Below are 72,089 nucleotides of genomic sequence, written 5' to 3' on the forward strand. Positions count from 1 at the left end.
TGCACAGTGAGCCTCATCTCCTACCCTGTTCTTGCCTTATGTTTGCCAATTTTTCTAACTATGCAGTGTCCATCAGGGGCATTTTCTTTGTCGACGCATTTGTTTATTAACTCCTACAAGTCTTTCACAGCTTTTCTATCACACAACAGTTTCATGTAGGTATCCAAGAATGTGGTAAGAACAGAGGGATCAATCTCTGTAGGCACACTAGTTTCTTTAACTTTGTTCTAGCTTCCTGAGATGGAGGCCTCAGTAAATCTTTTCTTGGCTTCCATAAAATTTTTCTTAGCACACACCAAATCAAAACCAGTTTCTTTTTTTGGGGCCTTGCGAACCCATCCGTCCTCTTCAGGTTGTTTTCCTTTATCATCACCAGTTGTTATTATGCTTGTCAACACTATATTCACACTTTGGTCCTCCTCGTGAGGCTCAACTCTCATCATCTGTAAGTTTGCATAGGTTGTTGAGGTTGTGCCTTTTTCTCCTGCATATTAGCTATCAGCACCAAGCATTCTTCTATAGTGTGATCAAACTGGCTGTAGCATTGACATGAAGGGAATGTCTAATTTTGACACTCCCGTGTGTAGTGCCATGGTGTTCCACAGTTGTAACAAATCACCTAACCTCGACCTCTACTAGGACCTCTTCCTCCTTGGCCTCGTCCTCGTCCCTGATATCCTCCATGCACTCCTCCAGCGCCCTACTTTGGAGGATGAGTTTCTTCTTGCATTCGTTATGTAGGTGTTCTTTCCATCATCAACTCATAGTTGTGATAGTGGCGCTCATCGTGGCCCACTGATTTGGAGAGGTTACAAAACAATTGCTAACATGTCTCGATGAAATTTTGAAGCAAATGGAAATTATCCATAGCATGTTGTCCAGAAATATGACAAATAATGCACTATGGCATGACCCCCATGCTTGGTCCTGTTGGAGTCTCTGGCCTCAGGGGAATTGGTCTGCCTCCTGTGATATAGTTTGCAAATATAGGACAGTGATCCTTATTATGCCCCAAGATCTTACACTTCGGACACTGGACTTCCGCGCATGCCTATGGTTTAGTCTCCTTATCTTTCTTCAAGCTCTGCAATTCTAAGCATAGGCTCTATAGCTGAGAATGGATTTGTTCTACCCCCAAGGTCGCATCCTGCATAGGTGTTGCATGCAACCTTATCGTGATTTCAAGAGATTCTTCCTGAGTTCTTATCTTCTATTGTGACAAAGCAATCCTCAAGTGGGGCAGAAGCAAAGCTATAAACCACTTGCGATGCTGACCATCTTTGAGCTGCATGTTGGCTTCACAGATCACACATTTCAACCTTTGATCTAACTCCCAAGGTGTCTCATCAACCCTCATCATGATTTCCTTAAATCCAACTACTGAAAGCGAGTCAAACTTAGGCTTACTAAACTATTTATTTAAAGCAGTCTTAGTCTTCGCTAGCATTTCCAAAGGATTATCAGAACAATACTTAATATACCAGGTCAACGGGCGATCTTGCAGAGCGGTAACCAACTGCACCTTCTTTATATTATCATCAATAATATGCTGCGATGTCCACAAAACATTCACAACAAACCAAAACTGATATGTATCTTCACTCCCTATGCCCTTGAAAATTAGTAGCTTCATTGTATTCGACATGTTGAATGGCAGTGGTGGTGGTGGAGGTGTGGGTGAGGGTGTATGCAATGGAGGTGGAGGTGGAGTGGATAGATGTTGTGTCTGTGGAAAAACTTGTCTTATCAGCTGAACAACACTCCGCAGTGAGACCTGTACCGCTCCCTCTTTGTCACTTGAAGGAGGTCCAATCAATGGGCTATATTCAGGACCTGATCTCTTTCAATCTCTGAAGAGTTTTCCACTTCGTGTAGCTCCAAACATCAAGGCAATGGCATAACCCATTTTTCACATAAGAACATCCTAATCCAAGTATTCAAAGATCTTAAATACTTACCTCGCGGTCCTTTGAAAAATCAACACTCCGCTTCGTTGTAGCTGAATGAGGTATCAACCATGAATTCTGTAACAAATCCCCCTATAATTCGATCAAGGTAGTGATCGACAGCCAGCATGATTTTGTCTCCCGAGGCTTGTAATCCTCGTACCAGCTATGAAGTCCACACTATTGGACTGTCAAGCTTCCACCTCTCCTGACCGTTTTCCAACTTAGCTACCTACTAGTATAATTCGATCGAAAGGTGCAGAAGAAAGTTTCATGTATCTCCTTATACAAATACCTATCCAACCACTTCTCCTTTGATAGGTGTGGGTTCCTATTTTCTTGCGCCACAAATTTTTGAATTTTTCTATCCAGCCACTTTTCAACTTCTTTCTTCGTTGGATTCCAGTGACGTGACATCACGCATATCCTTCAAGCAGATCCCGGTCCCGACAAGGAACCATTTTTTGGCTTAGGAGGTCCTGACCCAGGTTAAGAGTTAGCTGCACCAACCAACAAAACCCTACACTACTAGCCCTTTCGGCAAAAACCCGCGTAGCGTAAACAGCAACCTCACCCGAAGCAGTATGGGGGGATGCTGGAACCAAGTTTCCGCATCTAGAGATCAGTATGATGTCTTTTAGCGCCCTAGATTTGCCTTCGCACAAATCTATAAGCCCCTAGGGCTTAGCAATGAAACTCTATTCAAACAGTCTTAAGACCTTCACAAAAGTCTACGATCGACTTTTGTCGACCTTTATGAGTTGATTTATCCACTCACACGCATCAGAGAACAACTCTAGATTAGGGCTCGCGTAGATAAGCTTGTGTTATTAATAACATTAGATAATTCATCAATGTCGTCACGGAATTACCTAAAGATGCTTGTGTACATCATCTAACAGTTATTCAATAGAATCGCACATCATTAGATCAATCTTTTATAAACATATTATTCATTAACAACATAAGTCATAAATAGAAATAAACAACATTACACAAGATTTCTCTAGAAACAACTTCTTTATTGATTTCCAGTTCAGAATACAGACTCGAAACTTCCCTACGCAATTAGCTGTAGAGGTCCATGCACTCAGCTACAGACTCTACCTAGGCCTCTGCGCACTCAGCTGTAGAGCCTTTCTCTCCTATCTGACCCACTTATCTACCCTAAGACTTCTCTTCTATCGACCCATCACATCCAGATTAAATGATATCTGTCTTAGACTCTCTAAGACACACCTACTTATATCTTTTTACATACAATCCCATGGCCTGTGGACCATGGTTGGATCTCAAAACTGACTCAACATTTACATGAACAAGGGGTTAAAACCCCTTCGAATCCTAACCATATACACGCTCCACACCCACAAGTCATGGAGTGTTTACAACATTTACAAAGTATACATCAAAACATGGGATATTTTAAGCCCAAAACTGACCTAGGGGACCCCATCCCAACAATGTAGGTATAGTTGGGGGATAGCTACTATAAGTATCATAACGGGGATATCATTGTAACCATTTTTCTTTCCCATTGTGTTTATCCCAATGTTCTTCGATGATCAAAACAGTATACAGGGCAGTCAAACTTGCTTTTGAATGCCAAAGAGACTATAATGGCCATGACACCGCCATTAAGAATCCCAAAGCCTTGCATAGAAAACACTAATGCGATGTGCACCCCTCGGGTTTTCTTGTTGGAATATTTTGAAATAATAGTGGAAAATAAAGGATAATCTCTGCCTATGCAAACGTCGATCCAAAAAGTGTGCAAAGGATGGGTTGTGTGGAGGTGTGCTTTGTAATCTAAAAGTGTGCAGAGGATGGCTAGTGCAGAGGTGCAAATGATGGGTTATGCGAACGATGCTCATTGTTCGATATTTAAAACTTATTATACTAAACTCCTTACAAAATACAAAATTTAATATAGTACATACCCAAATTTACTTTTTAAATAATTTAGGTTGTGTTCGGTGCCACGAGCTAGCATAATTTCTATAGATATAAATTTGTATATATGATTCGTGCATAAATGATCTTTTTTGGATTGACCAGTACCATAAACTATTAGCTGTTGTGGCTAACATGGCCACTCTTGACCACACTACCTCAAAAAATGTTTGGTGACTCCTAACATGAAATTGGTTAGACGTGCATAACCGAGTCTATGAATTCGTTGGTCGGACAATTGACCCACATCTTTATTTCTTAGGTAGAATTCTTTCAGCCTAACTACTTGTATTAATGAACTGTAGGGATGGACTCAATAAGTGGGAGGGAGAAGCTACCAGAGAGAGTGGTTGTGTTCCAACTTGGTATAGGAAGAGATCTGGCAGAGCACCAGAGATGGATCCTTATCAAAGCATGATGATGAGGAGAATTGTGCCTTAGCAAGTAAGGCAAGGAAATGGAAGGGGAAGTCATCCCATTCCAAATCATATTCTTGTCATGACGGCAAGAAGAAGGACATGTCGAAAGTCAAGTTCTTTCATTGTCACAAGCTGGGACATTTTGCCACAAAGTGTTCACTCAAGAAGGCCAATAAGAAGCCCTCAAGAGGAGCGGTAGGTGAGGCTTTTTCTTCACAATTTGAAGTGGTCTTTACCCTCATCGCTTGTATGGTATCATCGATGATGGGAAGACCAGTAACAAAGATCTCTTCAGTAACTTGGAGGAGAAGGATCTCTAGATGCATATCGCTATGGGTGATGATGGGAGGTATAACACTATTGTGATTAGTACAGTTACCTTTCAGAGGGATTTATGTTCTCCCCTAACTTTAGATATGTTAGGTATCTTTCCGGTTTGAGGAAGAACTTGGTATTTGTTGCCATGTTAGAGGATAGAGGCTATGACGTGAAATTTAGTAAGGGAAAGGCGTTCCTTCATCACATAGCCATGGGATAGGCGAAGAGGATAGGGGTTCGAGTGAATAATATCTACAAGTTGGAGGTAGACAATTGTGATTCCTTGAGCACGAAATCATAGAAGGTGTAGAGATAAGACATCAGTGAGTTGTGACACAGGAGGTTGGGTCAATTCCACCATGGCGCTTTGAGGATCATGCAACAAATTTCTACCGATATTCCCAAGGGTACACTAGAGCAGGTAGACACATGCAAAGGGTGTAAATTGGGAAAATACACCAAAGCTTCATTTCATGACAAAGGTAGTCGAGCACAAGCGATCCTTGATCGAGTTCACTCAAATGTGTGTGGACCATTATTGACAACATCCATGGCCAAGCATGGGTATTATGTTATATTTGTTGTTCACTTTTCTCATAAGTATTGGATCTTCTTCATGTAGAAGAAAGATCAGACTTTTGCAAATTTTTGTGAATTTAAAACACTTGTCGAGAAAGATATTGTCAAGAAAGTTAAAGCTCTCAAAAGTGATAACGGTGGAGAGTATGTGTCGAATGAGTTCAAAAAATTATGTGCCTCAGAAGGCATTCAACGAGACTTGATAGCACCTCATAACCCACAGTAGAATGGGGTAGATCAAAGTAATAATAGAATCATTTTGGGAGCAGCACGGATGATGTTTCATAATAAGGGCCTACCATTACACTTGTGGGTTGAAGCATGCAACACATTTGTTTATTTATAGAACAAAAGCCCTCATCAAATTATTGGGATGAGTACACTGAAATATGCTTTTTCAAGGAAGAAACTAGATGTGGGACACTTCAAGATTTTTGGTTCATCAGTCTACTTCCATGTAACCAAAGATGCACAGAAAAATATTGAGCGAACAACTGATTTGGGGATATTTTTGGGGCACACTGATACACGTCACAACTATCAAGTGTACCTTCCAACCAACAGGATGACAGTGGTTCACATAGATGTAAAATTCAATGAAGAGAAGGCTATGAGATTTTCCCTTGGGAGGGAGCTTCAACTACATGTGGTTGAGGAGCTTCTAGCTCCAAAGGATGAACCTCAGGATGATGTGGAGTAGCCACATGCAGAGGATCAAGGAGTGGATACACCCACTCATACAGAGTCTTCCAAAGATGGGAGAAATCTCACCAGAGAGGCTAACAGGTTATTGCATGATGGTATAGAGAATGTGGGAGCATCCACATCACAACACAAGTAGAGGAGGTCACCCGAGAGGTACACTAGCTACATGGCTTTCATGAGCAGATGTGTAGAGATTTAGCTATCCTCTTTTGAGGAAGTAGTGCAACAACCAGTTTGGGTTGATACCATGGTTGAAGAGTATGACTCCATTGTTAGGAACAATGTCTGAGATGTGGTCCCAAGACCATCACACAAGTCAGTGGTGAGTTCCAGATGGCTTTACAACATAAATAAAGTAGCAGATGGTAGTGTGGAGAAACAAAAGGGAGGGTTTATGGCTAGAGGGTTTTCTTAGGTGGACGGGATTGACTACGATGATACTTTTCTCATGTTGCAAGGTACTCATCAATTAGATCTATTCTAGCATTGTCAACACAGATCGGATGGTAGATACATTAGATGGATTTAAAGACAACATTAATCAATGACATGATTGAGGAAGAGGTGTATATTGAGCAACTTGAAGGATTTGAGACCTTTAATAGAGAGTCACATGTGTGCCAAATCAAGTGAGCATTGTATGGACTGAAATAATCACCCCATGCTTGGTACACTAGGATCGATATCTATTTCATTGGGTTGGGATTCGCCAATCATTATTGTTTTATATGTTGATGATTTGATTATGAAAGGTGATGATAAGTTGATCAAGTCTTGCGAAGAGGATCTTTCAAGAGAGTTCTAAATGAAGGACTTGGGGCTTAGGCACTACTTTCTGGGTATGGAAGTATGGCAAGGTGATGAGGAACTTTTTGTCTCTCAGGGAAAGTATTCCAACGAGATACTCAAAAGGTTCCACATGGAGAGCAGTAAACCCATGGAGACTCCTCTAGGAGGTAACTGGAGGAAGGAGGATGCTACTTCTGGTGAAGTAGTGGAGGCTACTGTTTACACAAATCTTCGGGGTTCACTCATGTATTTGGTGAACACATGACCAAACATGTGTTATGTAGTTAACTAGCTTAGTCAAGCGATGGTTAAGCCAACCAAGTTGTATTGGAAGGAAACCAAACATGTGTTGAGATACCTTAGAGGCACTACTCAGTATGGTTTATGGTACAAACAGACAAAGGGAGTGAAGTTTCAAGGCTTCATAGATGCAGATTGGGAAGGGAGTCCATCCTATAGGAAGAGCACATCAAGTGGGATCTTCAATATTGGGTCAGTAGATGTTTCTTGGTACAACAGGAAACAAAGATCAGTTGCACTCAGTTCAGTAGAAGAAGAGTACATGGTTGCTAGTCAAGCAACTTGTGAGGCTATCTAGATGAGGAATATTCTTGTTGGTTTGTTTGGTCAGCATATGGATCTAATTGTGATTTACTGTGACAATCAGAGTTGTATCAAAGTCTCTAAGAATCCAGTTTTTCATGATTGGTCCAAGCATATTGATATCCACTATCATTATCTTCGAGATTATGTGCAGAGGATAATTATGTTGTTGGAGTACATTCCCACAAAGGAGAAGGATGCAGATATTTTGAAAAAGACCTTACCAAGATGAAAATTCAAGTTTCATAGTGGCAGGATCAAGGTAGCAGATAATCCCTTCCTTATTGAGAGGAAGTGTTAAAAATAACAACAAGAAATTCGAATTTAATGTTTCCTTGAAGTAAATTGTGAATTAAATCAAATTCTATTCCATGGCAACTTGTAATAGTTAACTAAGCTAAATTGATTGACTTAGGAAATTCTATTTTGAAGTCTATCTAGAGTCATGTAGAGTGATCCCTTAGTTTTAGGGGCCCAGGTTGAGTTCTTTTGAGTTGTAATTAATTAAGTTATTAACTGAGTCTAACTGAGTTATAGTCAGTTAAACTAGCTGTAACTGTTGGAGGAACTAGTAGGAGGTCTAGTAGTGGGGACGGGAACTAGTGCATCCTCAATGCCACACCAGTTAATTGAAGATTCACTCATAAATAACTCATGCATGTCAGTTTAGAGGAAGACCCAATTGAGAATAGAGTTCAGGGACACTATATTATCAGTTGTATAATTTTGCGAGTTGTACAAATGGTGGATGAAATTAGTCGAGGACCTATGGATGGATTGCGCGATCATGAGTGGATAATTTTCCAATTAAATATGGGCTAATTTTCTCATGAATTTTGCAAGGAAGTAGAGGATTGGCAAGCAACAGAATTGGCTAAGTCTTGGCTTGAGATGGTTTGTGAAGCAGAGAGTTAAGTTGTACTAGTGCATGAATTGTTCGAGTTGAACAAGCATTGTATTTTCTTCTAAGATATTTCTGGTTAATGTAATATAGATAGTCAGGGTTTTTTAGCTGTTTCTTTCATCAGATAAGTATTGTGTTATGCGCGATTGATATTCTTCCTTTTCTGCTTATTGTTTTCATTGATAAATTTTGGTTTCCACTAAAGAGTATAGTAGATTCTTGTCTTGTGTTTTAGCATATCACATAAGTTGTTGAATCTACAAGTAAATATAGTATAGAAGAGGAGAACTCGAGTTTGTTGTGTAGGTGAAATTGAATTTGTAATTTCATACTTTAGAGTCAGAAGTATGTCATTCTACAGTTTGATACTTGAGTATGCCCTGGAGGGAAGCTTAAATTACATAGCTTGGAAGGACAGGATGGAGGCAGTTATGGAAGACAATGGCCTTAAGGAATTCATAGATCATGATATTCTTAAGCCTCCAACATCCAATACTAAAGATATGGCTGAATGGAGAAATTGTGTGGAAGAATCAAGAAGGATTATCCTAGAAGGACTTCGAGATCACATTGTCTTGAATCTCCACGGTAATAACACTCCATTTGCAATGTGGAAGGAAAAATGGCATTTTTGTCACATTTTATTTATGAAAATGAAGGAAATTAGGAGAAAAATAAGGTGAAAGGTCACAGGTTGCATGTGAGGAGGAAATTGAAGGAAAATAATGGAAAATGAAGAAATGGTCAATTTAGTTTGGATCTCTCTCATTATTCTCTCTCTCACTCTCTCACTCTTGGACACTTAGAGTCTTCTTGGGGAACTCTTGGAGGGTGTGGCATACTTGGAGTTTTGGGGCAAGAAGGCACATGAAGAGCAGGAAAGTGCAAGAGGACATCGGGATCAATAGCTACAATGGGTTTTACTTGCAGGTACGGAGTTTCATGTATGGTTTCCTCATTACTTTTGGCATGCATGGCATATGCATGTGGTTTATAGTCATGATCTATCACTAACATGGAGGATTGACTGGATTGATAGTGGATTTTCCTAGCCTTTCCATTTCTTGGATATCCATGGTGATTATGGAGTTATTTCCTTTTTTTTCTTTGTTGGTTCTCATGTTTTCTTTAGCTTGGGTTGAGTTACTAGTTCTTGGAAGCCCTGGTTGGAAAAACGCTCTTGAAGACCTGTAATAACTTGGGTTGAGTTACTATTCCTAGAAGCCTTGGTTGGAAAAATGCTCTAGAGGCCCTACGTAGGTAGGAGTTACTAGTCCCGGAAGCCCTGGTTAGACAAATGCTCTGGAAGCTCAGAATAATTCGTGGGTTAAGTTACTAGTCCTGGAAGCCTTGGTTGGAACAAACACTTTGTAGCCCTAGAAGGCTTCGGTAGAGACCAATCTAATGATGGTTTTTTCATGTCCAACCATGAGGTGGAATCACCGTTTGATGGGTTGAGGTGGATGGCCTCTAGAAGCCCTGGATGATTTTTCATTAATGTGTTTTATGAGATCCCACATTCATGCTCTGAATATGGCACAGGGGTGAATGGCTAAAGAGAGATTTTGCTCAACCATTCTATGGTCGGGTGGAACTCGGTAGTCCCATCTCGGGTTTGGATTTTACATCATCAATATAAGGTTATTTCTCCTTGTATTTCTATGAATATTATACTATATTATATGTGGACCATATGGTTGTGATTTCCTTGGTATTTATGTTGCTATTATGTTGGTTATGTATATGCTTTATGAAAATAGTTAGGTATGGATCTCATCATGTTTTTACTCGTAAATGAATGAACAATGTATCTATGACATAATGGATGAAATTGCAACTAATGTGTTGAGTCATCAATGCTTCTTAGCAATTCTCAGATGAGTATGAGACCCTTGTAGCATCAATACATAACTAATTGAAGCAGAAGAAAATGGCATCCTTCTCTTTCTTGACATCCTCATCAAAATAAACCAAGATGGATCCATATCCCACTAGGTCTATCATAAGAAAACCCACACAGAAAATTATCTTCATGCCAACTCTCACCATTATCCAGCTTAGAAACTTGGAGTTCTCAACACTCTAGCAACTAGGGATGTTCGCATTTCAGATGTTGACCATTTTGAACAGGAGAAGAACCATCTCATGGATGTTTTTGAAAAGAATGGATATAGAAGACACCAAGGAATCAAAGCTTTCAAGAAGGCAGAGGCTCCTCATAACAAACAACCAATGGATGATTATGTTGGTAAGGTTCACCTCCCTTACATATTGGGCACCACTGATAAGATTGCTCATATTTTAAAAAGGAACAATATAAAAACCACCTTTAAACTTATGAACACCATTAGCAGATGCCCAAAACCAAAAAAAGATCCCATTGATCCAAAATGCCACAAAGGGGTGTATGTGGTTCCTTGTTCCTGTGGCAAAACCTACATTGGTGAGACTGGTCGATCAATCTTAACAAGGATTCAAGAGCATGCCACTGACATCAAACATAATCGGTCCAAACCTCATCGTTGGTAGAGCACTCTAGTAAAACCAATCATCATATTTGTATTGAAGACTCTTGTGTTGTGGACAAAATTGAGCATTATCACCATAGGAAGTTTAGGGAAGCTATAGAGATAGGAAAATACCCTAACAACCTTAACCACGATGATGGTTGAAAAATAAGTGATAACTGGATTCCCACTCTAACCTTCGAATCCACCTTGCCCTAGCTAATCCCTACCCTCTTACTGCTTAATTTGTCCTTTCAATATCTTCCTTATAGTGTAAAAATTCACAATCCCTAAATTTTTTCATTTAAATTCTTAATAATAGATGCTAAAATTTCTATGATTTTAACTCAATTCAATTCTAATTTTATCTTAAAAATTAATCATAATAGTTAATAATGAACTAATAAGTTTATGATCATATTAATTATTAATAAAGAAATATATATATATATATATATATATATATATATATATATAATTTTCAAATTAATTCCAACAAAAAAATTAATTTGATTAGAAACGTTACATTTAATTTTAAAACATTAAACTCAATTTTAATTTATAATTAATAAAAAGTTATGAGAATTAATTCATAAAACAATGAAAACTATTCTATAATCATTAAATAATAAACAACAAAAATTTATTAATAATCTTTAAAGTAAATGAGGTATTAAAAACTAAAATTAAAATTAAATCATTATTTATTGTTTCACTCTCTTTCTGTTAGAACTTGTCAGTTGTCTTTCTTTCCCATCCTAGCCCGAACCTTTATTTATTGACCCTATTGAGTTCTAGCTTGTTCACTCATAGATCTATCCTGATGATGAACCACAACCACAAAGAATGGTTTTAAATGTCCATTCCAAAAATATATATATGAGTATGATGACTCCAGAAAATGACACCACACACACACACACACACACATATAATTTTAATTTTAATTTTTTCAATAATATAAATTATTTAAAAGACTTAATAATTTTATATTTAATAAAATTTATATTTATTAATTTCTTTTCTATAAATTCTCCATTGAATTTGGACAAATATAACAATTTTGTTTCAAACAAATTATAATGACTTTGTATTTACATATATAAACATGAATTTTTATGACATAATATATGTTTAAGTTTCGTTGGTACATGGATACCAAAACAGAATACGTTATTGATCTTACTAAATTATAGTTGTCAAAGTAAAGTTTTAAATATTTAAGTGATTTTGCTTTTGATGGGAATTAAGATATTATAATTCTGTTTTATTTTATGCGTATCAATATGATTGATGAAATAGAAATCAAAGAATAATTACATTTTAATAAGAAAGTCAATGACATGAATAGAATATGGCAAAATATGTTATACTGTAGTTGACATGTGTGAATTATACATAAGATATTTGTTTTTGAATATGTTAATGCACATTTTATAAATGCATGGACAAGTGTTTATGACTGTAGATAATATCTGTTACCAAAATGACCACGTGATGACAAAAACCTCAGAACAATTAAGGCTCAAAGAGATTCTATGATAGGGTATTAACCCTAATTCTATTGGGAGGGATGGAGGTGTTGCCCACCATTTATCCTCCGAACCCTGGAGTCATCGGAGGACTGTGCGAATCACGCTCCCCTAGACGTGTGATGATGACTGCCAAATGCCTACTGGGAATCAGGTCGGTATAGCCGGCGCTGTCATCCTTAGAGTTTATGAATGGTTAGGTCAGTAAAATTGATGCCATGGTATACTCCAGTAGAGGACGGATAGGATGGGAGCGGAAGAGATTAGGAAGGATAGGATGATTTTAGAATAGCTTGGGAACCTGGTTAGGGCAAGGCATGACCATTAAAATTATAAACCTAGAAGTATTCAAAACACCAATTTTATAGTATCCTTACATTAAATAAGAATTTAGCCTCGATTTACAATCCTAAGAAGAATGTACTAATTGCTATCAGATAAGATAAAAACTCTAACTTCGGGATGAAGTTTTCTGAAGGGGGAGTGTATGTAACGACGTATTTATAAATATAGAGAACGCAATAATAATAGTAGGCATACAATGCATGCATATGATAGTTACATATGCATGTGTCGCATACACCACACTAGTATTTATATACTAAATTAACTATAAATATTAAATATCATGACACTACTTCAAATAGAGGTTCGACTCTCCATCAACACCCATATTGCTTAATGTATCATGATTAATGGGTAAATACTAAAAGAGGACTATATAAATTATATATTTCAAATTATTAATAAAAATTATATTAATAAATTAATAAAATGATTAAAAATATATATAAGAAATTAATTAAAAGGGTACTTAGTATAATGTTATAATCTTACTATCAAAAGAAGTACTTTAATAAATCATAAAGAAATATAATTAATTAAATTATAAATGAAATAAATACATACTTGACCATAACAAAGATATATATTATACGTGACATGGAAGGTGTCACGAGAAGGCTAAGTGGTGCGCTGCTGGTGGAAGAGTGGCCACCGCTAAGAAACCAGATAAAAACCACTGACCGGGGAGGAAAGAAAAGGAGGGAGGAAAGGAAAACTGAAGGAGGAAGAACATCATAAACTGAAATTATCCACGGGAAGAGCACAGATTGTTCTAAGGTTTTGGGCACTGGGGAACAGTCTGCTTCAACTCAGAAGCTTACTGGACTGAGTAGCCAGGTTCTGCTCAGTTTGGCTGGGTGGATTTGGTCTTTTGGTAACCGAAACAGGGAGCTAGAGGCATCATCAACCGCAAGTGCGCAGGTAAGTACCCTCAGTAGTTTTGTTAGTTAATTCTGTAAAAAAAATCCCTTTACTGTATTTACACCTGAAATTTTATAGGCTTATGTTTAAAAATCCCTTTACCGTATTTATATCTGCTTTACGGTCGTCACATTTTGGTATCAGGGTAGGATAGAAAAAATGATTTTTGTAAAATAAATTTATAATCACTTTGCTTTTTGTAAAAATAATTTATAATGACTTTGTATTTATTGAGTTGCTTTAGGAGAATGGTCTCTCCATGCTTTTTTTAAAAACAATTTACAATGACTTTGCATGTATTGACTTGACTTTGTATTTATTGACTTGTTTTTGGGTAATGGTCCATTGAATTTGAATAAAGATCACATGCCTTTTTAAAAATAATTTATATTGAATTTGTGTTTACTAAATTATAATTTATTTATTAAGAGAATTTATATTGTTTTTGTGATTAAATTATTAAATAGGATTATATATATATATCTATATATATATATATATATATATATATATATATATATATATATATATATATATATATATATATATATATATATATATATATATATATATATATATTTCATATTTATTAGTCGATTTTTGTCAATTATATTTTGATAAAGTTTGTATAAGATTATAATTTTCACTAGGGTCAAAATTTGTTGACTTTCAAATTTTGCTGAGGTTTTTGCAATTTTGATCAAAATTTGAAAGAAATGCTTAATATTCTTATTTTCTGGTAAATAAAAAAAAAAATATATTTTTCTAGAAATGTTATTTCTAATTTTCAATTGGCTGAGCTAGCGTTGATGGGACATAATTACCCTAGTGGAGGACTGTTTTTTTGTATTTGTAAGTGACTGGCAAATAATTTAAAAAAAAGGCTAATTTAGTGAGTGGTTATTTCGTAGGTGAGTGCTCTAGCACTAACATTGGCACATTAACATTGTTATACTACTTCTCTACCCAATTATGTCAAGATTGACGCGATTGTATGTATTTTACTTAGAGGGAGAGGAGGAGGGGAGTGGGGTGTTGAACTAATTTCCAATTAGCTAATTTTTCGAGTGATTATTTAGTAAGTGAGTGCTCTAATACTAACACTAACATGACATTGTTATGCTACTGCTCTTCCCAATTATCCCAAAATTGATGTGATTATAGGTGCGTTACATAGATTACGGAGGAGAAAAAGTGAAGTGTTGAACAAATTTCCAATTAATATTATACGAAACTTTCATTGTGCCAAAAAAACCTCTGCCCAATGTTAATTTATAAATTGGTGGAATAATAAACGAAATAACTATTACGAAGCTCTATTCATAACTATTGATATTAGTTGATATGGATACCAATATGAATTCTTGTGAAGTGATACTCTCATCAATTTCATTAAATCTATTTCATTTGATTGGGTTTTGATTTTGATATGAATTATGTATAATCATGTGAATTCATCCAGCAATCAATTTGGGCAATGTCTATATAGAGAATAATTGATTGATTTTCTCACTATTAACAAATTTCCGCATTCACAACTGAATTATAAGCGAAAAACCAGTTCAACTGAGTCAGTCAAATATCTATCACAACTGAATTATACGAGGAAAACCCGTTCAACTGAGTCACTCAAATATCTATCGTCTCTTGTCCACCTATACGTTGATGGAAAGAAGTGTTATGGACTAGCCTCATCCATTCAGTAAATCCCTTTCCCTGTCGTAAACTCTCTATTTCATAGGGTTCCAACAAAATCCTATAATTTAACGAAAGTATTCCCATGCATGAACTCTTGTTTTTATGCTTAAATTTTCATTATTTCCTTGCTCTTAGATTTCATTGTTTAATTTTTTAGTCAACGTTAAGATTTCATCGCAACTTTTTTTTAATCAATACTGACATGGCAGAATTTGTTGGCATTATGATACAAGTGTTGTCCTTCAGTGCAAATCACTTAGAGGTATGATACAGGTGTTGTCCTTGATGGCAACTCACTCAGATGACAGATCATAGTGCAGTAGGTAAAGAGAGAGGTATACACAGGTTAAACTTGATGAAAGTGTGTATACACGCGAGTTATCAAAACAAAAGGTGCACATACGTACACGCCGGTTCATGAAAGGAAAGGTGCATACATGTTTGAAACCATGGTTTTGGTCCATGGTATTTCGTCCATGGTATTTTTGTATTGGTCCAGGGTATTTGGTGTGAAGTGTCGACCCCACGTATTGGGTCCAAGGTATTGGTTCTACATGGTTTCGTACCATGGTATTGAGAGAACCCTAAACCTATATAAGGAGAAGATCATTAGGCCAAGAGGGGAAGTGTGCAAGTGATGAATATCTGATGAAGTGTGAGATCTAGATGATGGTTATGGGTTGGTGATGCTTTGCTTGATCTGAACCAAGGATGCACTCATGTGGATGATGATGAACAATGGATCGGGATCTTAAGGCTTGGAATGCTTATCATTATATGGTTTGATTATGGATAGACTAGATCTATTGACACATGTTTTATTGTATGAATGTTATGATCTGGGTATGACTGATGTCTGGAACAGTTGCAAAGTTATGAGTAAATATTTGCAGATCTGTACATGGGTTGGCTTTGGTAAAAGTGCATATGTACGCCAATTTGGTTCATCATAGTAGCATATACATTATGATATATGATATTTGAAGTTGCAGTTGGATCTGGTTATTTTTGCAGAGTTTTGTTGTCTGGTATGTGTTCTGGTGACTGTGTTGTTGACAGGGTTTCAGTGTTTCAGTATTGGGTGATTCCGAGATGGGTGATGCAGATAGAGTTAATGGTTGTTTTTGCAGTGGTGATTGATTTTGTGCTTCAATGTTGTTGATGGGTCCAGTATGAAAATTGGATCAAACGTGGCCTTCAGATTATGGTGTTGTGCTTCAGGAGTATCATGTATGAAAATTTATGAAACGTGGTCCCTAGAGGAAGAGAGAAGATCATAGAGTTCTGTAGGCTGACGCCTATGTACTGGTAAACATATTGGCCAGTACAAAAGCCGGGGAGTTGGAGCTCCCTTCCAGTAGCAGCTGGAAAACAAGTGAAGGTTGGAGCCTTCAGTAGGTCAGTGCCTACATACTAGTAAATGGATCAGCTAGTACAAAAGCTAAGGGGGTTGTAGCTCCCTTCCAGGAGAAACTGGAGAACGAGAGAAGGTTGTAGCCTTCTACAGGTAGAATCCTACGTACTAGTATAAGACTGCACTAGTACATAAATATTGTAAAAAGAAGTTTCTTATTAAAGGAAGATAGAGACAAATTACAGAAGGTGATTTTCACCCACATTGGGTTTCCACCTTATATCATGGTGTTCATGTGTGCTTCTTATGTGTGATGATCTGTTATGTTTTACTGCACCTATTTACTGTTAATATGGTTAATAATGTTCTGATGCACTCATTGAAGATCAATTAACTGAATCATAAGTTTACTGGATATACGCTAGTTGCTTTAGACACAGTTGTGTGTACAAGCGGGTTCCCTTAACTAAAGTAGCGTATATGTATCTAAGTATGGAAGTGAAAAATTGTTGATTTTCTAATACTGATTTCCCCCCCCCCCCCTCTCAGTATTAGTTCCAACAATTGGTATCAGAGCAGGTCCTTTGGTAAAAGCTTGATCGCTTGAAGGAGATCCATAGAACAATGGGAAAGAAAGCGCGAAAAAAGAAGAAGACAACTCAAAGGAACAATGACAGCTTGCCGTTGAGTGGAAGCAAGTATTCAGATCCTGAATCACCTCAGATTGAAGATGGACAAGCAAATGAAGCATCAGATAAAATCATAGATCAACAAGATCTACCTAGCAAAAGGGAGAGTGCCCTCAAAGAAGAAATTATCAGCTTAAAAGCTCAGCTGGAATGTGCCTTCAGAGTTCGTCAAATGCTGCAGGAGCTGAATGAAGAACAAGAAAAGGAGATTCTCAAACTAAGGCAACAAATGGAAGAAGGAAGAAAGTCTGAGGAAATTTTGAAGAAGCAATGTCTGGAAAAGGAAGAACAACATCAGGTTGAGGTAAATATCTTGAAAGGTAAATTAGAAGAAAAAGATAAACTATTACGATTTCAAGATAGTACTAAGATCTTGGATGATATTCTTAGTAGTCAAAGGTCTCCTGCTATCAAAACTGGTCTTGGTTTTCATGAATCTGTTGAAGGTGAATCTAGTTCACAAAGTAAGACAAGGAACTCTAATGCAAAATCTAAAATGCTCAACAAGGAGATGAGAGGACAATCCCATCAACAACCAAGGAAAGAAATTCTTCAAAGAAAATCTTTTGCTCCTAACTATGGAAGTGATAGACGATTATTTCCTCCAATGAATAATGTTGAATGTTATGTATGTCATAATCATGGACATGTTGCAGCCAGATGCAGAAGTAGAATGGTTCAAGACCATCACACAGAAATATCATCACGTTCCAGGTACTTCAAGGGATATTGTTTTTCTTGCAATATGTTTGGTCACAAAGCTGTTGATTGCTACAGAAGGAATATGAAACATATAAGATGTTATGCATGCAACAAGCTTGGACACATAGCAAAGGAATGCAGGAGAAGATTTTGGGCACCATACCATAAGGAGAATACATCATCACACTTGAAGATATGGAAGAAAATGGAAGTACAGCCAGAAATATGTGGCATAGCAGAGTACACAGACATGAGAGATTCAAAGGAAGCTAAAAGTGTGGAACATCAGTGTTCTAAATCTCATACGCAGATATAATGAAGACAAGTCACGTATATATGCGAGTTAGACGCTTCACAATCGCGTATATGTAGCTCTGAAGAAAAGGAGCAGAACAGTCTCAGGAAATGGTTCAGTCAAGGTATATGATGGTTGGCACAGGTTCAGGGGGAGCATATACTTCAAATAATGAATTGTTGGCATTATGGTTAGAAGTCTTTGGTGATGATGCTTATGTAGCTAAATGATACATCTTGTTTGATTGACCAAGAGAATGGATTGCAGATTACAGGTTTGGATGCTAGTGATAGATGCTTATAGTGCAGACCATATGGTGTATGATAGTTGCTGATAACTATCATGGTTGTGTTTAGGTCCTTGGTCTTTGTGAGTCATATGATATATTTTGTTAACCCACTATGCATGGGATGGATGATGTAATGTTTCTTATTTTTGAGTCATGTATAAACTTTTGGTATATCCCCACTTGGTTGGGTGGATGAATAAAAAATGGTGTATTCCCACTTGATTTGGAGATTGATGTATGTATAGAGTCATGTTATGCTTTTACAGATCTTGCATGTGCTCAGGGGGAGCATGGACACATTGGTACATCTTGGCATATACAAAGGGGGAGCTCAATCAGAGATTTCAGCAGGTACTCGGGGGGAGTATGTACAACAGAAGGTATACAAAAGAAGAGAATATCTTGCTCTGCCCTCTGCCCTTGATGTCAAATGGGGAGAGTGACTTGGTGTGGTTCTTGCCATCAAGTCCAAAGGGGGAGATTGTTGGCATTATGGTACAAGTGTTGTCCTTGATGGAAACTCACTCAAAGGTATGATACAGGTGTTGTCCTTAATGGCAACTCACTCAGATGACAGATCATTGTGTAGCAGGTAAAGAGAGAGGTATACGCAAGTTAACCTTGATGAAAGTGTGTATACACGTGGGTTATCAAAACAAAAGGTGCGCATACGTACACAAGCTAGTTCACATAAGGAAAGTTGTGTACATGTTTGAAACCATGGTATTGGTCCGTGGTATTTGGTCCATGGTATTTTGGTATTGCTCTATGGTATTTGGTGTGAACTGTCGACCCCAGGTATTGGGTCCAAGGTATTAGTTCTACATGGTTTTGGACCATGGTATTGAGAGAAGCCTAAACCTATATAGCAAGAAGATCATTAGGCCAAGAGGGGTAGTGTGCAAGTGATGAATATCTGATGAAGTGTGAGATATAGATGCTGGTTATGGGTTGGTGATGCTTTGCTTGATCTGAACCAAGGATGCACTCATGTGGATGATGATGAACGATGGATCAGGATCTTAAGGCTTGGAATGATTATCATTATATGGTTTGATTATGCATAGATCTATTGACGCATGTTTTATTGTATGAATGTTATGATCTGGGTATGAATGATGTCTGAAACAGCTACAAAGTTATGAGTAAATATTTGCAGATCTGTACATGGGTTAACTTTGGTAAAAGTGCGTATGTACGCCGGTTTGGTTCATCATAGTAGCATATACATTATGATATATGGTATTTGAAGTTGCAGTTGGATCTGGTTATTGTTGCAGAGTTTTGTTGTTTGGTATGTGTTCTGGTGACTGTCTTGTTGACAGGGTTTCAGTGTTTGAGTATTGGGTGATTCCAAGATCGGTGATGCAGATATAGTTGATGGGTGTTTTTGCAGTGGTGATTGATTTTGTGTTTCAATGTTGTTGATGGGTCTAGTATGAAAATTGGATGAAACGTGGCCTTCAGATTATGGTTCTATGCTTCAGGAGTATCCAGTATGAAAATTTATGAAACGTGGTCCCTGGAGGAAGAGAGAAGATCATAGAGTTCTGTAGGCTGACGCCTACGTACTGGTAAACATATCGGCCAGTACAAAAGCTAGGGGGTTGGAGCTCCCTTCCAGTAGCAGTTGGAAAACGAGTGAAGGATGGAGCCTTCAGTAGGTCGGCGACTACGTACTAGTAAATGGATCAGCTAGTACAAGAGCTAAGGGGGTTGTAGCTCCCCTCTAGGAGAAACTGGAGAACGAGAGAAGGTTGTAGCCTTCTGCAGGTAGAATCCTGCATACTGGTATAAGACTGCACCAGTACATAAATATTGTAAAAATAAGTTTCTTATTAAAGGAAGATAGAGACAAATTGCAACAGGTGGTTTTCACCCACATTGGGTTTCCACCTTATATAATGGTGTTCATGTGTGCTTCTTATGTGTGATGATCTGTTCTGTTTTACTGCACCTGTTTACTATTAATATGGTTAATAATGTTCTGATGCATCATTGAAGATCAACTAACTGAATCATAAGTTTACTGGATATACGCTAGTTGCTTTAGACAGAGTTGAGTGTACAAGCGGGTTCCCTTAACTGAAGTAGCGTATATGAATTAAGTATGGAAATGAAAAATTGTTGATTTGTAATATTGATTCACCCCCCCCCCCCTCTCAGTACTATTTCCAACAATTGGTATCAGAGCAGGTCCTTTGGTAAAATCTTGATCGCTTGAAGGAGATCCGTAGAACAATGGGAAAGAAAGCACGAAAAAAGAAGAAGATAGCTCAAAGGAACAATGACATCCTGCTGTTGAGTGGAAGCAAGTATTCAGATCCTGAATCACCTCAGATTGAAGATGGACAAGCAAATGAAGAATTAGATAAAATCATAGATCAACAAGATCTACCTAGCAAAAGGGAGAGTGCCCTCAAAGAAGAAATTATCAGCTTAAAAGCTCAGCTGGAATGTGCCTTCAGAGTTCATCAAATGCTGCAGGAGTTGAATGAAAAACAAGAAAAGGAGATTCTCAAACTAAGGCAAAAAATAGAAGAAGGAAGAAAGTCTGAGGAAATTTTGAAGAAGCAATGTCTGGAAAAGGAAGAACAACATCAGGTTGAGGTAAATATCTTGAAAAGTAAATTAGAAGAAAAAGATAAACTATTACGATTTCAAGATAGTACTAAGATCTTGGATGATATTCTTAGTAGTCAAAGGTTTCCTGCTATCAAAACTGGTCTTGGTTTTCATGAATCTGTTGAAGGTGAATCTAGTTCACAAAGTAATACAAGGAACTCTAATGCAAAATTTGAAATGTTCAACAAGGAGATGAGAGGACAATCCCATCAACAACCAAGGAAAGAAATTCCTCAAAGAAAATATTTTTCTCCTAACTGTGGAAGTGATAGATGATTATTTCCTCCAATGAATAATGTTGAATGTTATGTATGTCATAATCATGGACACGTTGCAACCAGATGCAGAAGTAGAATGGTTCAAGACCATCACACAGAAAGATCATCACGTTCCAGGTACTTCAAGGGATATTGTTTTTCTTGCAATATGTTTGGTCACAAAGCTGTTGATTGCTACAGAAGGAATATGAAACATGTAAGATGTTATGCATGTAACAAGCTTGGACACATAGCAAAGGAATGCAGGAGAAGATTTTGGGCACCATACCAAAAGGAGAAAACATCATCACAGTTGAAGATATGGAAGAAAAAGTAAGTACAACCAGAAATATGTGGCATAGCAGAGTACACATACATGACAGACTCAGAGGAATTTAAAAGTGTGGAACATCAGTGTTCTAAATCTCATACACAGATATAATGAAGACAAGTCACGAATATACACGAGTTAGATGCTTCACAGTCGCGTATATGTAGCTCTGAAGAAAAGGAGCAGAACAGTCTCAGGAAATGGTTCAGTCATGGTATATGATGGTTGGCACAGGTTCAGGGGGAGCATATACTTCAAATAATGAATTGTTGGCATTATGGTTAGAATTCTTTGGTGATGATGCTTATGTAGCTAAATAATACATCTTGTTTGATTGGCCAAGAGAATGGATTGTAGGCTACAGGTCTGGATGCTAGTGACAGATGCTTATAGTGCAGATCATATGGTGTATGATAGTTTCTGATAACTATCATGGTTGTGTTTAGGTCCTTGGTCTTTGTGAGTCATATGATGTAGTTTGTTAACCCACTATGCATGGGATGGATGATGTAATGTTTCTTATTTTTTAGTCATGTATAAACTTTTGGTATATCCCCACTTGGTTGGGCGGATGAGTCAAAAATGGTGTATTCCCACTTGATTGGGAGATTGATGTATGTATAGAGTCATGTTATGCTTTTACAGATCTTGCATGTGCTCAGGGGGAGCATGGATAGATTGGTACATCTTGGCATATACAAAGGGGGAGCTCAATCAGAGATTTCAGCAGGTACTCGGGGTGAGTATGGATAGCAGAAGGTATACCAAAGAAGAGAATATCTTGCTCCACCCTTTGCCCCTGATGTGAAACAGGGAGAGTGACTTAGTGTGGTTTTTTCCATCAAGTCCAAAGGGGGATATTGTTGGCATTGTGATATAAGTGTTGTCCTTGATGGAAACTCACTCAGAGGTATGATACAGGTGTTGTCCTTGATGGCAACTCACTTAGTTGACAGATCATAGTTCAGCAGGTAAAGAGAGAGGTATACGCAGGTTAACCTTGATGAAATTGCGTATACACACAGGTTATCAGAACAAAAGGTGCATATACATACACACGCTGGTTCACAGAAGGAAAGGTGTGTACATGTTTGAAACCATGGTTTTGGTCCGTGGTATTTGGTCCATGGTATTTTGGTATTGGTCCATGGTATTTGGTGCGAAGTGTCGACCCCAGGTTTTGGGTCCAAGGTATTGGTTCTACATGGTTTTGGACCATGGTATTGAGAGAAGCCTAAACCTATATATGGAGAAGATCATTAGGCCAAGAGGGGAAGTGTGCAAGTGATGAATATCCGATGAAGTGTGAGATATAGATGTTGGTTATGGGTTGCTGATGCTTTGCTTGTTTTGAACCAAGGATGCACTCATGTCGAGGATGATGAACGATGGATAGGGATCTTAAGGCTTGGAATGATTATCATTATATGGCTTGATTATCGATAGAATAGATATATTGACACATGTTTTATTGTATGAATGTTATGATCTGGGTATGACTAATGTCTGGAACAGCTCCAAAGTTATGAGTAAATATTTGCAGATCTGTACGCGGGTTACCTTTCGTAAAAGTGTGTATGTACGCTGGTTTGGTTCATCGTAGTAGTGTATACATTATGATATATGATATTTGAAGTTGCAGTTGGATCTGGTTATTGTTGCAGAGTTCTGTTGTTTGGTATGTGTTCCGGTGACCGTGTTGTTTACAGGGATTCAGTGTTTGAGTATTGGGTGATCGAGATTGGTGATGCAGATATAGTTGATGGGTGTTTTTGCAGTGGTGATTTATTTTGTGCTTCAATGTTGTTGATGGTTCCAGTATGAAAATTGGATGAAATGTGGCCTTCATATTATGGTGTTGTGCTTCAGGAGTATCCAGTATGAAAATTTGAAACGTGGTCCCTGGAGGAAGAGAGAAGATCATAGAGTTCTGTAGGCCGACGCCTACGTACTGGTAAACATATCAGCCAATACAAAATCTAGGGGGTTGGAGCTCCCTTCCAGTAGCAGCTGGAAAACGAGTGAAGGTTGGAGCCTTCAGTAGGTCGGCGACTACGTACTGGTAAATAGATCAGCTAGTACAAGAGCTAAGGGGGTTGTAGCTCCATTCCAGGAGAAACTAGAGAACGAGAGAAGGTTGTAGCCTTTTGCAGGTAGAAGCCTGCGTACTGGTATAAGACTGCACCGGTACATAAATATTGTAAAAAGAAGTTTCTTATTAAAGGAAGATAGAGACGAATTTTAGCAGGTGGTTTTCACCCACATTGGGTTTCCACCTTATATCATGGTGTTCATGTGTGCTTCTTATGTGTGATGATCTGTTATGTTTTACTGCACCTGTCTACTATTAATATGGTTAATAATGTTCTGATGCAATCATTTAAGATCAACTAACTGAATCATAAGTTTGCTTTAGACACAGTTGCGCGTACACGCGGGTTCCCTTAACTGAAGTAGCGTATATAAATCTAAGTATGGAAATGAAAAATTGTTGATTTGCTAATACTGATTCACCCCCCTCCTCTCAGTATTATTTCCAAAAATTGGTATCAGAGGAGGTCTTTTGGTAAAATCTTGATCACTTGAAGGAGATCCGTAGAACAATGGGAAAGAAAGCGCGACAAAAGAAGAAGACAACTCAAAGGAACAATGACAGCCTGCCGTTGAGTGGAAGCAAGTATTCATATCCTGAATCACCTCAGATTGAAGATGGACAAGCAAATGAAGCATCAGATAAAATCATAGATCAATAAGATCTACCTAGAAAAAGGGAGAGTGCCCTCAAAGAAGAAATTATCAGCTTAAAAGCTCAGCTGGAATGTTCCTTCAGAGTTCGTCAAATGCTGCAGGAGTTGAATGAAGAACAAGAAAAGGAGATTCTCAAACTAAGGCAACAAATGGAAGAAGGAAGAAAGTCTGAGGAAATTTTGAAGAAGCAATGTCTGGAAAAGGAAGAACAACATTAGGTTGAGGTAAAAATCTTGAAGAGTAAATTAGAAGAAAAAGATAAACTATTACGATTTCAAGATAGCACTAAGATCTTGGATGATATTCTTAGTATTCAAAGGTCTCCTGCTATCAAAACTAGTCTTGGTTTTCATTAATATGTTGAAGGTGAATCTAGTTCACAAAGTAAGACAAGGAACTCTAATGCAAAATCTGAAATCCTCAACAAGGAGATGAGAGGACAATCCCATCAACAACCAAGGAAAGAAATTCCTCAAAGAAAATCTTTTGCTCCTAACCGTGGAAGTGATAGATGATTATTTCCTCCAATGAATAATGTTGAATGTTATGTATGTCATAATCATTGACATGTTGCATCCAGGTGCAGAAGTAGAATGGTTCAAGACTATCACACAGAAAGATCATCACGTTCCAGGTACTTCAAGCGATATTGTTTTTCTTGCAATATTTTTGGTCACAGAGCTGTTGATTGCTACAGAAGGAATATGAAACATGTAAGATGTTATCCATGTAACAAGCTTGGACACATAGAAAAGGAATGCAGGAGAAGATTTTGGGCACCATACCAAAAGGAGAAAACATCATCACAGTTGAAGATATGGAAGAAAAAGGAAGTATAGCCAGAAATATGTGGCATAGCAGAGTACACAGACATGATAGACTCAGAGGAAGCTAAAAGTGTGGAACATCAGTGTTCTAAATCTCATACGCAGATATAATGAAGACAAGTCGCGTGTATACGCAAGTTAGACGCTGCATAGTGCGTATATGTAACTCTGAAGAAAAGCAACAGAACAGTCTCAGCAAAATGGTTCAGTCATGGTATATGATGGTTGGCACAGGTTCAGGGGGAGCATATACTTCAAATAATGCATTGTTGGCATTATGGTTAGAAGTCTTTGGTGATGATGCTTATGTAGCTAAATGATACATCTTGTTTGATTGCCCAAGAGAATGGATTGTAGGTTACAGGTCTGGATGCTAGTGACAGATGCTTATAATGTAGATCATATGGTGTATGATAGTTGCTGATAACTATCGTGGTTGTGTTTAGGTCCTTGGCCTTTGTGAGTCATATTATGTATTTTTTTACCCCACTATGCATGGGATGGATGATGTAATGTTTCTTATTTTTGAGTCATGTATAAACTTTTGGTATATCCCCAATTGGTTGGGTGGATGAGTAAAAAATGGTGTATTCCCACTTGATTGGGAGATTGATGTATGTATAGAGTCATGTTATGCTTTTACATATCTTGCATGTGCTGAGGGGGAGCATGGACGGATTGGTACATCTTGGCATATACAAAGGGGGAGCTCAATCAGAGATTTCAGCAGGTACTTAGCGGGAGTATGGACAGCAGAAGGTATACCAAAGAAGAGAATATCTTGCTCTGCCCTTTGCCCTTGATGTCAAAGGGGGAGAGTGACTTGGTGTGGTTCTTGCCATCAATTCCAAAGGGGGAGATTGTTGGCATTATGATACAAGTGTTGTCCTTGATGGAAACTCACTCAGAGGTATGATACAGGTGTTGTCCTTGATGGCAACTCACTCAGATGACAGATCATAGTGCAGCAGGTAAAGAGAGAGGTATACATAGGTTAACCTTGATGAAAGTGTGTATACATGCGGGTTATCAGAGCAAAAGGTGCGTATACATACACACGTCGGTACACAGAAGGAAAGGCGTGTACATGTTTGAAACCATGGTTTTGCTTCGTGGTATTTGGTCCATGGTATTTTGGTATTGGTCCATGGTATTTGGTGCGAAGTGTCGACCCCAGGTATTAGGTCCAAGGTATTTGTTCTACATTGTTTTGGACCATGGTATTGAGAGAAGCCTAAACCTATATAAGGAGAAGATCATTAGGCCAAGAGGGGAAGTGTGCAAGTGATGAATATCTGATGAAGTGTGAGATCTAGATGCTGGTTATGGGTTGGTGATGCTTTGCTTGATCTGAACCAGGGATGCACTCATGCGGATGATGATGAACGATGGATCGGGATATTAAGGCTTGGAATGATTATCATTATATGGTTTTATTGTGGATAGACTAGATCTATTGATGCATGTTTTATTGTATGAATGTTATGATCTGGGTATGACTGATGTCTGGAACAACTGCAAAGTTATGAGTAAATATTTGCAGATCTGTATGTGGGTTTGCTTTGGTAAAAGTGTGTATGTACGTCGGTTTGGTTCATCATAGTAGCATATACATTATGATATATTATATTTGAAGTTGCAGTTGGATCTGGTTATTGTTGCAGAGTTCTGTTGTCTGGTATGTGTTCTGGTGACTGTGTTGTTGACAAGGTTTCAGTGTTTAAGGATTGGGTGATTTCGAGGTCGGTGATGCAGATATAGTTGATGGGTATTTTTGTAGTTGTGATTGATTTTGTGTTTCAATATTGTTGATGGGTCCAGTATGAAAATTGCATGAAACGTGGCCTTCGGATTATGGTGTTGTGCTTCAGGACTATCCAGTATGAAAATTTATGAAATGTGGTCCCTGGAGGAAGAGAGAAGATCATAGAGTTCTGTAGGTCGGTGCCTACGTACTGGTAAATATATCGGCCAGTACAAAAGTGAGGGGGTTGGAGATCCCTTCCAGTAGCAGCTGGAAAATGAGTGAAGGTTGAAGCCTTTAGTAGGTCGACGCCTAGGTACTAGTAAATGGATCAGCTAGTACAAGAGCTAAGGGGATTGTAGCTCTCTTCCAGGAGAAACTGGAGAACGAGAGAAGGTTGTGGCCTTCTACAGGTAGAAGCCTGCATACTGGTATAAGACTGCACTAGTACATAAATATTGTAAAAAGAAGTTTCTTCTTAAAGGAAGATAGAGATGAATTGCAGCAGGTGGTTTTCACCCACATTGGGTTTCCACCTTATATCATGGTGTTCATGTGTGCTTCTTATGTGTGATGATCTATTCTATTTTACTACACCTGTTTACTATTAATATGGTTAATAATGTTCTGATATGCTCATTGAAGATCAACTAACTGAATCATAAGTTTAGTGGATATACGCTAGTTGCTTTAGACACAGTTGCGTGTACACGCGGGTTCCCTTAACTGAAGTAGCGTATATGAATCTAAGTATGGAAACGAAAAATTGTTGATTTGATAATACTGATTCACCCCCCCTCTTAGTATTATTTCCAACAATCGGTATCAAAGCAGGTCCTTTGGTAAACGCTTGATCTCTTGAAGGAGATCCGTAGAACAATGGGAAAGAAAGTGCGACAAAAGAAGAAGACAGATCAAAGGAACAATGGCAGCCTGCCGTTGAGTGGAAGCAAGTATTCAGATCCTGAATCACCTCAGATTGAAGATGGACAAGCAAATGCAACATCAGATAAAATCATAGATCAACAAGATCTACCTAGCAAAAGGGAGAGTGCCCTCAAAGAAGAAATTATCAGCTTAAAAGCTCAGCTGGAATGTGCCTTCAGAGTTCGTCAAATGTTGTAGGAGCTTAATGAAGAACAAGAAAAGGAGATTCTCAAACTAAGGCAAAAAATGGAAGAAGGAAGAAAGTCTGAGGAAATTTTGAAGAAGAAATGTCTGGAAAAGGAAGAACAACATCAAGTTGAGGTAAATATCTTGAAAAGTAAATTAGAAGAAAAATATAAACTATTACGATTTCAAGATAGTACTAAGATCTTGGATGATATTCTTAGTAGTCAAAGGTCTCCTGCTATCAAAATTGTTCCTGGTTTTCATGAATCTATTGAAGGTGAATCTAGTTCAAAAAGTAAGACAAGGAACTCTAATGCAAAATCTGAAATGCTCAACAAGGAGATGAGAGGACAATCTCATCAACAACCAAGGAAAGAAATTCCTCAAAGAAAATATTTTACTCCTAACTATGGAAGTGATAGACAAGTCGCATATGTACGTGACTTAGACGCTGCACTGTCGCATATATGTAGCTCTGAAGAAAAGCAGCAGAACAGTCTCAGGAAATGGTTCTGTCATGGTATATGATGGTTGGCACAGGTTCAGGGGGAGCATATACTTCAAATAATGCATTGTTGGCATTATGGTTAGAAGTCTTTGCTGATGATCCTTATGTAGCTAAATGATACATCTTGTTTTATTGGACAAGAGAATGGATTGTCGGTTATGGGTCTGGATGCTAGTGACATATGCCTATAGTGTAGATCATATGGTGTATGATAGTTGCTGATAACTATCATGGTTGTGTTTAGTTACTTGGTCTTTGTGAGTCATATGATGTATTTTGTTACCCCACTATGCATGGGATGGATGGTGTAATGTTTCTTATTTTTGAGTCATGAATAAACTTTTGGTATATCCCCACTTGGTTGGGTGGATGAGTCAAAAATGGTGTATTCCCACTTGATTAGGAGATTGATGTATGTATAGATTCATGTTATGCTTTTACAGACCTTCCACGTGCTCAGGGGAGCACAGACAGATTATTACATCTTGGCATATACAAAGGGGGAGCTCAATCAGAGATTTCAGCAGGTACTCCGGGGGAGTATGGACAGCAGAAGGTATACCAAAGAAGAGAATATCTTGGTTCGCCCTTTGCCCTTGATGTCAAATGGGGAGAGTGACATGGTGTGGTTGTTTCCATTATGATACAAGTGTTGTGCTTGATGGCAACTCACTCATAGGTATGATACAGGTGTTGTCCTTGATGGCAACTCACTCAGATGTCAGATCATAGTGCAGCAGATAAAGTGAGAGGTATATGCAGGTTAACCTTGATGAAAGTACGTATACATTCAGGTTATCAGAACAAAGGGTGTGCATACGTACACACACCGGTTCTCAGAAGGAAAGGTGCGTACATGTTTGAAACCATGGTTTTGGTCCATGGTATTTTGGTATTGGTCCATGGTATATCGTACGAAGTGTCGACCCCAGGTATTGCGTCCAAGGTATTGGTTCTACATGGTTTTGGACAAGTACATAACTATTCTAAAAACAATTTTATTATTAAAGGAAGATAGAGACGAATTGCAGCAGGTGGTTTTCACCCACATTGGGTTTCCACCTTATATCATGGTGTTCATGTGTGGTTCTTATGTGTGATGATCTGTTCTGTTTTACTGTACTTGTTTACTATTAATATGGTTAATAATGTTTTGATGCACTAATTGAAGATAAACTAACTGAATCATAAGTTTACTGGATATATGCTAGTTGCTTTAGACATAGTTGCGTGTACATGTGGGTTCCCTTAACTGAAGTAGCGTATATGAATCAATGTATGGAAATGAAAATTTTTTGATTTGATAATACTGATTCACCCCCCGCTCTCAGTATTATTTCCAACAATTGGTATCAGAGTAGGTCCTTTGGTAAAAGCTTGATCGCTTGAAGGAGATCCGTAGAACAATGGGACAGAAAGCGCGACAAAAGAAGAAGACATCTCAAATGAACAATGACAGCCTGTTGTTGAGTGGAGGCAAGTATTCAGATCCTGAATCACCTCAGATTGAAGATGGACAAGCAAATGAAGCATTATATAAAATCATAGATCAACAAGATCTACCTAGAAAAAGGGAGAGTGCCCTTAAAGAAGAAATTATTAGCTTAAAAGCTCAGCTGGAATGTGCCTTCAGAGTTCATCAAATGCTGCAGGAGCTGCATGAAGAACAAGAAAAGGAGATTCTCAAACTACGACAACAAAGGGAAGAAGGAAGAAATTCTGAGGAAATTTTGAAGAAGCAATGTCTAGAAAAGGAAGAACAACATCAGGTTGAGGTAAATATCTTGAAAAGTAAAGTAGAAGAAAAAGATAAACTATTACGATTTCAAGATAGTACTAAGATCTTGGATGATATTCTTACTAGTCAAAGGTCTCCTGCTATTCAAAACTAGTGTTGGTTCTCATGAATCTATTGAAGGTGAATCTAGTTCACAAAGTAAGACAAAGAACTCTAATGCAAAATCTGAAATGCTCAACAAGGAGATGAGAGGACAATCCCATCAACAACCAAGGAAAGAAATTCCTCAAAGAAAATCTTTTTCTCCTAACTGTGGAAGTGATAGATGATGATTTCCTCCAATGAATAATGTTGAATGCTATGTATGTCATAATCGTGGACATGTTGCAACTAGATGCAGAAGTAGAATGGTTCAAGACCTTCACACAGAAAGATCATCACGTTCCAGGTATTTCAAGGGATATTGTTTTTCTTGAAATATGTTTTGTCATAAACCTATTGATTGCTACAGAAGGAATATGAAACATATAAGATGTTATACATGTAACAAGCTTGGACACAAAGCAAAGGAATGCAGGAGAAGATTTTGGGCACCATCCCAAAAGGAGAAAACATCATCACAGTTGAAGATATGGAAAAAAAAGGAAGTACAACCAGAAATATGTGGCATAACAGAGTACATAGACATGACAAACTCAGAGGAAACTGAAAGTGTGGAACATCAGTGTTCTAAATCTCATACGCAGATATAATGAAGACAAGTCGCATATATACGTGAGTTAGATGCTTCACAGTCGCGTATATGTAGCTTTGGAGAAAAGCAGCATAACAGTCTCAGGAAATGGTTTAGTCATGGTATATGATGGTTGGCACAGGTTCAAGGGGAGCATATACTTCAAATAATGCATTATTGGCATTATGGTTAGAAGTCTTTGGTGATGATGCTTATGTAGCTAAATGATACATCTTGTTTGATTGGCCAAGAGAATGGATTTCAGGTTACAGGTCTGGATGCTAGTGACAGATGCTTATAATGCAGATCATATGGTGTATGATAGTTGCTGATAACTATCATGGTTGTGTTTAGGTCCTTGGTGTTTGTGAGTCATATGATGTATTTTGTTACCCAACTATGCATGGGATGGATGACATAATGTTTCTTATTTTTGAGTCGTGTATAAACTTTTGGTATATCCCCACTTGGTTGGGTGGATGAGTCAAAAATGGTGTATTCCCACTTGATTGGGAGATTGATGTATGTATAAAGTCGTGTTATGCTTTTACATATATTTCATGTGCTCAGGGGGAGCATGGACGGATTGGTACATCTTGTCATATACAAATGGGGAGCTCAATCAGAGATTTCAGCAGGTATTTAGTGGGAGTATGGACAACATAAGGTATACCAAAGAAGAGAATATCTTGCTCCGCCCTTTGCCCTTGATGTTAAGGGGGAGAGTGACTTGGTGTGGTTGTTGCCATCAAGTCCAAAGGGGCAGATTGTTGGCATTATGATACATGTGTTGTCCTTGATGGTAACTCACTCAGACGTATGATACAGGCATTGTCCTTGATGGCAACTCACTCAGATGACAGATCATAGTGCAGCAGGTAAAGAGAGAGTTATACACAGGTTAACCTTGATGAAAGTGTGTATACATGCGGGTTATCAGAACAAAAGGTCCGTATACGTACACATGCCGGTTCACAGAAGGAAGGGCGCGTACATGTTTCAGACCATGGTTTTGGTCCGTGGTATTTGGTCCATGGTATTTGGTGCAAAGTGTCGACCCCAGGTATTGGGTCCAAGGTATTGGTTCTACATGGTTTTGGACCATGGTATTGAGAGAAGCCTAAACCTATATAAGGAGAAGATCATTAGGCCAAGAGGGGAAGTGTGCAAGTGATGAATATCTGATGAAGTGTGAGATCTAGATGCTGGTTATGGGTTGGTGATGCTTCGCTTGATCTGAACCAAGGATGCACTCATGTGGATGATAATGAACGATGGATCAGGATCTTAAGGCTTGGAATGATTATCATTATATGGTTTGGTTATGGATAGACTAGATCTATTGACGCATGTTTTATTGTATGAATGTTATGATCTGGGTATGACTAATGTCTGGAACAGCTGCAAAGTTATGAGTAAATATTTGTAGATCTGTATGCGGGTTACCTTTGGTAAAAGTGTGTATGTACGCCGGTTTGGTTCATCATAGTAGCGTATACATTATGATATATGATATTTGAAGTTGCAGTTCGATTTGGTTATTGTTGCAAAGTTCTGTTGTCTAGTATGTGTTCTAGTGACCGTGTTGTTGACAGGGTTTCAGTATTGGGTGATTACAAGATCGGTGATGCACATATAGTTGATGGGTGCTTTTGTAGTGGTGATTGATTTTGTGCTTCAATGTTGTTGATGGGTCCAGTATGAAAATTGGATGAAACGTGGCCTTCAGATTATGGTGCTATGCTTCAGGAGTATCCAGTATGAAAATTTATGAAACGTGGTCCCTAGAGGAAGAGAGAAGATCATAGAGTTCTGTAGGCCAGCGCCTACGTATTGGTAAACATATCGGCCAGTACAAAAGCCAGGGGGTTGGAGCTCTTTTCCAGTAGCAGCTGGAAAACGAGTGAAGGTTCGAGCCTTCAGTAGGTCGGCACCTATGTACTAGTAAATGGATCAGCTAGTACAAGAGCTAAGGGGGTTGTAGCTCCCTTCTAGCAAAAACTGGAGAATGAGAGAAGGTTGTAGCCTTCTGTAGGTAGAAGCTTGTGTACTGGTATAAGACTGCGCCAGTACATAAATATTGTAACAAGAAGTTTCTTATTCAAGGAAGATAGAGACAAATTGCAGCAAGTGGTTTTCATGCACATTGGGTTTCCACCTTTTATCATGGTGTTCATGTGTGCTTCTTATGTGTGATGATCTGTTATGTTTTACTGCACCTGTTTACTGTTAATATGGTTAATAATGTTGTAATGCACTCATTGAAGATCAACTAACTGAATCATAAGTTTACTGGATATATGCTAGTTGCTTTAGACATAGTTGCGTGTACGCGCAGGTTCCCTTATCTGAAGTAGCGTATATGAATCTAAGTATGGAAATGAGAAATTGTTGATTTGCTAATACTGATTCACCCCCCCCAGTATTATTTCCAACAGTTGGTATCAGAGTAGGTCCTTTGGTAAAAGCTTGATTGCTTGAAGGAGATCCGTAGAACAATGGGAAAGAAAGCGTGACAAAAGAAGAAGACAGCTCAAAGGAACAATGACATCCTACTGTTGAGTGGAAGCAAGTATTCAAATCCTGAATCACCTGAGATTGAAGATGGACAAGCAAATGAAGCATCAGATAAAATCATAGGTCAACAAGATCTACCTAGCAAAAGGGAGAGTGCCCTCAAAGAAAAAATTATCAACTTAAAAGCTTAGCTGGAATGTGCCTTCAGAGTTCGTCAAATGCTGCAGGAGCTGAAGGAAGAACAAGAAAAGGTGATTCTCAAACTAAGGCAACAAATGGAAGAAGGAAGAAATTCTGAGGAAATTTTGAAGAAGCAATGTCTGGAAAAGGAAGAACAACATCAGGTTGAGCTAAATATCTTGAAAAGTAAATTAGAAGAAAAAGATAAACTATTACGATTTCAAGATAGTACTAAGATTTTGGATGATATTCTTAGTAGTCAAAGGTCTCCTGCTATCAAAATTGGTCTTGGTTTTCATGAATCTATTGAAGGTGAATCTAGTTCACAAAGTAAGACAAGGAACTCTAATGCAAAATATGAAATGCTCAACAAGGAGATGAGAGGACAATCCCATCAACAACCAAGGAAAGAAATTCCTCAAAGAAAATCTTTTTCTCGTAACTGTGGAAGTGATAGACGATTGTTTCCTCCAATGAATAATGTTGAATGTTATGTATGTCATAATCGTTGACATGTTGCAGCCAGCTGCAGAAGTAGAATGGTTCAATACCATCACACAGAAAGATCATCACGTTCCAGGTACTTCAAGGGATGTTGTTTTTCTTGCAATATGTTTGGTCACAAAGCTGTTGATTGCTACAGAAGGAATATGAAACATGTAATATGTTATGCATGTAACAATCTTTGACACATAGCAAAGGAATGTAGGAGAATATTTTTGGCACTATACCAAAAGGAGAAGACATCATCACAGTTGAAGATATGTAAGAAAAAGGAAGTACAGCCAGAAATATGTGGCATAGCAGAATACACAGACATGACAGACTCAGAGGAAGCTGAAAGTGTGGAACATCAATGTTCTAAATCTCATACGCAGATACAATGAAGACAAGTCATGTATATACGTGCGTTAGACGCTGCATAGTCGCATATATGTAGCTCTGAAGAAAAGCAGCAGAACAGTCTTAGGAAATGGTCCAGTCATGGTATATGATGGTTGGCACAGGTTCGGGGGGAGCATACACTTCAAATAATGCATTGTTGGCATTATGGTTAGAAGTCTTTGGTGATGATGCTTATGTGGCTAAATGATACATCTTGTTTGATTGGCCAAGAGAATGGATTGCAGGTTACAGGTCCGAATGCTAGTGACAGATGCTTATAGTGTAGATCATATGGTGTATGATAGTTGCTGATAACTATCATGGTTGTGTTTAGGTCCTTGGTCTTTGTGAGTCATATGATGTATTTTGTTACCCCACTATGCATGGGATGGATGATGTAATGTTTCTTATTTTTGAGTCATGTATAAACTTCTGGTATATCCCCACTTGGTTGGGTGGATGAGTAAAAAATGGTGTATTCCAACTTGATTGGGAAATGGATGTATGTATAGAGTCATGTTATACTTTTACAGACCTTTCATGTGCTCAGTGGGAGCATGGACAGATTGGTACATCTTGGCATATACAAAGGGGGAGCTCAATTAAAGATTTCAGCAGGTACTCAGGGGGAGTATGGACAGAAGAAGGTATACCAAAGAAGAGAATATCTTGGTCGGCCCTCTGCCCTTGATGTCAAAGGGGGAGAGTGACTTGGTGTGGTTGTTGCAATCAAGTCCAAAGTGGGATATTATTCGAATTATGATACAAGTGTTGTCCTTGATGGCAACTCACTCAGAGGTATGATACAGGTGTTGTCCTTGATGGAAACTCACTCAGATGACAGATCATATTGCAGAAGGTGAAGAGAGAGGTATACGCAGGTTAATCTTGATGAAAGTGCGTATACACACAGGTTATCAGAACAAAAGGTGCATATACGTACACATGTCGGTTCATAGAAGGAAAGGCGTGTACATGTTCGAGACCATGGTCTTGGTCCGTGGTATTTGGTCCATGGAATTTTGGTATTGGTCCATGGTATTTGGTCCGAAGTGTCGACCCCAGGTATTGGTTCTACATGGTTTTGGACCATGGTATTGAGAGAAGCCTAAACCTACATAAGGAGAAGATCATTAGGCCAAGAGGGAAGTGTGCAAGTGATGAATATCTGATGAAGCGTGAGATCTAGATGCTGGTGATGGGTTGGTGATGATTTGCTTGATCTGAACCAGGGATGCACTCATGTGGATGATGATGAACGATGGATCGAGATCTTAAGGCTTGGAATGATTATCATTATATGGTTTGATTATGGATAGACTAGATCTATTGATGCATGTTTTATTGTATGAATGTTATGATCTGGGTATGACTGATGTCTAGAACAACTCCAAAGTTATGAGTAAATATTTGAAAATCTGTACGCGGGTTGGCTTTCATAAAAGTGCATATGTACATCGGTTTGGTTCATCATAGTAGTGTATACATTATTATATATGATATTTGAAGTTGCAGTTGGATCTACTTATTGTTGCAGAGTTCTGTTGTCTGGTATGTGTTATGGTGACTGTGTTGTTGACAGGGTTTCAGTGTTTCAGTATTGGGTGATTCTGAGATCGGTGATGCAGATATAGTTGATGGGTGTTTTTGCATCGGTGATTGATTTTGTGCTTCAGTGTTGTTGATGGGTCGAGTATGAAAATTGGATGAAACGTGGCCTTTAGATTATGGTGTTGTGCTTCAGGAGTATCCAGTATGAAAATTTATGAAACGTGGTCCCTAGAGGAAGAGAGAAGATCATAGAGTTCTGTAGGCTGACTCCTACGTACTGGTAAACATATCGACCAGTACAAAAGCCAGGGGGTTGGATCTCCCTTCTGGTAGCAGCTGGAAAAGGAGTGAAGGTTGGAGCCTTCAGTAGGTCGGCGCCTATGTACTAGTAAATGGATCAGTTAGTACAAGAGCTAAGGGGGTTATACCTCCCTTCCAGGAGAAACTGGAGAACGAGAGAAGGTTGTAGCTTTCTACAGGTAGAAGCCTGCGTACTGGTATAGGAATGCACCAATACATAAATATTGTAAAAAGAAGTTTCTTATTAAAGGAAGATAGAGACGAATTGCAGCAGGTGGTTTTCACCCACATTGGGTTTCCACCTTATATCATCGTGTTCATGTGTGCTTCTTATGTGTGATGATCTGTTCTGTTTTACTGCACCTGTTTACTGTTAGTATGGTTAATAATGTTCTGATGCACTCATTGAAGATCAACTCATTGAGGTAGAGTGCCCTCAAAGAAGAAATTATCAGCTTAAAAGCTCAGCTGGAATGTGCCTTGAGAGTTCGTCAAATGCTGCAGGAGCTGAAAGAAGAACAAGAAAAGGAGATTCTCAAACTAAGGCAAAAAATGGAAGAAGGAAGAAAGTTTGAGGAAATTTTGAAGAAGCAATGTCTGGAAAAGGAAGAACAACACCAGGTTGAGGTAAATATTTTGAAAAGTAAATTAGAAGAAAAAGATAAACTATTATGATTGCAAGATAGTACTAAGATCTTGGATGATATTCTTAGTAGTAAAAAGGTCTCCTGCTATCCAAACTGGTCTTGGTTTTCATGAATCTGTTCAAGGTGAATCTAGCTCACAAAGTAAGACAAGGAAATATAACGCAAAATCTGAAATGCTCAACAAGGAGATGAGAGGATAATCTCATCAACAACCAAGGAAAGAAATTCCTCAAAGAAAATCTTTTGCTCCTAACTGTGGAAGTGATAGACGATTATTTCCTCCAATGAATAATGTTGAATGTTATGTATGTCATAATCGTGGACATGCTGCAGCCAGATGTAGAAGTAGAATGGTTCAAGACCATCACACAGAAAGATCATCACTTTCCGGGTACTTCAAGGGATATTGTTTTTCTTGCAATATGTTTGGTCACAAAGCTGTTGATTGCTATAGAAGGAATATGAAACATGTAAGATGTTATGCATGTAACAAGCTTGGACACATAGAAAACGAATGCAGGAGAATATTTTGGGCACCATACCAAAAGGAGAAAACATCATCATAGTTGAAGATATAGAAGAAAAAGGAAGTACAACGAGAAATATGTGTCATAGCAGAGTACACAGATATGACAGACTCAGAGGAAGCTGAAAGTGTGGAACATCAGTGTTCCAAATCTCATACGCAGATATAATCAAGACAAGTCACATATATACGTGAGTTAGACGTTGCACAGTCGCGTATATATAGCTTTGAAGAAAAGCAGCAGAACAGTCTTAGGAAGTGGTTCAGTCATGGTATATTATTTTTGGCACAGGTTCAGGGGGAGCATATTCTTCCAATAATGCATTGTTGGCATTATGGTTATAAGTCTTTGGTGATGATGCCTATGTAGCTAAATGATACATCTTGTTTGATTAACCAAGAGAATGGATTGCAAGTTACGGGTCTGGATGCTAGTGACAGATGCTTATAGCGCAGATCATATCATGTATGATAGTTGCTGATAACTATCATGGTTGTGTTTAGGTCCTTGGTCTTTGTGAGTCATATGATGTATTTTGTTACCCCACTATGCGTGGGATGGATGATGTAATGTTTCTTATTTTTGAGTCATGTATAAACTTTTGGTATATCTCCACTTGGTTGGGTGGATTAGTAAAAAATGGTGTATTCCCACTTGATTGGGAGATTGATGTATGTATAGAGTCATGTTATGCTTTTATAGACCTTGCATGTGCGCAGGGGGAGCATGGACGGATTGGTAGATCTTGGCATATACAAAGGGGGAGCTCAATCAGAAGCAGGTACTCAGTGGGAGTATGGACAACAGAAGGTATACCAAAGAAGAGAATATCTTGGCCCACCCTTTGCCCTTGATGTCAAAGGGGGAGAGTGACTTGGTGTGGTTGTTGCCATCAAGTCCAAAGGGGGAGATTTTTGGCATTATGATATAAGTGTTGTCCTTGATGGAAACTCACTTAGAGGTATGATACAGGTGTTGTCTTTTATGGCAACTCACTCAGATGACAGATCATAGTTCAGCAGGTAAAGAGAGAGGTATACACAGGTTAACCTTGATGAAAGTTCATATACACGTGGGTTATCAGAACGAAAGGTGCTTATACGTACACACGCCGGTTCACAAAAGGAAGGGCGTGTACATGTTTCAAACCATGGTTTTTGTCCATCGTATTTGGTCCATGGTATTTTGGTATTGGTCCATGGTATTTCGTCCGAAGTGTCAACCCCATGTATTAGGTCCAAGGTATTGGTTCTACATGGTTTTGTACCATGGTATTGAGAGAACCCTAAACCTATATAAGGAGAAGATCATTAGGCCAAGAGGGGAAGTGTGCAAGTGATGAATATCTGATGAAGTGTGAGATCTAGATGATGTTTATGGGTTGGCGATGCTTTGCTTGATAAGAACCAAGGATGCACTCATGTGGATGATGATGAACGATGGATCAGGATCTTAAGGCTTGGAATGATTATCATTATATGGTTTGATTATGGATAGACTAGATCTATTAACGCATGTTTTATTGTATGAATGTTATGATCTGGGTATGAATGATGTCTGGAACAGCAGCAAAGTTATGAGTAAATATTTGCAGATTTGTACGCGGGTTACCTTTGGTAAAAGTGCGTACGTATGCTGGTTTGGTTTATCATAGTAGCGTATACATTATGATATATGATATTTGAAGTTGCTGTTGGATCTGGTTATTTTTGCGGAGTTCTCTTGTCTGGTATGTGTTTTGGTGACTGTGTTGTTGACAGGGTTTCAGTGTTTCAGTATTGGGTGATTCCGAGATCAGTAATGCAGATATAGTTGATGGGTGTTTTTGCAGTGGTGATTAATTTTGTGCTTCAATGTTGTTGATGGGTCCAGTATGAAAATTGAATGAAACGTGGCCTTCAAATTATGGTGCTATGCTTCAGGAGTATCTAGTATGAAAATTTATGAAACGTGGTCCCTGGAGGAAGAGAGAAGATCATAGAGTTCTGTAGGCCGGCGCCTACGTACTGGTAAACATATCGACCAGTACAAAAACCAGGAGGTTGGAGCTCCCTTCCAGTAGCAGCTGCAAAATGAGTGAAGGTTGGAGCCTTCAGTAGGTCGGCACCTATGTACTAGTAATTGGATAAGATAGTAGCAGAGCTAAGGGGGTTGTAGCTCCCTTCCAGGAGAAAATGGAGAACGAGAGAAGGTTGTAGCCTTCTGCAGGTAGAAGCCTGCATACTGGTATAAGACTGCACCAATACATAAATATTGTAAAAAGAAGTTTCTTATTAAAGGAAGATAGAGACGAATTGTAGTAGGTGGTTTTCACCCACATTGGGTTTCCACCTTATATCATGGTGTTCATGTGTGCTTCTTACGTGTGATGATCTGTTCTATTTTACTGCACCTGTTTACTTTTAATATGGTTAATAATGTTCTGATGCACTCATTGAAGATCAAGTAACTGAATCATAAGTTTACTGGATATCCGCTAGTTTCTTTAGACACAGTTGCATGTACACGTGGGTTCCCTTAACTGAAGTAGCATATATGAATCTAAGTATGGAAATGAAAAATTGTTGATTTGCTAATACTGATTCACCCCCCCCCCCTCTCAGTATTATTTCCAACAATTGGTATCAGAGCAGGTCCTTTGGTAAAAGCTTGATCACTTGAAGGAGATCCGTAGAACAATGGGAAAGAAAGTGTGACAAAAGAAGAAGACATCTCAAAGGAACAATGGCAGCCTGCCATTGATTGGAAGCAAGTATTCAGATCCTGAATCACCTTAGATTTAAGATGGACAAGCAAATGAAGCATCAAATAAAATCATAGATCAACAAGATCTACCTAGCAAAAGGGAGAGTGCCATCAAAGAAGGAAATTATCAGCTTAAAACCTCAGCTGGAATGTGCCTTCAGAGTTCATCAAATGCTGCAGGAGCTTAATGAAGAACAAGAAAAGGAGATTCTCAAACTAAGGCAACAAATGGAAGAAGGAAGAAAGTCTGTGGAAATTTTGACGAAGCAATGTCTGGAAAAGGAAGAACAACATTAAGTTGAGGTAAATATCTTGAAAAGTAAATTAGAATAAAAAGACAAACTATTACAATTTCAAGATAGTACTAAGATCTTGGATGATATTCTTAGTAGTCAAAGGTCTCTTGCTATCAAAACTTGTCTTGGTTTTCATGAATCTGTTGAAGGTGAATCTAGTTCACAAAGTAAGTCAAGGAACTCTAATGCAAAATTTGAAATGCTGAACAAGGAGATGAGAGGACAATCCCATCAACAACAAATGAAAGAAATTCCTCAAAGAAAATTTTTTGCTCCTAACTGTGGAATTTGTTATACTCCTATACCAATATGTGTCATATTTCATGATTGACTTGATGAGCCCTGTAATATGTTCATACCTTTCTTGTTGCAAGGTTTTCCATATTTCCAAAAAAAAAAAAAAATGTAAAGAGGGTATACCCTAAAAGAAAAATCAAAGGGTAAAAAGAATAAAATGGTCAAAAAAGTTAAAGAAATGAACCCCAAAAAAAAATAGACTAGGAAAGTGTGTAAGTCTAAATGCCACTACTATTTCAGTTTCTGTAATAAGTAATTGTGTGCAACTTGTTAATCTTATGCAACAATTGATGAAGAGTCAAACTGTTTAAACTTGGCTCATTCATTTTTCAAATTCATGCTGTAGATAGAGAATAAATGTCTAGCCAAACAGTTTAACCTTGGTAGATAATTAGTTAGGTAGAGTAAATAAAAAGGAGCTCAACAGTGTAATCTGAGCCCTTGGATGTAATAAGGTTAGATTTAGATAGGCTTTCATATGTAAAAGAAAAAGTGTGATAAGGGTTTGCCATTTTAAGTGCACACTAATAAAGGAGAAAAAATGTTAGGCTTAAGTAGGTAGCGTAAGTAGATGATGTTGTAGAATGATACTTGTGATGAAAAATGCTTCTAAATGTGTTGATCTTTACTTTATCACCAGTGCAAGGCATGCATTTCACTTGATGCAATTCAAGCATGAAAAGGATCAATAACTAACTTCCATTCACAATTTCCCCTAAAGATTTCACTGATTCCCCTTAAAGTATTAAGGACTTTGAAAATCAAAAGGGCTCAAAACATTTCTCTGACTTCTGGAGGGACCGGACCCTCGACCCAATGATATAAAAGCCACAGTACTCAAAATTAACCATCCATAATTCATTTCATCTCATAAATTTTGCCTAAGTAAAAAACCTATTTTACTTAGGAAATGCATAATATTGCTTGAAAAACCCCTTTTGCACTTTAGCCTAGGTTTAACTACAAAGTCAATTATTTTTACACTTAGCACTTTCATTTTATTTCATATTAACTTGAACAAATATTATATAAATTCTGATAAATTTACCCATTTCCCGTATTATGTAATTATACTAAAAAACTCCACATTTTATATAATTCCCGCCCCGATGGTATATAACCATTATATGTTTAAAAGGGGATTAATAAACTTATTTGGAGTTTACTAACAACCTATCCCCCACCGCATCACATGGGATTAATTAACCATCCAGGTTAATTAATAACCAACCCCTTAACCAATAAAAATTTCCCCGATACAATTTAACGCTGATTAATATATCATGCCCACTACAAATTAACACCCCGCCCAACTTCGTTACCCGTTAGTCGTCCGATCTCTGTCTTTTCATCTGACGGTCGATGATCCTATCACAACCACCCTTCCCACCTCACTTTAAGTCGTGATCACTAGGTGGTTTTCCGCCATACCTCCGCCTCGCATCACACTCCCAACATGCTTGCTTAAACTTCGTCTGAAACTACCCGACCCCAAAAGCAGTGCGAGGAAAACCTCTTACCACCCTCCATGTGATGACAAAACGTCCCATCATGCTGACGTCACTCGCCCAATAAATGCCAAAAAATACTCGCCAAACCAATTTCCGTTAAAAGAGAAATAAAATATCATTTTCGTTGTAATGCGTTGCGTCCTGTGCTCCATGCAAGCTAATGTTCAGTCGACTGTACAAGCGTTCAGTCGGCCACCTGGCCAGAAAAACCACAGAGACATGCTCTACCATCCATCATTGAACCTGCGAATACACAGTTTACATACTTAATCCATGTATTTATCCATTTTGCCCTGCAACCCTGCAATTTCTATTTTTCACTGAAAATTATACCAGCAAAAGCCAAAATTTGAGCTAAAAACAGTCGGTAATTACCATAAAGCCCCCAAACTTGTTGTTTGGTCAATTTTTCCCCAGTAAGCTCAAATTCCATTTTGAATACACAAGAACCAAATATGGGAACCCCGTTAGCCCTGAATTTCACACCCATTAATGCTCCTCACAAAGACTTGGATTATCTGCCTCTTGCAGATAAAGATTTTTAAATAAAAGATTTATCTAGTGATGGGAACAATCTTCAAGCCTTCTGCCAAGTCAAGGATAGCTATCTAAACAACTTCGATATCTTTGGACTATGGGAATCAAACCTTCCCATGTATTTCCTCCCCTCAGTCCATGTTTTCACATAAATAATTCATCATTGTTGTGCCAACTATGACCCTGTCCATAGAGTAGTTATGTCCCCTTCCCAAACTGTTCTTTTTCCCATAACTGCTAAGTCCATTAATGAAATGATACAGTTCCACTCCACTCAACCCCTTTCTCCTCTTTCCATGGGTTTTCTACTTGAAAAAACATCCCAATTGCCCTCATAAGAGATAAGCCATATTGCTCGGACCTCCATGCTACCAGAGCATAGCCTAAAGGTCCACCTCCTTATCTGCAGACTTTTTTCACTAACACTGGCAGAATCATTATTGAAATGATATCCCTGGTCATGGGATACAATTCCAGTGAATATGTTGATGACATCATTTTAGTTTTACTGTCAATCTTTACTCCAGGATAGTCCCCTGCTGTCAAATATGACTATGCCACTTTCATTGCCGACAAAATCCATCATCAATTCATAAATTTGGAGAGGGAAGGAGTCTTCAAATATACATTTTTTATATACCATCTTTTATTGTATCATCAGCCAGATAGCTTTCTATTCCCTATCAGGAAATTGGACTCCAAAGGAAATCAAAGATCTGTAATATTTTGTACTTCCATCTTTCATAAAACCTATGAGTCCCCTTACACTTATAATGAGTTCATTGACTAGTTTGTACACCCAGCAACCAGTCTGTTAATAGGAGTTTCCCCTCCTAGGATCTCTAGTGACATGAAGAAGATTCTGCAGCTCTCCAAACAGTGCAAGATAGGTGATTCGTACCTGTATCAAAATCACACAGAAATCAGAATGTATGGGTGTGAACTTTGCCCTTTCAAGTTACCTAGATATGTGCCCATGAGATTATTTGCATTAGAATATTTTAAACAACATATAAATTCAAACTTAGTCCATTTTTGTAGCACAAAGAAAAAGGCTCAGCTCAAAATCAAGAACCAGTTAGGCCCTTTTATCATCAATGCTAGGGAAACTTGGGAAGAAGCTGAAAAGATTTTACAAGATCACCTTAGATTGAAGAAAAGTTTTTGGTGGGTGCCATATGACCCAAATAGTTTCATATGTCACAGAAGGACAAAAAACTGGCTATCAATTTATATACATCATAGGATCCCAGAAATTGAACAATTTGCAAATCAAGATGAATGGGTAGAAGGGACCCTAATAGATGAGGTTAGTGAAAAGGAAAGGATGGAAAATGCTATGAGAGATCTAGAGAAAACCGTTGACCTGGATTCTTTTGGGCATGTATTTTTCAAGCTATCTCAAGGGCCAGATAGAGGAGCATCCACTACTGGAACCTCTCAGCAGCCTCCACAGAGAGCCAATACACTAGATACAGGAACTTCCAAAGGCAAAGAAGTAGAGACCACAGAACGATCTACAGTGTCCCAACAACAGGAAACTGCTAAAGAACAAGTTCAAATGCCAACTCCTCCAGTCCAAAACATTGCTAAAGGACCTCCAAATTTACAGACTCCTCTAAACAAGGAAAGGAACAAGAAAAGAGAGAGAGAAACCACCACACCTATCAGTAGACCTACAGAACGACCTGGAGCAAAGAGACAAAGATTGAATCCTATTTCAAAAGAGGAAATCATTGAAGAAACTACAGAAAATCTAAGGGCTGAAAGAGTGAGTAGCCAACAAACTCCCCTATTGGGAGAAACATCTCTTAGCTCACAGAGGCAAGAACTAGAAAAGCAATACAGTGTAGAAGTTTCATCCACTAGGCCACAAAGCAAACAGGCCTCAGACATCAAGAAGACATTTACAGAGACAAAAGCCAGGAATGATCCAGTGAGGCTTCAAATTTATAATCAGTATCTGAATATGCCCCCCTCAAACCAGCAGAGATTAATGTCAGCTTATGATATTAAAGAAGGAAAAATGTTAATGAGTTATTTTAAGCCAAAGGTGCAGCAACCCCAGTCAGCAGCAGATTACATCAGAACAAACTTGGAGGTCCTAGCCAGAGATATTCATCTTATGGACCAAATTTAACTTCACAAGCAGACTGGGGAAATGGTTTATTCCACACTGGCTGACAAAGCAATGATGGCCTAGAAATTACAAAATTCCATGGACAATACAGTTGCTCAACTTCACTTGGAAAAAGCCTCCTCCCTAGCCAAGGATAATAGAATAAAATCATTAGAAGAAATCATCATTGGATTGGGACATGATCCCAAAGATTCTAAAGGCATATAGGCCCTGATCAAGAAGAAAGAAGAGGATATTGCTGCCTTGAGGATGCAGCTAAAGCTGCCTCCCTTAAGGCATCCTCAAACTGCAGAAGTTATACAACAGAAGTCAAAAGAAGATATGATGGACCTCCTCTTGAAACTTAATGAAAGATTGAGTGATACAGAGCAGGCATTAGAGAAGGCACTGAAGGAAAAGCAGGGAGAGTCGACCTCCCAGTCTCCCGAGGTAATCCCCATAGTCTGAACTGCAGTCCCTTCTACATTAGGAACAACAACATTGGCTCTAAATGTCCCAACAGCTACAGTAGAGGTAATCATAGGTACATCAACAGCAAGAACGACATCAGGCAGTAGTACTAATATGAGTACTGAAGAATTGATAAAGGCCATGGAAGAACTGAAATTACAAGTTTCAGAATTGAAACAAGTAAAGGAGAAATTGGCTAAGATAGAAACAAATTATGATAAATCCAAAATGAGTGTTGCAGAGAAAACAAGGGAAATTAAAGCATTAGAAAGTAAAGTTAAAACATTGGAACAAGAGCTCACTTTTGATAAGCCCTTAGCAGAGATTAAGAAAATCCTTTGGGCCAACATTATTCAATCTATAAATGAGGTATGGCCATCTATCCAAGTGATTTATGAAAAAATTGACTTAGTGAAAGCAGCACATGTAGAAATTCAAAAGACACAAGTTTTGTTAGGACCGATGCCTGAACAAGCCAACAGGCTTATAAATCTTTTGAATAATAGAACTAAGGAACAAGTGGCAAAACTTGTCATCCCAGACAGAACAGGCACCATTCTGGAAATCAAAAGGGTGCTAACCAAAAGGACTTTAATGCAGAACCTAGAGAGAAGATGCCAAGATATGCAGGTGGAAATCAATTCTTTCATGGAAAAGTTTACCATTTTGCATAATAAAGGGCTACCAAGTCCTTTAGTGATTAATGACAGGTTAATGCAACTCACAGATTATGTAGACAGATTAAATAAGTATGCTGGTAGTGAAGCAAGTTCATAAACAAGTACACTCCCCACAGGCCGAGTACTCTATAAAAGCTTGGAGAACTTTTTCTATATTGAGCATGAGGTAAAACACTTGTTCAAAATCCAGCCTAATTTCTTCAGATATACAGAAACTGATGAAACTTTGAGGAAACTTTAGAAACATAGATTGCCAGAGCAAAAATGGTGGGAAGATATTTTAACAATTTTCTAAATTTACGTTTGGTACAATGTAAATTTTTGGCTTTTTACCATAGCAAGATGAACAAAGGTGAAAAATAGTCAAACAGGTCGAATTGTATCAGAACAGGTGAAAAGCATTGGTCAAAACAGGGCAGTCAACACACAATTACTAAAGAGGACAACAGCAAGCCAAATCCTAAGGCCTGCATCCAGCACATTCAGTGAGAATAGGAACAACACAACAACAGTTCACTTTCCTCCTATATTCGAGATTAAGTGTCTCTATTTTTCTGTAAAAACAATTAGTCATCACTAGAACATATCTCACTATGTTATGACATATTTTTGTAAAGATTTTTATATAAATACCCCCTCAATTGGAGTATTGAGGTGTGGATTCTTAGACATTGCTGTAACATTGACTATTTTGGAATAAAGTGCTGTTTGGACCAACTTTGTGGCTTGCTGAATGAAGAATTGGAGCTAAGGAATTTTCTTAGAATTCTTGAATCAAACACAGGCTCAATAAGTCATCTATACCTTGTGTTTTAAATTTTTTCTTGTTTAAAATATCATCTATGTGTTTCATATCTGAATGATAAATGAAAAAGAATAACTCAGAATATGCTTAATTGCACTTTGTTTTCAATCATTATTATTCTCAATGTTTGTTTCTAAACTAGTATAAATAGCGAATTCTGGATTGCTCCTGTTTCCTAGTTTATTCATCTTAAACTTTTAATAAAGAATTCTTAATTTCTCTTTATTGGTGGTTATCCATATTCTACTCTATTAAAGTAAGTTAAAGGATTCTTAGTTTCCCTTTAAACCTTTAAGCCCATCCCATTTCAAAGTTTCTAATTGTTCCTTGTTTGACTACCTTGCTTTGTTAAGTCATCCTTTGTGAAGAAACCAAGTTCAGCCAAGCCATTTTCTTTAACTCCATCAGACCAATGGACTAAGCTACTCAGTCTTACCCCTTTACTATTGAATCTTACCACCCAAATTCAAACAAAACTCCCAAAATTCACAACTAGCATAAAACCTTTTCAAAACAAAGTTAAATCATAAAGAGAGAGCCCTCTCTGAGTACAGATTGGCTAGAATCTGTACTTAAAATATTGGTTTGTGGTTACCTTAGACCCCTTTCCTCTTCCAACAAATTGAAGGAAAATTTGAGTGATAACATAGTGGCGACCATACTGGGGACCTGAACATTTTGTTTGCTACTATTGTTTACTTTATAAGCTACAGATGAAGCCTGAAGTTAGCCAGGTAGCCTTTGAAATGCTCTTGCTTTGCAAGTGCAGAAGTAAATGAATGCTGCTTCAGTCTATCTCCGGTCTAGCTTATGGATGGAACATCTAGTTTCAAATTCTTGATCCGTTCCTCTCATTAAATAATTCTTTGAGAAATTTCAAACCCCATACCTAAAACCTCTTAAATAAACTGTAAGAAGTTGTTTTGCCCAACCTTTTTAGAAGAAAAAAAAACCAAAAACGTTCCTAGAAACCTGGCTTCAGAAAGGACTCGTTACACCAGAGCTAACCCTGACCCAAATCCACCAGAAGTGTTTGAAAATCCGAATCTGATTCCTAGGATTCTCAAGAGACAAGAAAGCCAAGAGAGTTATGTTAGTTCTCGGCCTTTACACAGATCAATTTCCTGTCCGGTGAAGTGGATTTACCTTGAGGAAGAATCCTTTGATGAGTATTTTGAGAATTCTTTATTTGTAACTTTTTCTGAATCTACCTTACCCCGTGCAATTCATAATCTAGTATCTATTGAGGATTTGCAACTTGAAGTTGTCACTTCACATCTTGATAGAAATTTACAGAATTCCATTCAATATGAACTTACCTCTGTAGAAACATCAAACCTTTCTGTGATCACTTCAGCCACTCCAAGTTCATCTCAACCTTAAGCTACCCCTTCCACACCTCCATCTACAACTCACATTCCCATTGTTATCCCTGCCCAACCAGCTATCACATCTGCCCCTCCAGCTATGGAAAACAGGTATGCACCCCTGCATTTACCTGCCAATCCAGGGGCTACGCCCCAAGACTATCAAAGTAAAATCATTCCTTTTGATGGCTCCGGTACTTACACTGCACAACAACATACTAAAAAGATGACAAACTATTTTGAGGTATATGAAATTGATACAGATGATGTCAGAATGACAATATTCATCCAAAGTTTAACTGGAGATGTTAGAACATGGTTTAGAGCCCTTCCTGCAAATAGTATCAATGACCTAGCAACTCTTTATCATAAATTCTTGAATATATGGGAAAATAAAAAAGATCCTCTCCATATTTTGTCAGAGTATGAAAGCTTGAAAAGGGGAACGCAAGAAACTATACAAGATTACTGTACTAGGTTCAATAATGTTTACAATGCCATCCCTCAAAACCTTAGACCTCCTCCAGATTTTGCATTAATCAAATTCCTTGATCGATTTGATTCTGATATGGCCTACCAACTTAGGGAAAGAGCTCCTCGAACCTTAGAAGAAATGCAAACCATAGCTGTCAGCGTTGAAGCCAATTTAATATCCAAACGAGCTAGAGCCAGAGCTGAGAGAAGGATACCTTTGAAAGAAGAACCTTCAGCCTTTGAAAAAAAACTAGATACCATTATTAAAGGAATGAGTATTCTTGGAGATAGAGTAGAATCAATTGAAAGGAAATACCCTTGGGATAGTCAACCTAATAACATTGGGAGGAATCCAAATTTTGGGAAGAACCAAAATGAGAATACTGGAAAAGCTGGCCCTGAACAAAACCTTAGGCCCCCATTCCACGAAAATTATGCTGAAGCCTAAACTTTTGATGAAGAAACAGAAGACACCCAAATTAATTTGATGGGACTCAACAATGAGCAACAAGTTTTCTTGACCCAAGAGGATCGAGAAGATCACATTCTTAAACAATTCCAAACTCAGTCGGGGGAATCCTTTAACTTTAGGGAGGGATATCATACAGCCATTTATGAAGTCCACAAACAATATAATTTCAGGAGCAGACAAATAGATACCCCTGAAACTAATAAACATAAATCCACCAAGCAGCCTAAAGAAGGTAATTCTAATAATATCCCTGTACATATTCTTTCCAGAATAGATCCTAATCCAAATAACCCAATCATTGAAGATGTATCCGATAGTCAACCCAATAATAAACAACTTTCCACTTCTATTCCCTATAAAGGAAACGTGGAAGAACCTCCAGAAGTTGATTTGGAAACAACTTTAGTTCATAACCCCACTCCTGAAAATGAGAAAAGCACAGAAAATACCGAGGAAAGAGAGAATCCAACTATCCGACATTCAAGAAATCAAACTGAAAAACCTTTTAATCTAGAGGCTAAAATAGGCAAATTAAAAATAATCGTTCCATTGTCTGAATTGGCTAAACATGATGTCTACAGAAGCCAGATCAATAAGTCACTCACAATTTCTGTAAATGAAGATTCAGTAAATGTTTTTGATGATCAGCCTGAATTGATTTTTGGCCCTGATGTGAATGGGAAATGAGTGGATGGAGGAATCCCTCCTTTCTATGTAAGTCTGAACATACATGATAAAATACTTCATAATGCCATGTTTGATTTTGGTGCTTCTCATAACTTAATGCATAAATCTGTAATGGAGAAACTGGACCTAGACATCACCAGGCCGTATAAAGACCTTTTTTCTTTCGATTCAAGCCAGGTCCGATGTTTAGGATTAATCAAAGACTTATGTCTATCACTAGTTCAATATTCTGCCAAAACAATTTTAATGGACATAGTAGTAGCTAATATTCCACCCAAGTATGGCATGTTACTGTCCAGGTCTTGGGGTGCAAAACTTCAAGGATCTTTACAATTATACATGTCTTATGCTACTATTTCAATATTTGGTCAACCCAAGAAACTATGCAGAGAAACCTTAATGAAATTCATTGTAAGTAGTCAAGAGAAACCTCAAAATTTCCCTATCTACTTAGTACACTCCGATATGGATTCTTTCATTTTGTACAATGCTGAAAGTGATTCCCCGAATGAATTGGAAGTTTCATCAGGAGAACCAAAAGAAATTAGAAATCTTAAATCTAGTGTCCAAATACATGAAATTTCTGAGAACAATGAAACATCAGATACCCAAGAGAAACTAGAAGAAGTTCTAAAACCTGATTTCCCTATTACACAGATTCCTGAGACTCTTGACACCAAGTATGAACATGAAATTCTCTGGCACTTAGAATTTGATGGTTCAGTTAACAAATTAGGAGTAGGAGTTTGGGTGCACAATCTTGAAAATGATCATGCTGAAGGCCATCCCTACAGACTGAACTTTAGATGCACCAACAATATGGCAGAATATGAGGATCTGTTTCTAGGGCTCAAATTGATCAAAAGATTGGGAGAAATTAGGGTGTCTGTATTAGGAGTTTCTAAGTTAATAGTTCAACAGATTAAAGGAAAGTATTCAACAAAGGATCCCAGACTGAAGAATTACAGAGATACCATGATAGAAATTCTCAACACATTTCTAGAAACCAAACTTGCCAAAATTCCAAGAAAACATAATTTGAAAGCTCACAGTCTGGCAATGTTTTCCAGCACCTGTAAATTACCATTTGAACCAAATCATTAGTTCACCACTGAGATTAGACATAGGCCAGCTATACCATACAATTTGAAGAACTGGCAAGTGTTCGATAGTGATAAGCAGATTAACAATTTTTTGACTTTAGATGAAGAATTTTCTAACATGAACATAGATGTAGATACAATTACTAAATTTGATCAAACAAACAAGATAGAAACTGCCATTTCAGTAGAAAGTGCAACTCAAATGCTTCACCCAACTAAATTCACCGAAAAAGAAATGAAGGAACTTCAAGAGATGGATATTGATGAAATTATTGAAGGAGAAACTGAAGTAATCAATTTAAAAGACAATCATTTGCCTCGGGGTTTAACTCCTTTGGAGGATCTCTTTGATTTCAATGATATCCCAAAGAAACCTAAAATGGAACCCTTGAAAGCAAATATAGAGGACTATAATTTGAGAACTGAGGATGATCCTAAAATGGTGAAATTGTCTAAATCTTTGCCCCCTGACTAAAAACTTAAATATGTTGAATTAATGAGAGAGTTCCAGGATGTTTTTGCCTGGAGTTATGAAGACCTGAAATCTTATAACACCTCCATAATTCAACATATAATACCTCTGAAGGAAAACCAGAAACCATTCAAGAAAAAACATACAAGAATTATTCATGTATTGTTTCCCTTAATTCAAAAAGAAATCAAACGAATGTATGAAGCAAGAATAATTGCTCCTATCAGATTTTCTGAGTGGGTATCTAATTTAGTACATACAAGGAAGAAAACTGGAGAAATCAGATTGTGTGTTGATTTAAGGAATGTTAGTAAGGTTTCTCTGAAGGACAATTACCCTTTACCAAAGATGGATCACATTTTACAAAGAGTGGTAGGTGCTTCTAGGATTTCACTCTTGGATGGGTTCTTAGGCTATAACCAGATTCTGGTTCATCCTGATGACCAGGAAAAAACTATTTTTACAACACCATGGGGTACATTTAAATATGTTAAAATGTCATTTGGACTTAAAAATGCAGGGGAAACCTTTCAGAGGGCAATGGACATAGCGTTTGCAAAGGAAATTCATGATTTTCTAGTTATATATGTAGATGACCTGACTATTTTTTCTAAATCAGATCAGCAACATTTGGATTATCTGAGACAAGTATTCTTGAAATGTAGAAAATATGGTATTTCCTTAAATCCTAAGAAATCATTGTTTGGTCTAGAGGAAGGCAAACTTTTAGGCCATATCATCTCCAAAGAGGGCATCAGAATTGATCTTGCCAGAATAGAAGCTATTATGCAAATACCCCACCCCAGAAATGTCAAAGAACTTCAAGCTTTCCTAGGAAAGATCAATTTTTTGAGAAGATTTATTTCTAATTTAGTTGAATTAATTAGATTGCTTAACAATATGTTGAAAAAAGATTCTAGTATTAGTTGGACAGTTGAAGCCAAGCAAGCTTTTGAAGAAATTAAAAGGGCTTTAACTAGAACATCGGTCCTTACAAGTCCAAAGTTTGATAGAGATTTCATAATATTTTCCTTTGCATCAGAACACACCATAGCTGATGTTTTACTTCAAAAGGATGATCAAGGATGTGAAAAACCAATAGCCTTTTTTAGTAAAGCACTTAGGGATGCACCTCTAAAATACAAAATCATGGAAAAACAAGCTTATGCACTGGTAAAAGTTATTAAAGACTTTAGAGTCTACATATTGTATTCCCTTGTAATAGCCTATGTACCAAATGCTATTGTCAAAGACATCTTAACCCAATATGAAATTGGGAGCAAACGAGGTAAATGGATTGCTGCTATATTGGAATATGATATTGAAATCAGACCCACAAAGCTTATAAAAGGACAGGGATTGGCTAAACTCATGACTGAAACAAATTGTCAAGCCCTAGACATTAATGAACTGGATAATGAACAGGAGATGGTGACTCCACAAATCAGCCAGGCCTTCCTAGATTCACCTTGGTATGCTGATATAACTTATGTATTATTAAACCTGCAGGCTCCTCCAGGGTTATCCAGAACAAAGCAAAGGTTTTTAAAAATGAAAGCTTCAAAATTTTGTATTTTAGATAATGTTATTTTTTGGAAAAATCATGAAGGTATTCTATTAAATTGTTTAGTAAAAGAAGAAGCGGACAAGATTCTCAAACATTTTCATGCAAGAGACTGTGGTGGACACCTTTATTGGAAATCAACTACAGATAAGATCCTGAGGGCTGGATTCTATTGGCCAACCTTGTTCACTGATGTAAAGAAATTTGTCACTGCTTGCCATAAATGCCAAATTTTTGAAGGCAAGAGAAAACTTCTACCTTTACCCCTGAGGCCAGTTTCCACTGAAAAACCCTTCCAACAATGAGGCCTGGAATTCATTGGAGAAATCCATCCTCACTCTTTTGGCCAGCATAAATGGATTCTCAGTGCTACGAATTATTTCACCAAATGGATAGAAGCCATTCCTTCTAGACAGGCCAATGACATCGTAATTATAGGATTCCTAGAAACCAACATCCTATCTAGATTTGGCTGTCCAGAAAAAATCATAACTGATAATGTTGCTGCCTTTAAATCCAAGAAAATGATAAGTTTCTGCCATAAATATCACATCACTCTATGCCATTCCACAACCTATTACCCTCAAGGTAATGGTCTAGTTGAGTCTTCCAATAAAAGTCCAGTTAATATTATCAAAAAATTATTGGAAGAAAACAAGAAAAACTGGCACAAGAAACTTACTAATGCACTATGGGCAGACAAACTTACTACAAAGAAATCTATTGGAACTAGTCCTTATGAACTAGTTTATGGTATTGAGGCTATATTTCCTTCATCCTTAGGAGTTTCTGTGATGGAATTACTTCAAGAAGCTCAAGTGGAACCCAATGACATTCAAAGGAGAATAAATCATACCATCCATTTGCAGCAAACCAGAGAGGAAGTATATCAGAGATCGCAAGTGGTACACGAGAAACTTAAGAAAATGTTTGATAAGAGAACCAAGGCAGAAGACTTCTACAATGGAGACAAAATTTTAAGATGGGACTCTAGGAGAGAAGACAAGGGAAAACATGGGAAGTTTGACTTTCTATGGAAAGGACCTTTTGTTATTCATGCTTTACATGGGAACAATACTTACTTTCTGAAAAACCTAGAGGGTACAGAAATAGAAGAAGGACCAGTTAATGGTCAGATGCTGAAACACTACTATGATCCCACTTTTTGATGTATTCTGATTTTAACATGTAAATACTATATCCTTGTTAATGTCACAGTTTGGATTGGATAGTAACTTGCTGGAGTTGAAGCCTGAAGAAAATGCCCTAAGCTTTAGAAGGATTATTGTCATACATACAATAAAGCAACCAGCAGAAGGAGATTTTAGAGCACAGTCAAAGTCATTCAGAAGGCCATCTGACCTACTGTTCTTGATTTTTCAGCAGGAAAAGCCATCCCCAAGTGCAGCCAGTGTTATGCTCCTATACCAATAGGTATCATATTTCATGATTGACTTGATGAGCCCTGTAATATGTTCATACCTTTCTTGTTGCAAGGTTTTCCATATTTCCAAAAAATCAAAAAATTAAAAAATGTAAAGAGGGTATACCCTAAAAGAAAAATCAAAGGGTAAAAAGAATAAAATGGTCAAAAAAGTGAAAGAAATGAACCCCAAACAAAAATAGACCAGGAAAGTGTGCAAGTCTAAATGCCACTACTATTTCAGTTTCTGTAATAAGTAATTGTGTGCAACTTGTTAATCTTATGCCACAATTGATGAAGAGTCAAACTATTTAAACTTGGCTCATTTATTTTTCAAATTCATGTTGTAGATAGAGAATAAATGTCTAGCCAAACAGTTTAACCTTGGCAGATAATTAGTTAGGTAGAGTAAATAAAAAGGAGCTCAACAGTATAATCTGAGCCCTTGGATGTAATAAGGTTAGATTTAGATAGGCTTTCATATGTACAAAAAAAAGTATGATAAGCGTTTGCCAGTTTAAGTGCACCCTAATAAAGAAGAAAAAATGTTAAGCTTAAGTAGGTAGTGTTATATACCTAGGGGGGATAATATGGGGTACCAAGGGAGGTACCCAAGGTAATAATGTAATAATGGGATGGGCCATAGTAATAAATAAGGTGGTTAACCCATGTCATGTAAGGGACCACAAGTAGTTAATAATAATGTAAAGGGCCCATGGTATTACTTGATGGTATGAGGAAACCATGGTAATGATGCATGGTATTGTATGTATGAGGCCTATATAGATGCTAGAGACTCCAAATGGAGAGATAAGAAGAGAAGTATTCTTGTATGAACATGCATATGGCTTGTGGAGTGTTCTCCTTCCTTAAGGAGTGAATGTATGGTGTTGCCTTACCTTAAGGGTTTGATTAATAAAGAATCATTTCATACTATTTCTGGGTTTATTTGCATTATCTTGTATTTTTGTATCAGATCTATAATATTTTTGGGTTAGATCTACGATAGGTAGGGTAGGTAGATGATGTTGCAGAATGATACTTGTGATGAAAAATGCTTCTAAATGTGTTGATCTTTACTTTATCACTAGTGCAAGGCATGCATTTCACTTGATGCAATTCAAGTATGACAAGGATCAATAATTAACTTCCATTCACAATTTCCCCTAAAGATTTCACTAATTCATCTTAAAATATTAAAGACTTTGAAAATAAAAGGGGCTCAGAGCATTTCTCTGACTTCTGGAGGAACCGGACCCTCGGCCCAATGATCTAAAAGCCTTAGTACTCAAAATCATCCATCCATCATTCATTTCATCTCATAAATTTTGCGTAAGTAAAAAACCTATTTTACTTAGGAAATGCATAATATTGCATGAAAAACCCCTTTTCCACTTTAGCCTAAGTTTAACTATAGAGTAAATTATTTTTACACTTAGCACTTTCATTTTGTTTCATATTAGCTTTAATAAATATTATATAAATCCTGATAAATTTACCCATTTCCCGTATTATGTAATTATACTAAAAAACCCCACATTTTATATAATTCCCGCCCCTATGGTATATAACCATTATATGTTTAAGAATGGATTAATAAACTTATTTGGATTTTATTAATAACCTATCCCCTGCCGCGCCACATGGGATTAATTAACCATCCGAGTTAATTAATAACCAAACCCTTAACCAATAAAAATGCCCCCGATACAATTTAACGCTGATTAATATATCAGGCCCAAAACAAATTAACACCTGTTGTAGGGAAAAGTATCCGATTCGGATGACCCTATCCCACTCTAAGGGTGATAGTACCTCAGCAACAACTGAAAACAAAACTACTTGAGATTTTCTTCTTTATGAAAGCAAAAGAGGAGAAAGGGATCCACTAGCCGTTGTCTTGCGCTTAATGGTTCATCCAATCTTCTCTCCTTGCTGCTTGCTTCCAGCTCTTTGCTCTTTCACTGGCCCAGCTACAATGTGATCCTACAAAATGGCAAGAGAAGGAAACTACAAGAAGCATGCATTCATAACTGATTCAAGGATTAGAATAAATCAAATACACAATTATAACAATACATCATTGAAACAAATGCATATAGAAGAACCTCAATAGCTTTTATTAATGGAAGAAGTAAAGTTCTGAGAGTGTTACAACCATAAGAGGCCCAATCCAGCAACACCTCCCAGCAGAAAGAAATCTCCTCTTCACCTCCTTCAAGCAAATCACCCAATAGTTCTATGATGAAACCAACAACATTTCTTTACTTGCACAAAATTCCAGCCTCCAGAGCTCATAGGAGAGAGCTCCATATATAGATGAATTGAGAAAGGATGAGTCAGCTTGCAACTGATGTGTAGTTGCCTTGTGTCCTCTCTCTCTTCAGTTAATCTTCAGTTCATGAGTCCACTTGGAGGATCTTGCTTCCACTTGGAGAAACAGAACCTCTTACTCATCTCAAGGCGAATTCCTTGATCCAAGTGTCATTCTGGAAGATTCTTGAGCAATGACTCACTGTGCCACTTGTCCAATCTCGCTCAGCACAGGTGGCCTTCATTGATTTTGACTTTCAACGCAGGTACACCATGGAGCACTTGACTTTCAGCGTAGTTGCTTAGTGGAGCAGTTGAATTGATTCCAGAATTGCTTGTTTTTGAGTGTTTTCAGGTGGAGAACTGATATTCAGAGCTGTGGTTTGCTGACCTTGTTCCTCTAGGGGCAAGAACATCATGTTTAGGGACTTTGGATCCCTTAGATTATTGACATTTCATGCTTCATGCTGTAAGGCACAAAAATGTCTATAACAGATGCCCCCTAAAGTATGAGGTCGTTTATCGGGTGAAATGCTTTATTAGGAGGATCCGAAGTTCATTCAATCGCTGAGAGGTGTCCTGTAATAAGATACAATACAATACATTATTTTTCATTCTGTTTTCATGATCTAGCTGAGGCGGGCATTCCCATGCTCAGCTTTATAAATTCATTTTGGTACATAGAACAGACGATCGTTTGATGGTAGACTGATAATTCTCTGCTGAAATTATCATCCTTTGAGAAGGATGATCATCTGCCGCAATGATGTGCATATCAAATGTCTTTATGTCCTGAATATATATCGCAGCCCGGATGGACGAAACTAGATCCGGGGTCTTCAATCTCTTCCGATCTTCACTCGATGTACAAGTCAATCCATGTGAGAATTTCTTGAAGTCGAACATGGAAAGACATCGCTTGATTACCGGTCAATGATGTAAACCGTTAACAAGCACGAGAGGAATCACCGATAAGGATGATGACCCTCAAGGTACGACAGTACAATTCACATGGTGGGAATAAAGGACTTGGCGTCGACCACCATGCAAAATCTTCTGGTCGAAGGTCATTGATGTATACCTGTCGCCAGAAGTAAGAAACTTTCCATTAAGGCATGCAAGCTTCAAAGTACTAAAAGGGTTGTTCCTAGATCAACTCCTTGGATAATGAGCTGATGTCAACAAGGAGCGATCCGTCAAAGGAGGGCCTTAATGAATCCCACATCAGTGACACGGAACGGAGCTAATGATTGTGATGAGGTGAAAACAAACTGTGATATATGAATCAGGGTGGTGGTCATGAATGGATGAAGGATAATGTATGGCAGTGGATGGGACACGGTTGACTCTTGCAGAACAACATCTCTTGAACATATAACGACACTGATGTGATGGATCGGTAGCATTACCCCAAATGTGGATGGTTTGGCGAAGACCATGGTGATGAGACCGATGAATGAAACAACCCAACCCGATGTGATACGAAGAACAAAGTGTCATGTTCAAGAGCGACTTGCTACCATTAAGCTTTGAGGTTCTCCCAATTTTTCCCCAGTCATTTCTGACCAGTACCTCTTTATTTTTGTCAAGCTTGAGGAGGATAACATATGCTTGTTCTATAACCTGCCCTTCGGGCAAGCCCATTGCTATGTTTTAACGAGCCTAGCGATAGGGAAACTCGTTCTCGTCTAAAGACAAGTTTGTCGCTATTTAATCATTTTAACGAGTCTAACGACAAGGAAAACTCGGTCCTTTTCATTAGAGAGTCTGAAAAGGTACAGAAAGTTAACTCCAAAATTCCTTTTTCGTCATCTAATCCCTTAAGTCCGAAAAAGTATAAAACAATACAGAAGGGATGAGTTTTCGGTACTTTTAACGAGCCGAACAAAACAAGCGCTCGATCTTTTTGTGCAATAATCCCTCAAATCCAAAAAGATTAAAATCTAGAGGAGGGATAGCTCTTCCGGTCGTTTAACGAGCTGGAAGGCCAGAACTCAGCAAACTTTTCATATTTTACGAGTCAAGAGAAAAGAGCTCAAAGAAGACTCGTCTTTTGAGGAACGAGTGATAAACAGGGATAGCAGCAGATTCCAGGTACAGGTTGGAATTTTCCAATCACGGCAGTGTCACAAGGATGGCTAAGTGAAATCACTCTTCGCAGCTGTTCCTCAAAATGGGTAAACAATCATATGGAGGTGAACGATCGGCCAAATGACGGTGGAGGTGGCGGGTGCAAACACGACCAAGGCTTTTATGGCTGATAGGTTACATTTACCAAGGTTATTTACCGGGAAGTTCATTTTTTAACGAGCTTAAACTTGCTCAAAAGCTTATGTTTATTTTTTAACGAGCATGAACTATGACGCTAAAACTGCTCGGACCTTGCGTTTATTTTTTAACGAGCATGAACTTTATGCTAAAACTGCTCGTTTATACCAGTCATAAGATAAGAAATGTCTCCTGCAAGATTCCAATTTTTATAGAGCTTGCACCTCACATAAGCTATGCTCTTTGGCAAATTTTGACCTTTGCCCCACATCCTTTCTTTATGCAAGCTGGAAACGGCTAATCCTACGAGTTTAAAGGGTTAGACCTACAGGTTTAAAGGGAGGACCTAAAAATTTAAAAAATAAATAGTCGTCCCGTGCTTGCATTCCAAAACGTTTGCATGCCCCCAGGTATAAAGTACAATTTCAAGGCTGCCTCTACTTATCCTTCAAAACATTTGTTTCGATGGGTGAGGCTTGCCTCTTTCTGGTTACCCAAAGAGTGGTTCTATTTGCTGCCGCAAATCAATCTCTTTCTTCGGCGATGTCTATCATTAGGTTACACAAGGATGGTTACAATTTGTTGCAGCAATAGAAACTCATTCTTTGGAGGCTGCCCCTACTTATCCTTTAAAACATTTGTTTTAATGGGTGAGGCTTGCCTTTTACCCAAAGACGGTTACTACTTGCCGCCACAAACGGATCCCCTTCTTTGGCAAAGCCTACCTATTTAGACAAAGATGAATGACCTTTGTCACACAAGTAACCTTGACAAGAGAATCCTATTCGAGAACAACCCCTCTTCCATGCCGGACGGGGTACGGACTAGTCATCTTCTTCCGCGGAAATTGACTTTATACCCAAGGTTTCCTCTGCCCAAAGCAGACCAGGATGCATGCTCCCTGGGTTCCAGTCCTATCCTTCCGAATCACTCGCACTCATCGGGAAGTAGAACCGGGGGTGGAGGCATTTCTTGAGTGAACAAGCCGTTTAGGGTTGGTATTTGACTATTTGCGATGCGAGATCCCGGAAATGAAAGTTGGTCTACGAGCTTGACCATCCTTCCTTCGTGTGGAAAACACATTACTCTAAAGAGTGAGGAGACTATAGCTCCCATGCAATATATATAGTCCCGTCCAAGGAGTAGGTTATAATCCAAGGGTCCTTGAACGACCATGACGTTCATTTGAACTGTCTTCTTCCTCAATGTAATGGGAACATTGGGGAGGATCCCTAAAGGGCGACTGGTTCCTTTATCAAAACCTGATAGATTTCTCATCTCAGGTAAAAGCGCCGGGGAACCCAGTGCTTTCCAAGCAATAGAGGAAAGGATACTCACAGATGCCCCTTCATCAATAATAGTTCCAGCCATTACCATTCTGTAGATTTGGACAATGATTCTGAATGGTATACTGGCTGGTAACCGGGGTCTGCCTAGTTGGTTCCAATCAAAGGATACAACCAGGTTGCTTGGTGGTGGGACCGAATACACGGCCGGATACGACCCTGACGATGTTCCTTCCTGCGATAAAGGAATGGGCGCATTGCCCTGATGCTCATCAGAGTCTGTGTTGATGAAAAGAATCTGGACGGTGTCATCCTTATTCTCTTCAGTGAGGGTGTCATTTGAAGATGAATCTTCAACGACGGTGTCATTTGAGGATGAAACCTCTGAAGGAAGAACCGGGTCAACTGCTGTATCGACCTTTAGACTTTCGTCTGGTCTGGATTCAGTAGGTTCATTTTCAATGACCGACACTTCAGCTGACCACTTGATCGGGCCAGCTGGATTTTCAACTACCGAGGGACTTGGCACGAGTCTTTGGTATCCAGGAGGAAGTCGTAACGGTGAAACCGGACGATCTTCCAAAACTCTTTTCGCCTCATCTAGGAATGGACAACGGTGGATGGCATGATCGCCTTCACACAGTCCGCAGGGTGATCTTGGTCTCCCTCTTTGTCCTTCACTCTCGCTAGTTGGCGGAATGCAATCAACATGTCTATCAGAGGTTGATGCTACCGGATTGTGCAACCTGGGGGACCAGTCCCTTAGTATCCGGGGAATACAAGGACAATCACGATGGAAGTGGGCCCCTTTGCATATGACACATGGTGATTTAGGCCCGGTCGGTGCAGTGTGTGGATTTTTTCTAGAACGGTCATGTTTGCCCCCAGTCGCCTTTGGCTCCTTCTGCTTCTTCTCTTTCTTCTTCTTCTCCTTTTTCTCCTTAGGAACCTGGTTTTTATCTTTACCAGTTCCTTCAAGCGAAGAGGAAGGAGGGGAGGAAGAGTTAGAAGAAGTGGAAGGCTGGAGGTTAACTCTAGACTCATCTAGCAGTCGATTCGACTGTTCAGGATTTGTGGTGGCCTAAACTACATTAGTTGAAAAGAGTCATACAGGTAGACCAATTGTCAATCCTGGAAGTGACAAAGTGGCCATATGGGGCGCACCAACATCTCCCCAAGAGGAGAAAGGACTGGGACTTCCACCAAGGTGACTTCCTTGGTTGGTGGGCTCCATACTTTTCAACTGAAAGATCAACGCGGGAATAATAGGTGATTATGTTCCGTTTAAAATAAATTTTATTAACGACGCTTTAGACACAACTTTGCTTTTTCATGTTTTAAGAGTCGAGAAAAAGCTAAATATGACTCTAGTCTCCTTCGATGTTTTAACGAGCCCGAAGTGACAAATGCTCGGATGGACGTTTTCAGTTATAGAGTTTGAAAAAGGCCAAAAGAAACTACTCTGGAGTTCTAGGCAGAGGATGTGCCAAACTTTTCGCGAAACCACAGAATACGTTTTACGGTACGGGTGGTCGATCTTCGTGAATACTGTGTTCACTGCATCGCGATCAGTAGGGCGGCCGACATGGCTTCCTATGGATAAAGGCTTTGTTCCTATAGGGGTCTCCCAATATATACGCGACGGTACGTGGGAGCACAAGTCCGTATTAGTGCCACCGACTCTCAGGAGGAATCACCCACCTTCTTCGAGATCGACAGTCACTATGTTTAACGACGCCGGAACACGTCTCTACCTAGACCTCTACTGTGAGCGTTATGTTACAAAGCGTTGTTATGTAAATTGAATTTATTTTAATGTTGATCTTGTTTAGCAGTTTGCCTTTAAGGATCACCACGAGATGTATGTAACAAATTCCTGAATGCAGTCTAAGATGAGAAACAAACTTTTCAATCTTTCAACTTTGAAAATCTTAACTACTGAGGGAAAAGAAAGACATATCTTTTCACACAGATCATAGAGCACACACTAATGCAATTTTTCCTAAATCAGCATGCAAACTGTCAAATGCAAAATGCACAATACAAGTATTTCTTTTCTCTTTCTTAATGTTGATGTATTACAAAAAGAAAGCTGTTGTATAACTTTGAATTCAATTTCAAGTGAAAGCAAACAAGCTTGTCCAAAATCAAAAGACACCTTAAGATTTACTTGTTTCGACACTAGAAATATGTAAATTCAAACCATATGACGAAAGCAAAAGCTCATTCACAGCTATGAACAGCAAACAAACTCACTCTTAAGATCAGCAAAACACCTATCACAGGTTTAGATCTAAGAGGTCATAGCAAGACTAGTTCACTTTCGTTATGGGAAACTGTAAATGATGTAAGAAATACACAAAGAACAAACACAGTTTCTTTATACAACCGAGGCGGAATAGTGGTAAAGAAAGATGGTTTCAGATAGGTACATGGACTGGTAACTGGCTGCAAAAACTATAGTGAAAACAAGGCAAGAAACAGCGGGAAACCCCAGCAGCACAAGGCAAAACTGGATCAGCGCAGGTAATACACTGCCTGTTTGACCTTCAGCGCAGGTAGCCCTTTCGGGAACTGCGCTGCAGTGCAAGTAGCCTGTGTACAGCCTGCACTGGAAAACGAGACTTGCGTTTTCTCAGTTTCCGGATCACAGATTGCTCAAAAATTCACAGTTTTTGGCCAAATCAGAAGCTATCAGTCAAGTACACACTAAGGGATGACAAGGAGGATGAAAAGCTATCACTAAGAGCTTATAAGAGTCCTTGTGGATCAGCTCTTCAAATCATAAACATACCCAGAAACTGAGCTAGAGTAGCTGCCCTCTACTTTGTATTTGAATGATTCAAACACAGTTCGATTCGGTACTCCCTTTGTTTATGAAATGAATAGCAAAAAACACAAACAACCAACAAGATACGATCCCCAGCGAAGTCGCCAATTTGTTGTAGGGAAAAGTATCCGATTCGGATGACCCTATCCCACTCTAAGGGTGATAGTACCTCAGCAACAACTGAAAACAAAACTACTTGAGATTTTCTTCTTTATGAAAGCAAAAGAGGAGAAAGGGATCCACTAACCGTTGTCTTGCGCTTAATGGTTGATCCAATCTTCTCTCCTTGCTGCTTGCTTCCAGCTCTTTGCTCTTTCACTGGCCCAGCTACAATGTGATCCTGCAAAATGGCAAGAGAAGGAAACTACAAGAAGCATGCATTCATAACTGATTCAAGGATTAGAATAAATCAAATACACAATTATAACAATACATCATTGAAACAAATGCATATAGAAGAACCTCAATAGCTTTTATTAATGGAAGAAGTAAAGTTCTGAGAGTGTTACAACCATAAGAGGCCCAATCCAGCAACACCTCCCAGCAGAAAGAAATCTCCTCTTCACCTCCTTCAAGCAAATCACCCAATAGTTCTATGATGAAACCAACAACATTTCTTTACTTGCACAAAATTCCATCCTCCAGAGCTCATAGGAGAGAGCTCCATATATAGATGAATTGAGAAAGGATGAGTCAGCTTGCAACTGATGTGTAGCTGCCTTGTGTCCTCTCTCTCTTCAGTTAATCTTCAGTTCATGAGTCCACTTGGAGGATCTTGCTTCCACTTGGAGAAACAGAACCTCTTACTCATCTCAAGGCGAATTCCCTGATCCAAGTGTCATTCTGGAAGATTCTTGAGAAATGACTCACTGTGCCACTTGTCCAATCTCGCTCAGCGTAGGTGGCCTTCATTGATTTTGACTTTCAATGCAGGTACACCATGGAGCACTTGACTTTCAGCGCAGTTGCTTAGTGGAGCAGTTGAATTGATTCCAGAATTGCTTGTTTTTGAGTGTTTTCAGGTGGAGAACTGATATTCAGAGCTGTGGTTTGCTGACCTTGTTCCTCTAGGGGCAAGAACATCATGTTTAGGGACTTTGGATCCCTTAGATTATTGACATTTCATGCTTCATGCTGTAAGGCACAAAAATGTCTATAACAACACCCCACCCAACTTCGTTACCCGTCAGTCGTCCGATCTCTGTCTTTTCATCCGACAGTTGATGATCCTATCACAACCACCCTTCCCGCCTCACTTTAAGTTGCAATCACTCAGTGGTTTTTCGTCGTACCTCCGCCACGCGTCGCGCTCCCAGCATGCTCGTTCGCCCTCCATCTGAAACCACCCGACCCCAAAAGCGGTACGAGGAAAGCCGCTTACCACCTTCCATGTGACGACAAAACGTCCCATCACACTGACGTCACTTGCCCGATAAATGCCAAAAAATACCTGCCAAACCAATTTACGTTAAAAGAGAAATAGAATGTCATTTTCACTGTAATGCGTTGCGTTCTGTGCTCCATGCAAGCTAACGTTCAGTCGATCCACCTGGCCAGAAAAACCACAACAATGTGCTCTGCCATCCATCATTGAACCTCCAAATACACAATTTACATACTTAATCCAGGTATTTATCCATTTTTCCCTGCAACCCTGCAATTTCTATTTTTCACTGAAAATTTTACCAGCGAAAGCCAAAATTCGAGTTAAAAACAGTTGGTAATTATCATAAAGCCCCCAAACTTGCTGTTTGGTGAGTTTTTCCCCAGTAAGCCCAAATTCCATTTTGAATACACAAGAACCAAATATGGGAACCCCAGTAGCCCTGAATGCCGCACCCATTAATGCTCCTCACAAAAACTTGGATTATCTGCCTCTTGCAGATAAAGATTTTCAAATAAAAGATTTATCTAGTGATAGGAATAATCTTCAGGCCTTCTGCCAAGTCAGGGATAGCTATCTAAACAAATCTGATATTTTTGGACTGTAGGAATCAAACCTTCCCATGTATTTCCTCCCCTCAGTCCATGTTTTCCCATAAATAATTCATCATTGCTGTGCCAACTATGACCCTGTCCATAGAGCAGTTATTTCCCCTTCCCAAACTGTTCTTTTTCCCATAACTGCTAAGTCCATTAATGAAATGATACAGTTCCACTCCACTCAGCCCCTTGCTCCTCTTTCCATGGGTTTTCTACTTGAAAAAGAATCCCAATTTCCCACATCAGAGATAAGCCGTATTGCTCAGACCTTCATGCTACCAAAGCACCAGCCTAAAGGTCCACCTCCTTATCTGGAAACATTTTTCACTAACACTGGGAGAATCATTGTTGAAATGATATCCCCAGTCATGGGATACAATACCAGTGAATATGTTGATGACATCACTTTAGTTTTACTGTCAATCTTTACTCTAGGACAGTCCCCTGATGTCAAATATGACTATGCCACTTTCATTGCCAACAAAATCCATCATCAATTCATAAATTTGGAGAGGGAAGGAGTCTTCAAATATGCAACTTTTATATACCATATTTTATTGTATCATCATCCAGACAGCTTTCCATTCCCTATCAGGAAATTGGACTCCAAAGTAAATCGAAGATCTGTAATTTTTTGGACTTCCATATTTCATAAAACCTATGAGTCCCTTGACACTTATAATGAGTTCATTGACTGGTTTGTACACCCAGCAACCAGTCTGTTAATAGGAGTTTCCCCTCCTAGGATCTCTGGTGACATGAAGAAGATTCTACAGCTCTCCAAACAGTACAGGATAGGTGATTGGTACCTCTATCAAAATCACACAGAAATCAGAATGTATGGGTGTGAACTTTGCCCTTTCAAGTTACCTAGATATGTGCCCATGAGATTATTTGCATTAGAATATTTTAGACAGCTTATATATGCAGACTTAGTTCATTTTTGTAGCACAAAGAAAAAGGCTCAACTCAGAATCAAGAGCCAGTTAGGCCCTTTTATCATCAATGCTAGGGACGCTTGGGAAGAAGCTGAAAATATTTTACAAGATCACCTTAGATTGAAGAATTTTTTTTGGTGGGTGCCATATGACCCAAATAGTTTCATATGTGACAGAAGGACAAAAAATAGGCTATTAGTTTATATACATCATAGGATCCCAGAAATTGAACAGTTTTCAAATCAGGATGAATAGGTAGAAGGGACCCTAATAGAAGAGGTTAGTGAAAAGGAAAAGATGGAAAATGCTATGAGAGATCTAGAGAAAACCCTTGACCTGGATACTTTTGGGCAGGTATTTTTCAAGCTATCTCAAGGGCTGGATAGAGGAGCATCCACTGCTAGAACCTCTCAGCAGCCTCCACGGAGAGCCAATACACCAGCTACAGGAACTTCCAAAGGCAAAGAAGTAGAGACCATAGAACGATCTGCAATGTACCAACAACAGGAAACTACTAAAGAACAAGTTAAAATTCCAACCCCTCCAGTCTAAAATGTTGTTGAATGACCTCCAAATTTACAAACTCCTCTAAACAAGGAAAGGAACAAAAAAAGAGACATAGAAACCACCACACCTATCAGTGGACCTACATAACAACCTGGAGCAAAGAGACAAAGATTGAATCTTCTTTCAGAAGAGGAAATAATTGAAGGAGCTACAGAAAGTCTAAGGGCTGAAAGAGTGAGTAGCCAGCAAACTCCCCCATTGGGAGAAACATCTCTCAGCTCACATAGGCAAGAATTAGAAAAGCAACATAGTGTAGAAGTTTCATCCACTAGGTGTTGTGGGGAAAAGTATCCGACTCGGATGACCCTATCCCTACTCTAAGGGTGACAGTCCTTAGCAACAACTGAAAGTAAAGCATTGATATTTTCCTTTATGAAAGTATAGAGAAGGAAGAAAAGATTGACCAACTGGTGTCTTTCGCTTTTGTCGATCCTGTCCTCTCTCTTTGTCTCTTGTTCCCAGCTCCTTGCTCCCTTTGCCGGCCCAGCTACACACAGATCCTGCACAAACAAGAGAGGGAAACTACAAGAAACATGTACTCATAACTGATGCATGGATTAGAGTGAATCAGATATACAAGTAAATACAATACATCAATGCAATACAAGTATATAGGAGAACATTCAAAGCTTTATTGATAGAAGTAAAAGGGTTCTGAGAAGGTTACAACCATCAATGGCTCCAATCCAGCAGCACCTCCCCAGCAGCAAGAAATCTCCTCTTCACCTCTATAAAAGCAATCACCCAATAGCTCTAACTGTAAACCAATAGCACTTCCTTGCTTTGCACAAAATTCCCGCCTCCTTAGACCTCATAGAAGAGCTCTATATATAGGAGAGAAGAAAAGAGGATGAGTCAGCTTGAGACTGACATAAAGCTGCCTTGTGTCCTCTCCCTCTTCAGTTAAACTTCAGTCCTTGAGTCCACTTGGAGATCCTTGCTTACACATGGAGATCAAGTACCTCTTACTCATCACAGGGCGAATCCCTTGAACCAAGTGTCAGTTTGGAAGCTTCCTGGGCAATTGACACCTTGCAGAATGACTGTGCCACTTGGCCAATCTCGCCCAGCGCAGGTAGCCTTCATTAGATTTGACTTTCAGCGCAGGTACAAGGAGGAGCAGTTGCATTCCAGCGCAGATGCTCAGTGGAGCAGCTGACATGATCCAAAAATAGCCTGTTTCTGAGTGTTTTCAGGTGGAGAACTGATGGGAAGTGCTGTAGTTTGCTGACCTTGTTCTTCTAGGGGTAAGAACAACATGTTTAGGGACTGAGGATCCCTGTAATTATTGACATTTCATGCTCCATGCTGCGAGGCACAAAAATGTCTATAACAGTTGCCCCCTAAAGTATGAGGCCGTTTATCGGGTGAAATGCTTTATCTAGAGGGTCCGAAGTTCATTCCAGTGCTGAGGAGGCGCCCTGTAATACAATACAATACAATACATTATTTTTCATTCTGTTTTCATGATCTAGCTGAGGCGGGCATTCCCATGCTCAGCTTTATAAATACATTTTGGTACATATAACAGACGATCGTCTGATGGTAGACTGATAATTTTCTGCTGAAATTATCATCCTTTGAATAGGATGATCATCTGCTGCAATGATGTACATGACAAATGCTTTTATATTTCCTGAATATATATCGCAGCCCGGATGGATGAAACTAGATCCGGGGTCTTCAAACTCGTTCGATCTTCACTTTAAGTACAAGTCGATCCATGTGAGAATTGCGCTGAAGTCGAGCATGGAAAGACATCGCTTGATTACCGGTCAATGATGAAAACCGTTAACAAGCGCGAGAGGAATCACCGATAATGATAATGACCCTCAAGGTACTGCAGTACAATTCACGTGGCGTGAATAAAGGACTTGGCGTCGAACGCCACGCAAAATCTTCTGGTCGAAGGTCATTGATGTATACCTGTCGCCGGAAGTGAGAAACTTGCCATTGAGGCATGCAAGCTTCAAAGCACTGATGGGGGTGTTCCTAGACCGACTTCTTGGATAATGAGCTGAAGTCGACAAGAAGCGATCTGTCAAAGGAGGGCCTTAATGAATCCCACATCAATGACACGGAACGGAGCTAATGATTTTAGTGGAGGTGAAAACAAACTGTGACATATGATTCAGGGTGGCGATCATGAATGGATGAAGGATAATGTATGGCAGTGGATGGGACACGGTTGACACTTTCAGAATGACCTCTCTTGAACATATAACGACACTGATGCGATGGATCGGTAGCATTACCCCAAATGTGGATGGTTTGGCGAAGACCATGGTGGTGAGACCGGTGAATGAAACAACCCAACCTGATGTGGAACGGAGGAAAAGTGTCATGTTCAAGAGCGACTTGCTACCATTAAAATTTGATGTTCTCCAAATTTTTCCCCAGTCATTTCTGACCAGTACCTCTTTATTTTTGTCAAGCTTGAGGAGGATAACATATGCTTGTTCTATAACCTGCCCTTCGGGCAAGCCCATCGCTATGATTTAACGAGCTTAGCGATAGGGAAACTCGTTCTCGTCTAAAGACAAGTTTGTCGCTATTTAATCATTTTAACGAGTCTAACGACAAGGAAAACTCGGTCCTTTTCATTTTTAGAGAGTCTGAAAAGGTACAGAAAGTTAACTCCATAATTCCTTTTTCGTCATCTAATCCCTTAAGTCCGAAAAAGTATAAAACAATACAGAAGGGATGGGTGTTAGGTACTTTTAACGAGCCGAACAAGACAAGCGCTCGATCTTTTTGTGTAATAATCCCTCAGGGCCAAAAAGATTAAAGTCTAAAAGAGGGATAGCTCTTCCAGTCGTTTAACGAGCTGGAAGGCCAAAACTCGGCAAACTTTTCATATTTTACGAGTCAGTGAAAAGAGCTCAAAGAAGACTTGTCTTTTGAGGAACGAGTGATAAACAGGGATAGCAAAAGATTCCAGGTACAAATTGGAATTTTCCAATCACGGTGGTGTCACAAGGATGGCTAGATGAAATCACTCTTCGCAGATGCTCCTCAAAATGGGTAAACACACATATGGGGGTGAACGACCAGCCAAATGACAGTGGAGGTGATGGATGAAAACACGACCAAGGCTTTTAAGGCTGATAAATTTACGATCGCAATGGTTATTTACCGAGATAGGTTCATTTTTTAATGAGCTTGAACTCTGGTGGAAACTTTTGCTCACACTTTTCTATTTTTTAACGAGCATAAATTCCGTGGTAAAACTGCTCGATTCATGGTCAAATTTGATTTTTTACTTTTACTAGCTTTCCTCTTTTCAAATGTAGTACTTCACCATCAATTGCTGCAACAAATTTTGTTAGAAATGGACAATATTTGCATGAAAATGAGATTATAACCCTAATATTTAACTTTAAACTGTGTAAAAAGTCATAAAAAGGTGTTTTTACCTCTCATTTACCATTTCATTTGCATTTTGCTTGTTGGAGCTCTGGAGGTGCCTCTTCTTCCTTGATTTTCACCAGCTGATTCCGGGAGATTCTGTGGACGATTTTCGGCGCCGTTTGGACCAGGTAGGAGCTAAACCTTAGCCTTTCACTTTCATGGTTTCCTTTTTCAGTTTCATGCACATTTTTCAGGGTTTCTGAGCCCCAGGGGTTTCATCAGGGCGCCCTGGCATCAGCGCAGGTTCTCCTTTCGAAACTTGCGATGTATTTCAGGTGGTCTTAAGGCAGACTGCGCCTCAGCGCAAGGGAGAGACTCTCTGCCTGCGCTGGGCCTAGAAAAACTGATCCTGCATGTGATTTTTTGATGATTTTTCGCCAGTTTTTCATCAAAATTAGGAACTTACTCCTTCTCTTGTTTGCTTGCAGGGAACTTTGAACAAAATGTCCCTTACATGGCGAGAACGAGAACATGAAGCGGAGGACATGGTTGCACTCCATGACCCGGTCACGGTGAACGCGCTTCGGAACTGTGGCTTACTGAAGTTCTTCCGTATCTCTAGCATGAGAGCACAGATTTCTTTACTGCAGTATATGCTTGATGCTTGGGATCCTGTTAACCAAGTATTCCAGATTAGGGGGAAAACCATCCCCTTGACCATAGAGGACATGTACTTCTTGACTGGGTTGTCAAGGCGGGGTGCCCCCATTTCTTTGTCAGGTACGGCTCGAGGGACTAATTCCACCAGAGACTACATCCATCAGTATTGCCGGGAAGGTTCACAGTCGAGCAAAGACGGCAAGATCAATATCCGTGACATCACTGACAGGTCTCTTAGGTCCATTCTGTTTACCATTGGTAGGATGGCCGGTAGCGCAGCTTTGCATGTTGCCAACAGATCTTATATGCAGCACGCCTTGGAGTGTCTCCAACCGAAAGTGTTTAACTGGTGTGATGCAGTACTTGTTTAGATGAAAAGTCAATTGACCAAGGTAAAGGACGGGAGGCTGAAGAACTTTGGATTTGGTTCTATTCTGACTGCCTTCGCCTTGGAGAAAATCCCATTGATGCAGCCTCAGTACATCATACTTGACTTGCCTTCTCCGACCGAGCCGCGCATGCAGAGGTGGGTTGACCACATGTCCCGACACGCTGGTCAACCTCAGATTACTTTCACTGAGGCCTTCTTTAGGTGGTTCGAGCGTCAGGAGATGGCGTTTTCTGAGTATCCATATGTGGGTATGGACTACCGAGGTGACCCGGACTTGGTGCTACCGGATGGCGAGCAATGGGGCGCTATAGGTAAAATCTCTGACCATTTTACTGTTTATTGTTTTTACTCATGATGTTACTGTGCAAAACTGATCAAACTCTTGGGTGCATGCAGATGTTGGTCCTGTTCGTCCAGTAGCCCGTCCACGATCGCCAGCTGCTGCCCCAGCAGCAGAGCCTGCTAGGAGAGTTGTTATTCGCGACCTTGGTGATACTGAGATACTTGCAGCTGTGCAAGAGCAGGTGTAGAGCCTTACTCGTGGTCTTCCGGATGTACAGATTGACGAGTTACCTTTACAGTTGCAGCGGCACACTATTGGCATGCCTAGACGATGGACTCGTCTCTTGCGCATGATCGCACAGACCGTGACGTACTTTCATGAGCACCACTAGGCTAGGGTGCCCCCTAGCATCTTTTT

This window comes from Pinus tabuliformis, chromosome 4_1 (assembly GCF_031772625.1).
Source record: "Pinus tabuliformis cultivar Carrire ecotype Pingquan chromosome 4_1, CPIR1, whole genome shotgun sequence".
In the NCBI taxonomy this organism is placed as follows: Eukaryota; Viridiplantae; Streptophyta; class Pinopsida; order Pinales; family Pinaceae; genus Pinus; species Pinus tabuliformis.